This window comes from Orcinus orca, chromosome 19, assembly GCF_937001465.1.
Source record: "Orcinus orca chromosome 19, mOrcOrc1.1, whole genome shotgun sequence".
NCBI classification, from domain to species: Eukaryota; Metazoa; Chordata; class Mammalia; order Artiodactyla; family Delphinidae; genus Orcinus; species Orcinus orca.
This window is the reverse complement of record NC_064577.1, coordinates 57,203,129-57,275,217: the sequence shown is the minus strand read 5'-3', so window position 1 is coordinate 57,275,217 and position 72,089 is coordinate 57,203,129. Positions and strand designations below refer to the sequence as shown.

The window sequence follows — 72,089 nt, the reverse complement described above, 5'->3', positions numbered from 1 at the left end:
ACTGAGTAGTTTAAATAATAGAAATTTATTGTCTCACAGATATGGAGTCTAAAAGACTCCTGAGTCTTTGGCAAGGCCATTTTCTGCCTGCAGATACTAGGAAAGAATATGTTCCAGGCCTCTCTCCTTGGCTGTGACAGTATAACTCCAGTCTTAACATGGGTTCTTCCTGTGTGCGTCTGTGTCCAAGTTCTGCTTTTTATAAGTCATATTGGATTAGGGGCCCACCCTATATCATTATGATTTTATCTTAACTAATTATATCTGCAGTAACACTATTTCCAAATAAGGTCACATTCTGAGGTACTGGGAGTTTGAACTTAAACACATAAATTTTAGGGGGATACAATTCAACTCATAACAGTAGTATACGAATTAAAATAATTTTCCTTATACCACCTGTTCAGATGCAATACATACACTAATATAATACTATTTGTATATTATTTGTTTTTGTTAGTTTTGAATGAATATATTGTGATTCATCTTAAAAATCAATGTTTTATTATTCACAAATTGAAGGATAAAAAAATATGATAATTTCAACAGATGTAGAAAAAGCTTTTGACAAAATTCAACATCCATTTATGATAAAAACTCTCCAGAATGTGGGCATAGAGGGAACCTACATCAACATAACAAAAGCTATATATGACAAAGCCTCAGCTAACATCATTATCAATGGTGAAAAACTTTAAGTATTTCCTCTAAGATCAGAAAGTAGACAAGGTTGCCCACTCTCACCAGTATAATTCAACATAGATTTAGAAATTTTAGCCATGGCAATCAGAGAAGAAAAGAAATAAGAGGAATCCAAATTGGAAAAGAAGAAGTAAAATTGTCACTGTTTGCAGATGACATGATACTATACATAGAAAATCCTAAAGATGCTACCAGAAAACTACTAGAGCTAATCAATAAATTTGGTAAAGTAGAAGGATACAAAATTAATGCACAGAAATTTCTGGCATTCCTATACACTAATGATGAAAAATCTGAAAGAGAAATTAAGGAAACCCTCCCATTTACCATTGCAACAAAAAGAATAAAATACCTAGGAATAAACCTACCTAAGGAAGCAAAAGATCAGTATGCAGAAAACTATAAGACACTGATGAAAGAAATCAAAGATGATACAAACAAATGGAAAGATTGGTAGAATCAACATTGTGAAAATGACCGTAATGCACAAAGCAATCTACAGATTCAGTGCAATCCCTATCAAATTACCACTGGCAGTTTTCACAGGACTAGAACAAAAAAATTTAAAATTTGTATGGAAACACAAAAGACCCTGAATAGCCAAAGCAATCTTGAGAAAGAAAAATGGAGTTGGAGGAATCAGGCTCCCTGATGTCAGACTATACTGCAAAGCTACAGTAATCAAGACAGTATGGTATTGGCACAAAAACAGAAATATAGATCAATGGAACAGGATAGAAAGCCCAGAGATAAATGCACACACATATGGTCACCTTATCTTGAAAAAGGAGGCAAGAATATACAATGGAGAAAAGACAGCCTTTTCAGTACATGGTGCTGGGAAAACTGGACAGCTACATGTAAAAGAATGAAAGTAGAACATTTCTTAACACCATACTCAAAAATAAATTGAAAATGGATCAAAGACCTAAATGGAAACCCAAACACTATAAAACTCTTAGTGGAAAACATAAGCAGAACACTCTATGACATAAATCACAGCAAGATCCTTTTTGACTTACCTCTTAGATTAATGGAGATAAAATAAAAAATAAACAAATGGGACCTAATGAAACTTAGAAGCTGTCACACAGAAAAGGAAACCATAAAAAAGATGAAAAGACAACTCTCAGAATGTGAGAAAATATTTGCAAATGAAGCAAATGACAAAGGATTAATCTCCAAAATATACGTGCAGCTCATGCACCTCAATATCAAAAAAACAAACAGCCTAATCCAAAAATGGGTCAAAGACCTAAATAGATATTTCACCAAAGTAGACATACAGATTGCCAACAAACACATGAAAAGATGCTCAACATCACTAATCATTAGAGAAATTAGAATCAAAACTACAATGAGATATCACCTCACACCGGTCAGAATGGCCATCATCAAAATATCTACAAATAATAAATTCTGGAGATGGTATGGAGAAAAGAGAACCCTCCTCCACTGTTGATGGGAATGTGAATTGATAAGCCACTATGGAGAACAGTGTGGAGGTTCCCTAAAAAATTAAAAATAGAACTACCATATGACCCAGCAATCCCACTACTGGGCATATACCCTGAGAAAACCATAATTCAAAAAGAGACATGTACCAAAATGCTCATTTCAGCATGATTTAGAATAGTCAGGACATGGAAGTAGCCTAAATGTCCATCAACATATGAATGGATAAAGAAGATGTGGCACATATATACAATGGAATATTACTCAACCATAAAAAGGAACAAAATTGAGTTATTTATAATGAGGTGGATGGACCTAGAGTCTGTCATACCAAGTGCAGTAAGTCAGAAAGAAAAAAAAACAAACACTGTATGCTAACCCACATATATGGAATCTGAAAAAAACAGTACTGATGAACCTCGTGGCAGGGCAGGAATAAAGGCACAGACATAGAGAACGGACTTGAGGACACTGTGGGGGAAGTGGAAGCTGGGACGAAATGAGAGAGTAGAATTGACATATATACACCACCAAATATAAAATGGATGGCTAGTGGGAAGCTGCTGCATAACACAGGGAGATCAGCTCGATGCTTTGTGATGACCTAGAGGGGTAAGATAAGGAGAGTGGGAGGGACACTCAAGAGAGAAGGGATATATGGATATAGGTATCCATATAGCTGATTCACTTTGTGTACAGCAGAAACTAACACAACATTGTAAAACAATTTTACTCCAATAAAGATATAAAACAAATTTTTAAAAGGCATTATAAAAAGTTAGTGTTTTATAATAGAAATATTTTAAAGAGAAGATAATTTAGATTTATTTTAATATTTGATAACACTATCTTTTTTTGAAACATATAACTAGAAATGGAGACATTAGGTTTGGGGTAGCATAAAATTTAGTTACCTGCAATTTGCTTCAGGAAGCAATTAGCTATATCAAACACATTATTTGTATACATGGTACATCAATTTCTACTATCTTAAATTCCTACTGAAGAATAATTTGAGACTACGGGAAGATTGAATATCTTTTTTAAGTCATTAGGTTACTAGAAATAATTTAATAGTTCAGCACACTAAGTGGCATTCTTCTGGTTTGAAAGAGTGTCTGATATTATCCCTAAAGTTTTAGCTGTATCATTTTAATTTTTTAAATTTATTTATTTTTCAAATTTTGTTCTAAAGTGAGAGTAGGTAATTTCATACTAATTTTTTATTTATTTTTTTACTAAACTGGTAACCATATCTTTATTTTATTTTACTTTTTTTAAAAAAACATTTTTATTGGAGTATAATTGCTTCACAATGGTGTGTTTCTGCTTTACAACAAAGTGAATCAGTTATACATATACATATATCACCATATCTCTTCCCTCTTGTGTCTCCCTCTCTCCCACACTCCCTATCCCCCCCTTCTAGGTGATCACAAAGCACCGAGCTGATCTCCCTGTTCTATGCAGCTGCTTCCCACTAGCTATCTATTTTACATTTGATAGTGTATATATATCCATATACACACTACCACTCTCTCACTTTGTCCCAGCTTACCCTTCCCCCTCCCTGTGTCCTGAAGTCCATTCTCTAGTAAGTCTGTGTCTTTATTCCTGTCTTTCCCCGAGGTTCTTCATGACCATTTTTTTTGTTTGTTTTTTCTATCAAACTCTTAGAGGAAAACATTGGCAGAACACTCTATGCCATAAGTCACAGCAAGATCTTTTTTCACCCACCTCCTAGAGAAATGGAAATAAAAACAAAAATAAACAAATGGGACCTAATGAAACATAAAAGCTGTTGCACAGCAAAGGAAACCATAAAAAAGACAAAAAGACAACCCTCAAAATAGGAGAAAATATATGCAAATGAAGCAACTGACAAAGGATCACTCCCCAAAATTTACAAGCAGCTCAAGCAGCTCAAAATCAAAAAAAACCAAACAACCCCATCCAAAAATGGGCAGAAGACCTAAGTAGACACTTCTCCAAAGAAGATATACAGATTGCCAACAACACATGAAAGAATGATCAATATAATTAACCATTAGAGAAATGCAAATCAAAACTACAATGAGATATCATCTCACACCAGTTAGAATGGCCATCATCAAAAAATCTACAAACAATAAATGCTGGAGAGGGTGTGGAGGAAAGGGAACCCTCATACAGTGTAGCTGTATTATTTTTAGAAACTATCAAGGACTTAGCTGCCTTTGAAGAAATTCTGAGCATAAGTTAAACAAAATTCCATGATCCCTTTGATTTTCTATTATAAAACTCATGGTAATATAAGTTTTCTGGGAAAAATAAAGAAAAAAAAGCATAATCTAGGTCACTACAATCTCTTACCTTTTGATTTTTTTACTGAGATAGCTGATGCAATGGTTGCATATTTATTGTTGTATTTACTTTTTTTTTACATATTTTAAAATAATGGTCACTTTATTGACTTTTTAGAAAACTGATCATTTAATAAGGATTCCAGCAATACAGATGTGCAAGAAAAGAACAAAAAAAAAAAAGAAAGAAAGAAAAGAAAGGATGAAAGGAAGTAGATAGATGATAGATAGATAGGGAGATAGATAGATGATGCATAGATAAGCAAGCAAGAAAGAAAGATATGAAGAAGAAATCATTGTACTTAGTGACTAATTAGACAAAGTAATAATTTAAAAATGAGAAGCAAAAGCCAATGTTAAGCCCTAGATTAGCACCATTCCTTTTCATTTTGGAAAGGACCGTGATTTGTTATCTTTATCATTATAAGGATAGACCTTTACTCTCCAGGTACAGACTTACCCTCCCCACTCACAGCAATTCTGCCATCATTATTTGTGGCTTGCAGATTGCATTATTCATTGAAGTACAATATTGTTGATCATCAGAAAATGCATTTTATGGGAAAAAAAGTGAAGCAAAATGTTCATTTCATAGAAACCATTGATCTTCCCTTATGTCTTATTATCCAGAGAGAGCTGGCTTGGTAGAATAGTAAAATGGTCTGCTAAAGGATAAATTGGGGTACCATCTTGGATATGGCACTCTATGAGTTTGGGGTTCTATCATGGGATGTAAGTTTTCAATCAATAGCTATGATATGGTAACATCTAAACCTGAATGCTTAGTTGGGAAACAACAGGTATAGGTGATATTGACACCATCACTACTACACCTATAACCTACTTAAATAATTCTTGCTTTCTATCTCAACAAAGTTCCCCCGAGTGGGTTAGAAACCCTAGTCTCAAGATAGAAATGTTTCTGCTTCATAGCATAGTTCTGTTAAATAAGGAGCTAAGACCTGGCCTTTGGACTATTTCCTAGATATTTTGGATTCTTCAGACAACAGAGATGTAGGAGTTTGAGTAATTTATTTGAGAGAATTTGGGTTGTTATCATATAATGAGAGCAAAGAAGACTATGTCTGGGAACTCTATGGAAAGACTAGATTGCCCCTTACTACTCTGTCCATTGTATTTGGACACTGGAAAATTGCAGTACTCTATATTCCTAGGACTAAGGATCTAGACTTCACAGTTGCTTTGTTCTGAATATTTGTGACCCCCACCCCCAATTCATAAGTTAAAACCTAATTCCCATTATGATGATATTAGGAAGTGGAGTTTTAGGAAGTAATTAGGCCATGAAGGCAAAACCCTCATGAATGAGATTAACACCCTTATAAAAAACACCCCAGAGAGAGTCCTTGTCCTTTCATTTTTTTTTTTTTCTTAATAAAAATTTTATTTCCATTTTTTCCTTGTTCAAAGGTATCCAAACACTGGCAAACTTCTTAAATTGAAAGGAGAGTCATCTAATTTATTCAGTTCATTCAACCATCAATATTGAATATTTGTCTTTTTTCTTACACATATTTCTTGTATTCCAATCGTGACATTCTAGTGCACAGTGAGCACATTTATAACTTATTACTGCATTACTACCTTGGCTATTCCTTGACCAAAATTTACTTCATACAACTGACAGCCTAATTATCCTACTGGAGTTTTTTTTTTTTTTAATGTATACATACAAAGAATAAACACCAATTGCATTGCTAATAACTGAATTTTTACATCTCTATGCACCCATGTATCCAACACCAGGTCAAGATATTATAAAATATTTCTAACACCCTACAATGTTCTCTGTTACTTCCTTCTGTTCCATACTCCCCCAGGGCAACACCTAAACTGACCTCTATCACCATATATGACATACATGGAAACACACAGTGTGTATTCTTTGGTATCTGGCATTTGGACACATATCATTATATGAGTAGTTTATTCTTTTATTGTGTTTCCCTGATTTTTTTTTAACATCTTTATTGGAGTATAATTGCTTTACAATGGTGTGTTAGTTTCTGCTTTATAACAAAGTGGATCAGTTATACTCCTTGTCCTTTCTAACACGTGGTACACGGTGAGAAGTCACCCTCTGCGAACCCAGACACATGCCTTCAGCAGACACGGAATCTGCCAGCAACTTGATCTTGGATTTTCCAACCTCCAGAATTGTGAGAAATAAATGTCTGCTGTTTCTAAGTCAACAGATCTATAATCTATGGTACTTTGTTATAATAGCTCAAACAGGCTATGACAATAGTATTAAAATTTTGATAAAGAATGCACCAAGCAAATAATCCTTCTAGAAAAGATGCTGTCAGAAGGTATCAACATGTAATGAGTAGTTGGAGAAGGAGGCCTGATTATCAAATTAAGCCCTGGGATCATATATAGAACAGATATGGAGATAGGGACTGTAATAGCTACATTTTAGATTAATGTTTTTGTTTCCTTCTTTTTTTCCAGTTTAATTATTTAAAGGGTTCTAATAATGAAAAAGGTCTTCAGTTGCAGTTCAAAGTATGAAAAAAATGATACTGTTCTGTGATGACACAGTAACTGATGAGACTTTGGGTACCCTCATCTGGACAAAAGACAAAAGTGGACGCTAAAGGTCAAAGTGTGGACTGTGCTGGACATTTTCTGTTTGCCTCTCTAGACCCAATCTTCTCCACCCTTCTCTGTTCCTGAAAGACTCACTTGTTTGGATAGCATCAATGAGCTTCTTTCCCTCTGCCTCCCTGTTGGATTCAGTCAATGGAAGACAGCAGCAAAATCCCAAGGGAAGAAGAGTGAGAATAGGACTATCCTGGTTCCTCCCTGGTAGAAGTTGACTATGTCTCTCTTCTAAAAGTGACACTATTATCAGGTAGTCATCCTTTTCAGTAATTCCTCCCTCCTCTTGCCTCCTTCAGATCTAATATCCTTCCCTTCTCCTTTTCCTCCTCTCCTCTCTCATTGCTTTTATTTAACTCTGGCTGTATCTTTATAAATAATGCCTTTCTAAACTCCTCTCAATTACTCCTATTCTACTATGCCCTTTGTTTCTTTCCAGGATCCCCCACAGATACAATATGCGAGCTATCAAAGGCCTTAAATCTCATCTTTTCTCTTTGCATTTAGTTTCTATCAAAATCTATATAGGAACAAATGTTTCTGCATTTGTGATATGTTAACCTGTCAAACAGAATATATACATTCTGGGTTCAAATCATAAGGTTGCCTCCTTTTAGCCGAAGAAATCAGAGGCTGCCTTTCACAAATAGTGTTGAAAACGATGTTCTTACAATGCTGCAGGAAGGAAATCAATGCTCAATTCTCACATTTTATTCCAAGTCCAACCAGATATTTTCCTATAGTCATGAAGGGCTTGCAAAAGCACTGCAACCCCTCCCCTTCTCTTTATTAGTTAATTCATGGCTCCAATGCTGCTTATATGAAGCATGTATCTCCAATAAAAAAAATAAATACTGTGCTAAATACAGTTTAACTTATTTTTATTTTTATATGCATTAATTTAACAGTGTTAAAAGATAAACTGAGGCTAATAAAAATTTTGAGAGCCTATTTGAACAAAAATTGATTCGAATCAGGCAGCATTCAATCTAACAGATAGGAAGATGCTCCAAAGGAGCTGTGCAAAATGAAAAGACTTTTATAGACAAAAGGGAATGGGAACAAGGAAGTTATATTAGGCCAAAAAAAAAAAAATAGAATAGTTATTGCAAAGTTACTTCCCTTTAGGGGATGACAGGAGTCTATCAGATAGATTACCTAACTAGTGCTGATCAGGCATTTCTTAATTGACTGCTTTAGGATTCCATTTTCTGGGAGATCCAACACTATAAATATCTCAGCTTGGTGTTGTAGGTCTTAGTCTAAGCAACTCCGTTCTGGGCCTGTTGCCTTGTTTTTAACAATTCCCCCCTTTTGATCAGATTCTTAGCATAACTGAGAGATATAATTAAAAAAAAATACAAAACAGCTAAAAAATAGGCATAAGGACTTTTCTCAGCTACCACTCTGGAGTTCTTCCAGTTTTTACTGAATCTTTGTGTGGCACTCAAAGATTGTGATGTCAGGTTCACATTCTTTAAGTTGGTCATTCTCTTTGTTTCTTTTCTGACATTGTATTTTTAGGGAGATCATTTGCTTGCTGAGTAGAGGCTGCAAACATGAATCTAATGCTTTATAGATAATATAGCACACTAGGGAGACTACTATGATTATATATAACCAGGATAATTCCCAATGTTTGGAATGCATTTTGGAGGATGGTCTTTAAGACCCAAGCCAATCAGAATCAAATAAGTCACAAAAAGACCCCATTGAAAGAGTCACATTCTTAAGCCAACTGTCTTATGTAGCTAAGTCTCAACTCCCTAAGAAGTGTCAGTCCAAGTGCAGCAAGTGGTGTTGGCCATAGCGCAAACACCTTGCTCAGCTAAAAGATAATCAAGAGCTATCCTATTATCAAGGACAACTTTGGATATAGAGTCTAAGGATTTCTGTTGGACAGTTATTTCTTTAGTAGCAGATTTTGAAATATTTTCAAGAGTTAAGGAGAAGTTTCTGATCATAACCTCATTTGCACTTACTACTAGCCAGGGAATAGGGATATACCAAAGGAAGTGAATTTTGAATCATGAATACCTCTTGGTAATTCCTGTTTGAGCCTGTGACTCAGAACTGGAAAGATAATAGCCATGGAAGGCAGTAAAATTTAAGTTCTGTAGACGGCACAAGAAGTTTTATTCTTGTTACTTTTGCCTCGTCCTTTTCTTTGTCCAGAACAAAGAGGTAATGTTCTCTGGGCTTGGAATTGTTAAGCAGAGACAGGAAGATAGACCCTGGCATTAGGGAGCCTGATGATAAAGGGTGGAGTTTATTCCAGAGTAACTGAGACATTAGACATAAGGAGAAGTATAAGGTATGAAGAACTACAGGATTACCAGCATCATGGCAAATGCAACAGTCATTTGGAGATTTGGAGGCAATCTCTTTGCAATGGCCTGAGATATATGCCAGCCCAGAGCAAAACAAGAAGTGAAAAAACGAATCATAAAGAACTTCATAATATAAGAACTAGAAAAAGGATGATCAGAGAACAAAGGAGGACTGGAAAGAAATGATCTCAATCTGACATCTTGGAAGAAAGTGGTCTATTTTAATGTCCACTACTTCTTTTATTAGGCAATTTGATTTTGAGGTCTCCAGCATTTGCACAGGACCTGATGTTGGGTGGAACATGGTTTAGTTGTGAAATATTCACCCAGGTTTCAGTACCTTGTAATTTGACAGCCATGTCAGTTGTCAAATGTACTTGACAGGGTGCTTTTCATGAATCACACTTTTGTAGAAGAATCAGAGTAAAACAATAATTGTTTATAAACGACAAAAGATGTAGAAATGTCCATGGTTAAAGATATGTTGAGAGTTAACTGTAATGAAATTGATAAAGAAATTTGCTTATTTCTGTGGCATGTATTTTAAGATGAAAACTGAAATTATGACTGATAACATTAAACCAGTACATATAAGAAATTTTAGAAATTTCATGCAACTTCTAGAACACATATTACTAACATGCATCTATACACATATAACCTAAGATTTATCATCACTTATTTGACAATGCTCCTATGTAATTTAACATGTCAAATAAACTTAATTAGTTTAATATCACTCTTTTACAAGGTGAGAGATAAATCCTTTGAGATTTTCCAGGGCCCCTCTGGGAAATCTCACAGTTATTTAAAGTCAAAAAACTCCATTTAGATTTTGATTTGGGGAAGTTGTCAAAATGTCAAAAAGTTTGAATATTTGATTAAATAGGATCACAGATCATTATGAAATAATACTTAAGTATCTATATAACCAAAGTGGCAACAGAAGATGTTAAAGTCAAATACAGAGGTTGCATAGTTATAAAAAAAAATTTAGTTCTTTAAATATTGAGAAGACTTGGTTGTCTAAAGTAATCAAAGACCTGATAAAGACAACATGAACACAGTAAATTATTTTGGTAAGACACAAAATCTTTGCTGTCCAGGATGATTACTTTCAAAGTAAAGAAAACCTTTGTTTACAATTTCTTATTAAGAGCAGACAAATAATTGAAAGAAATTATACTTTTAACAGAGAGAAAACCAATTTCTAATTTTGCACCAGTGTACACTTGATTTTAAAACATTAAAAAAACAAATAAAGCCATTCCAATTTTTTTAACATCTTTATTGGAGTATAATTGCTTTACAATCATGTGTTAGTTTCTGCTTTATAACAAAGTGAATCAGTTATACATATACATATATCCCCATATCATTCCAATCTTAACCAGCTTGACCACAAATGAAGTTCCTTTCCCAAGTTTTCATTTTCACAAACCTAGAGATTTTTTTTTTATATCAATTCAGATATTGTCCCATGTTTCATCCTCTTTCTCTTTCTGGAACAATCAATCATTTTACTTTCCTTACCTAGTTTTCATACACAGTCTCCTTTCACTCATTATTTCTAAGTAGTTTTAATTACTTATATTGAATAGAATTATTAACACTTAGAATCCTTTATTCCTGGTGAAAACTAAGAAGTAAGCAATTGTGGACTATCTGTTACACCAGCATTCTGTAGATTGGCAAATTTATAGATACATTTTATAATTTCTAGAAGTATAATCTTCCTCACAGTAAACTTTTCAATGTGGCACTTGTGGCACATGTTTACTGATAAACCCAAAAACTTTTGTTCCTTTGTAATAAAAAGCCATAAGTAGGTAAACTTGTGTTCAATAATTCATATTTTAGTACTTTATCTTATTTGAAAATGATCTAGATATTCAATGAATATATATCATTTAACTTATCTCAGTATATCTTTAATGTTTCAGGTTGCCAAAAAGATTTTGGAAAATAGTTTTAAGTAAATGTACCATAAAACATAATTATTATTGGCAAAGTTTATTTATAAACTTTTATCATAATCTCTTTAATTTACTTGTTCTTAACAATCATGTTTAGATTACTCATGAGAAGTTCATGAGACATTAAACAACTAACCATCATCTTAAGTTATCTTTTTTGTTGATAAACCCTGTAAGAGAGATAGCATGAGCTTATTTGACTTTAAACCTAGGTAGAATAAGAGTTGCATACCTGCAGTATATTTTATATTGATAGTTCTAAAGACGTGTCTGTTTTAATTAAACCAACAAACCTTACACTAGCTTTTATTTACTGGAGATTATTATAGATCACATGAACTTGGAAAGCATTTGGATTAGGTTCTATATTTATGAAAGTATACCTGATTTATATAAATGTTTAACTTTCTTTAAGCCAATTAAATAGAGCTCTTTACAAATTAATTTTGGCTATACATCTGGAGGTAGGAAAAAAAACACACATTTATAACATACATACATAGACATCCACAAACATAAAGATAGACACAAACAGCTTTTGTTTCAAAATTTTAGCCAACAGACAGGTAATAATGCAAAACTCATGATTTCGTAAAAGAACAATTAGATCCAAATTGTGTTTCTGGCAGATGGAGCAAGTTAAGGTTACATGCTCAAATGGCTAAAGCTTTAATATTTGTGGAAAAGATTATTAAGATTTTTCATAGTCCTAGTTTTCAAAATGGTCTTATTTATTTATTTATTTATGTATTTTTTCTGGTAAGAATTTCCTTGGTTTCTGGAGAAGACCAAGTAGAATAACTTACATCTCAAAAGGCACAGAGAAAGAATGTAAGTTTAACTAAGAGGGATTTTTGTTTCCTTAATCTAGATCTTTTACAATATCTTCAAGCTTTTTGAAATGAATAGGGAAGTTTGGAGACTGGTAGAAAGGATAAGTGGGCTTTGAATTGTTTCTAGAGCCACATTTCTGTTCTCAAACACTAGATTTGTAAGACAACTACAATTGATTTTTATTCCTCAAAGAATTCTGTTGCAGCCTGAATATCAGGAGACAAACAAATTTTCAATTTGATTCTTTGTATCAGAAGATCTTCAACTAAGGTGTAAACCAAAAAAACCTGCTATGTTTTAGATTTAGACCTGTGTGTCTTTGGAATGTTTTAGTAAGTCTTTTCACAAAGGCTTCAGAATGTTTTTATTTCACTCTGGGTTCACAGTTTCATTTTTAGCTTAGGTTAAAAAAAAAAGTTCCCGTCAGTCTTTGACTATCAGCTTCCAATTTGGCCAACGTCTGACCATGGAGCTAATTTTTAAAAAAGTTCTTTCAAGTATTTTGTCAGGTTTCAGCCAGGACAAACAGTATATATTCCTGGTAGTTTTGAAGAACCCCATGAATGCAAGAGTTTCCCCAAAGAGAGTGCAAAAGATACTACTCTGCCAAGATCCAGAGGAACTCTCACAGATAAACCAAAAGAAAGAATAACTTAAACAAATGCTAGGGAACTTGTACCACCAGATAGCAAGTCTTCTTATAAAGATACTGAAACTAAAATAGTGTGGAATTGCTGAAAAAATAAACAAACAGATGAATGGAATAAAAAAAAAAAAGACATTGTCAATTCTTCTGAGAGTTGGCAACAGTGGTAGGACCCTAGCCACAAATGGAGCCTAACCCACATTTCTGTCTAGCCATATCTAGCCACAAACGGGGTGCACTCCACATTTCTGTTTGGCAATATTTTGGGGATTCACAACCTGACAGCTGCCAAGTCAAGTTATCAGGACTCAAAATGATACAAACAAGAAAGCAATAGCTGTCCCTTGGGGAGAAAGGATGGACAACAAATGCGTACCCAAAAGCAAATTCACAAGTCAAAATTCAAAGATCTAATTCTTACAAATGTTTTCTGCCTTCCAATCTGAAATTTGAAAGAAAGGGGCAGCATGAAATTTTACCTACCCTTCTTAACTAGGCACAACGGATAAAGATGAGAGCTGACTTTGGCAAGCAATCTCACTCTTTGCTGGCTTCTGCCGGTTTTCCCAGAATCCCATCTGCAGGCTCTAGAGTTAGTGAGGTGTCCCAGTGAGTCTCATCCCCTTCACCTTTAGAGGAGGAAAATAATTTTCCCTGTAGCCTTTATGAATACTTGGCTAAGACCGCTTTTTCTCTAGAGCACCTCATAAATGGTTAAGCTTACCTAGGATAAAAGTCCTCCACTGTGACCACAGTTATTCAAGATTATCCTTGGTTAGTTTAGCCTGCTTGTTTAGTCTTTAAATTTTTTTGTTTTATTTATCTGAGGCCTCACACTAGATTCAGCCCAAATTAAGTTAGACCCAGCTCAACTCTGGCAAGTTTTCAGACTCAGTCCAGAAAAGGAAATGCTCAAATAAAGTCTGAAACCTCATAATGCAAAAACTGCACAGCTAGGATCCAAGGGTGACTTACTATCTCCAGAGGCAGTGAGAAAGCAGTGAACTCAAGGGACTCAACAGGTACCAACTGATTGCTTTTTGCTTCTGGAGGCCTTCACCAGTCTCCTTCAGTTTCCTCTCTGAAAACAGAACTGTTAAAATAGGCATATTAAAAATTGTAAGAGTTTATTTGAGCAAAAATTGATTTGAATCAGGTAGCATTCAATCTCGCAGATAGAAAGGAGCTCTTAGGAGCTGTACAAAATGAAAGACTTTTAGAGGCTGAAGGGAGTAGGAACAAGGAAGTTATATTAGGAAAAAAGTAGATTGGTTATTGCAAGTTTACTCTCCTTTAGAGATAGCAAGTGTCTCTCAGACAGATTACCTAACTAGTGCTGATCAGGAAATTTCTGACTGACTTCTTTAACATTCCATTTCTCAGAGATCCAAAACTGTAATTAAGTCTCAGCTGTTGACATGGGGCTTACCTTAAGTGATTCCATTTTGGGTTAGTTACCTTGTTTTTAACAAAAGAGAACCTTGTTTTTTATAGTATACTGGGGAAGTAAGGAGATCCTAACATTATGTACAACATTATAGTTTTCTGGGTTTAATCCACATTCAGGTTTAACTTTTTAAAATACACCACTGACATTCATTGTAAGCAAAGCATCTCTGTATCCTCAATGTCTGCTACACTGCTTGGCAAAGAGTAGGGACTCTGTAAAAGTTTACTGAATTTCAGGGCTCAGTGGGCCTTTTTTTGGATGGCTAATATGTGCCCATATTTTAAAGTCATATTTCTTAATTTTGAGGTAAGTTTGAAATTTGATAAGATATATCAAGAAGCAACCAACAAGTCTTAGGCAGACTGTTAACAATCAAAGCTGGGACTACTAAATTAGCATTCAGAATCAGAATATACGTAGGAGTGTCAGGAATGTCTTTGTAAATGTGTGAAACTCAAAATAAAGAAGAGCTGCATTCAGATCCCCCCCCTCTATTTGTATATAGCTATGAGCTCTGTCCTTGAAGACAGACAACTGATATTCTGATTGCTTTCCAAATTGAAAGCCTCACCTGCTGTTTCCAAACGTGTTCTCTTTACTTTTGCCCTCTTATTGAACAAACAAACATTGATTTCTACCTCTTTTTTTTTCTTTTAAAGTAATAACATCTCATGGATATTAGATACAACTCTGCCTGCTTAGTAAAGAATTTAAGTGAGAGTCATATTAAAAGAGATAGAGAGAGAGAGAGAGCCTATAAATTCTGTACAGTCTGTTCATAAGTTCCTATTATGAAAGGAAAGAATCTGATGTGACAGATGGAACAGGTTTAACTCACTAATTATTAATACATAACTTCTTAGGAATAAAAGTATATTGGAAGATATTTATGACAGTATTACAATTGAAAAGCAATTGAGCAAACAGACATATCAAGATGGCTGATACTATCTGCATTTAGAAAGCAGAACTGAATTCTTCTTTTGGATAATCAGCACTTCTATAGGAAATGAGTTAAAAGTAGGGGAAAGAAACTTTACCTGACTGTGAAAAACAATAGAGCAGACCCTGCTTGAGGTGCTGAACATTTAGTGAGCCACATATTAAATGGTATGTTACGAATATTATACCATTTTAAAAAATACTATTTTAAAATATGTGTTTCACTTGAATTGTTTGTCTGTGTACCATGTATATGTGTTTATTTATTTTTAATTACCTCTTACATTTGACTTTGGAAATAAATGATTGGAAAGAGAATAAAAGGAGAGGGAGAGAAGGTGAGAAACAGAGATTGATTGATTGATGAAGGGAAAAACTCACACTAACTCCAAATTCTCTGAATTTAATTAATATTTCTTGATTCACTCATCAACTCACTGATACATTAAGTCAATGACATATCTTTTGATTTATATCTTGTACTCTTCCTTTACGATTGTTTATAGTCTTTCTGTCTAAGAAACTCTGATAAGTTTTCAGGTATACAGATATGAATAAATCATTACAGGAGTATATTCATTCATGAATAATATCAATGTGCAAAAAATTATGTATCCATGGTTAAAAAAGGAAATCATACTGGACAAAATCAGTAGACAGAAGTTGATTGTATTCCAATACTATTGTCAGCAAAAGGGGAGAGAACATAGACAAAATCTGAATACGTAGAAATACCCAACTCCATATGAGGGTAGGTCATCTATGTTTGCTAATTGACCTTACCTAAAAGAAGGAAATTTTCTCATTTTTCTCATATATTCATGACTGGATGTAGTTTTACAATTTGGAGCAAGTTAAGCCCCTATCTTCTCACAGAAACTGGGAGATAGAGGCACTATCTTCTTTGATGATTACATTTCAAAGAAATGGTTCCCAGGTCTTTTTTTTTACATCTTTATTGGAGTATAATTGCTTTACAATGGTGTGTTAGTTTCTACTTTATAACAAAGTGAATCAATTATACATATACATATGTTCCCATATCTCTTCCCTCTTGCGTCTCCCTCCCTCCCACCCTCCCCATCCCACCCCGAAAGACATTACTGGTATGTAAAACTGGCAAGAAACTTTCTCAAAAGATTTATGTCTCTAAGTAGTAAGGAAAGGATTTACAATCACAGGTTTCTAAAGTAAATGTTAAAAAGGGGGAGGTCAGGAGCTTAGAGTCAGAAAGCCTGTCTTCTAAAATTTAGTCAAACTGGGGGAAATGTCAAGGTCATCTTGCTCACCATACAGCTCACCTAGCCTCAATTCCAAATCATTAAGCATTCTATTTGATCCAAAATGCAACATGAGGTATGGTTTGAGTGTAATTCAAAATCTACATTGATTGAATCAACTGGTTGCCTTGGAATATAATAGCACAGCCAATCACAAATACACAGTCTTTTGAAAAAACAAGTAAAATGAGAGAGAAGCAGAAGGAAATAGCATAATAGCATTTGCTGAGATTTTCATGTCTCAGGCCTTGAAATGTTTGCTGTTCATGCATTAACATTAACCCTGGGACATTGGTGATTATGTCTATTTAACAGATTCAGAAAGTGAGGCTCAATGATGTGGCATGCTTGATATCTAAAAATAGAATAGCTGATAGAGCTGGTATTTGGGCTTCAGTTTACCTGGTTTCCAAAGATGATAATCAAAGCGTTCAAGAATGCTACATTCTAAAAGCACAAAGTTATGGTCTGAAGAAAGGAAAAGTTTCAACAATTGAGTAGAAATTGACAGAATCTTGGGAGTGAGGATGAGAGAAGGTAGCTCTCCTCTGGCTGTTTTGGGTGGTAGGGATAGCTAGCATTTCCTTTCTACCTCACATTAAATTCTTCTGGGAGATTAGTTTGCCCCTGTCTCTACTAAATCTGATTAAGACAGATGGACACTTTTAAAAGAAAAAAATATAAGGTCATTATATTTTTTAATTCTGAAACCTTGGCAAGAGGATTTCACATTAATGGATTGTGCTCAGTGACATTCCTGAACAATTAGGTATGCTCACATGATGTGACCCTCTAGGTGGAAGCCAGGCCCTTGAGAAGTCTTTGGAAATGGGTATGCTGGGAGCCTGGGCATCTTACTGAAAATAGAATGGTTTCAATGCTCCAGGGATCTGGTTTTCAGAAGGCTTCTTTCCTCCCTACCTCCCTCCTCTCCTTCCTTTCTTCCTTCCTTCCTTTGCGCTTTCTCTCTCTCTTTTTTCATACCTGGCAGCAGTGTACACTGTCATGAATTCTTTGCCTTGTACTTTGCCATCAGTGAACATTGTGGCTCACATTATCAAACTCTGGGGAAGAAGCAGAAACCTCATTTCAGTATTACATAGTCCTGAATTTTCAGGATTTATACTGGTATTTTATTGTGTTTATTTACTTATTGTGTGTTCGTTTTTATCTAAAAGCTTGGTATTGTAGATTTTCTATCATCTGTCTATCTATCTAAACTACTGAAAAAATTTTTTAAAATACCATAGAAAGAATAAACTTCTAACATGCCAGAGATTATTACAAGGGTTTTTTTTTTGGTTGTTTGTTTGTTTTTGCCTTAAATATAAATGAAACTGACAGAATGGGTCTCAGTACTTAGTAGAGCATAGGTTCCTCTGTCTTGGTGCAGAAAGAAATCAGCAAGAGGTATAGTGACAGGTAAGGAAAGAGTTGTTAGTATAGGATGCTTGTAAGAGATACAAGTGAATGGACAAGGGAGTGCCACACCCAGAACTTAGTTGGCTACAGTTTTATAATCAAAGGAAAAGTGGGGAGGGGGAAAAGATCACTTTTTTCCTCATTCTTGATTAGATGTCATTCTTCCATCATCAGTTCCTACTCCATGTCAGGTGGGGGAGTTTTCTTGTCCCTACGTGGTCAAACTGGGACTGTCACGGCACAATGGAAATGCACAAGAAGGCAGTAACATATACTAAAATATGGTAAATCATCTCAGGTTTCAGGATAATGTCACCTTTCCTTAATTTTTTTTTGTTTTTAGTGTGCACAGAGGAGCATGTCCTGGGAATCGTTAACTTACTGACCTTACTGGGCAGGATGTGGTTCTCATTCCACCATTGTTTTATTGTTTTGGGGCATTTCTCATGCTTCTGTTGCATGGTTTTGTTACTAAGCAAGCCTGCTTCGTCTTGTGGTTAAACAAATCTGCTTTCTTGAGTGATTACTAACTTACAGGGCCTCCTATACTTTTTTTCTTTACTTATGATCCCTTAGTGGGATTAACAATTTAATTACCTACTATGTCCCTTTACTATGTCCCTACCATAAATATCTTAAAAATGCTTTTACTGAAAGATAAAACCTAGTAGAGAAAAGCATGGAAATCATAAGTGTATAGACCAATAAGCTGTCATGAAGTCAATAATTCTTGTAAACACCACTCAGGCCAAGAATAAAATATTGACAGCACCTAAGATCCCCTACTGTGTGCTCTTTCAACAGAGCCCCTGCCTTTGGTGCACTAGAAGCCCATTATTTCCTGTATCCAATCAGAGCTTCAGTTATCATAAAGGTCAATCTAGTTTTGACTCACCTTTACTCCTGGAGTGTAAACTTTAGACTTCTTAACCCAATGTCCTGTGTGTGTGTGTGTGTGTGTGTGTGTGTGTGTGTGTGTGTGTGTGTGTGTGTGTAGGGGGTGTTGCTGAGCTCCAATTTTTATCCCCTGAGCCTCAGGGTCTGTCCAAAACTCTGCTCAACTTCTCAGCTATTCAGCTGCCTTGTCCAGAATGTGCAGATGCCCTCGCCCTAGGGCAAATATAGCCCAAATGTTGAGCTATTTCTTTGGGTTTCCTTGTCTCTAGCATCTTGATCCATTCACTCCTCATTGTCTTATCACCATGCTGATGCTTTTGAGCAGAGTTTTTAAATTCAAATTTTCTACTTGTTTTCAGTGGTTGGGTGGGGCCAAATTACTTATTTTACTATTACTGCCAGCAGATCTCTCCTTCACTAGACATTTATACCACCCTCACAACACTTTAGACAGTAGAATAGGATGTGTGTGTGTGTGTGTACCAACAAAGAAATAGGTTTAAAAATGTTAAGCAGTTTTCCTGACATTATAAGCCTAGTAATCTAACATTGCTCTACACACATGACTTCAATTTGCCTCTGAGAAGGGCATTTAAGAGTTTGGAAATACACTTACTTCACTTCTATTCACTCTCACAGGGAAATCTATATCTTAACATAGCTCTTTGGTACTTTATAAATAAAATCCTTTGAAATATGACCAGGATATAATAATCCATTAATATTTTTTTGTCTCTGTAACACTGATTTAGTTTCAGTAGAGCCCTTTAATTATAGATGATTTTCAGGCATCTTTTTATTGAATTGGGATTATGGCATCCTAGACCTAATAGAACATTTTTCTTTTTGATTTTTTTCCGCAGAAAGACTCAAATCAGTTTATTGTTTTAAATAATGAGCTCTTGATCTGGAATATCTGGATTCAATCTTGACTCTGCTACTTACTTTGTGACTTTGCATAATTAACCTCACCTTTCTGAGCCTCAGTTTCCTCAGTGGTGAAATAAGGCCAGTGATAGTCCCTACTACACAGAAGTGTGAAATTGAGTGCCCTGAAAATATTGGCAGTGTCCTTGGTATGTATTCAGTTCTTAATAAAATTTTCTAGTACATTGAAGTCAGTGTTAATTTTATTATTTTGGTATCTTGAGGTTACTGTGCTTTCTATTTTTTTTTAAGAACTCGATTAAGGGTCAAGCTTTTTTGTAAACCAAAATGTGTCAAAATACATTCTTTATACTGTCTCTCATCAACTTAAAAATATCTTCAGAATCTATGCAGCCTTTTATGTTAATGTCTTTGCACTTACATGGCTATTTGAGTTCTCCTGAAAAAGTAAAGATTGCCCAGCAAAACCTGAAGGGATTTCATTAAGCTACCCATGGCACTAGGTGGGGAGGTTTCATGCAACCATTCTTTCAAGGGAGTAATTTTACTAATAATGTGTGATAATGCTCAATTTTAATAGTAAATTGTGGTAAGATTTAGTCATAGATCAGTGCAAGGTTTGTGTTCTTATGCATCTGAGTCAGACCAATCTGACTGGCATCATGGTATGAGGATGGAATCTTTCAGAAGTTAACATTAACCGAGCAAGACACATGTATTAAATGCATGAAGTAAAAAACTTGCTACCATATTTTCCTTTTCTCTTCAAATAGGTTCTTGGTCCGTTTAAGCACTGGGCAAAATTGGAGGCTGCAACCTAATTTCCTTGTATAGTCAAACGCAAAGGGACAAGCTTGTTCCCTCACTACTGTACTTGATTTCATCACAAATTATCATCTACACATAGAGAAATTTCTACTTTAGGTGGATGGTTCATAATTTTTCAACTTTGTGATAGATGCTGCTGCAGCTAGTGGGGAAAGTACCATCTGTTAAAGGATTTAAGAAAATAGCATATCCAAAAATTATCAGTTAATTCAACATTTTCAGATCATCCCTGATACTCATGGTATCTGTCAGCTTCCTGCTTTTAGCTGTCTGAATGTGGCTATCTGAACTCTTAGATACCTTACTGTCTGGCTGGTTTGAGAGACAAATACTAGTGGTCTGGTTTGGTGTATCTGGATTGTACCTTCCCTATCTCTAATATAAGTATTTAGGATGCTTTTGTAGAAAAAGTTATGCTTTACACGTCTTTGGCATGTTTAGCAAGGCTGAACCAATTGGAAAATCTCTCTTTTGTTTTGGAAGTATGTGAGTGAGCATGGTCTGCTTTAACTCCTCTGCCATACATAGCTCTATATATGTCTTTGGCATTCCCCAAGTACACACAAAGAAGCAGAAAAGAACTCACTGGAAAACTTAGGACTTTGTTTGGCCCACCTTTTCAACCACATGTCCTTCTACCCTAACAAACAGAGAGGAGTCCCAGCACTCTGGGGAATTGGATTCACTCTCCTATGTCTTTCTCAATGTTGAATTGCAATACTTATGTACTATGCTACGTTTTACCTCCCTTATTGCTTCTCCATTTCCATATACTCATTCTGTTACTAATAACAATCTATATGAACTCTATTTTCAAACACAGATGAAATAGTGACAATGACACTGTCTGGTGGATGAGAATGAAGAGTGCAGAGTCAAAGACTGGCTAAGATCCTGCTCTAGCCTTCACTAGTTGTGTGGCACAGGGGATATTAATTTACTTCTCTAAGCTTCAGGTTTATCATCTAGAAAATAATGAGAAGTAATTGCAACTATACCATAGAGTTTATGTAAATGTTAAATGAGACAATGCACATAACACACTTAGCGCAGAGCATGAAAACAGTAAATTCTCAACAAAAGGTAAGTATTGTAATTGGAAGTCCAGCCTTGTATATCAGATAACCCTTTCTGGATCTGAGCCCTAGTCACATTATTTTCCTCATTTTTCATGTCTGTTAAATTAGAATGATAAAACCCACAGCTTATGATTGTTATGTGAAACATTTAGTCTGACACCCAAGAATTTTAGAATTCATGGAAAAGATAAAACATTATTAAATATTTTTCTTTGGCCATAACTTAATAAATCTGACTTACATTATCCTTTCAAAGATATAGTTAATTTTATCTGTGTTAACCCTGGAATTAAAGTCCTGTTAGTAAAGTTGTTCCTTAAGTTTCAATAGCTAAATTTGCAAATTATTCTTCTTTGGATTGCAAGAGATCTGAAAATTACTACTTAAGCCCCAGTCAGAGAAATTTAACAGAGACTTTCAGTGGGGACAGAGGTAGTTGATTGAAACTTCTCCATGTGTTCTTCTCAACTGAGCTGGCTTTGTAATTCATTCCAAAATCAGTTTTCAGTTAGTGGTGTTTTGGTATTTCATATTAGCTCTTAAAATTTTGAGGAAAGGTAAAAAGAAAAGCACTTGACTTAGGAATTGCTTTTGGCTACACCAGAAGCACAATGGAAGCTAAAAGTTAGACACCGTGACTGTTAAAATCATGCAATGCATTGAAGAAACACAAGGGACTGGGGTAGATTCACTTGCAGGTAGCGTGATGTCAGCTGGCAACTCTGATAGTTATTATTTCCTTGTATTTATTTTCTCCCATTCCTCAGTATTTCAATTCATAATATAGTCTCTTGCTTTTACCCTAAAAACCTTGAGGGAAAGGAGGGAGGAGGGATTTAAAAAGAAAAAAAAAAAGACTCCTGAGTTTTCAAGATATAGTGGGGTGGACTTGTCTTTCAAAATTTCCTTCCCATTCTGAGCCTTTGTATCACAAAATATATGTTCTGACACTTGTCTCTAAAGCAGAGTAAAGATCCACCCCTCTTTCAGAAAAAGAGCTACCCTGTTCACATATTCATGTACCATATTGCTTTTAACTTAGCAATTCTGTAAACCCCTTAATAGTGTTGGGGTTTGTGTGTTAGGTCTGAATCTAACAGATGCCTTTCAGACCAAAGGGAACATGGGGAGTTGGAGGGAATTCCATAGCAACAGTAACTGTGGCTCATATCGTAAAAACTGTTCCTTATGACATCTTTATTCATATGTAGACAGGCTCAGTTCTGACTGGCTGATGAAAAGTATAGAAAAACTTTATTATTACAAATATTTAACATAAATATACATATGATATATATATAACCTAAATATTTGTAGTAGTAAAGTTTTTCTGCACTTTTCAAACACATATAAAGTACTTTATATATATATATATAACTTCTGTATATATGTGTGTATATATATACAAACACACACATAAATATATATATGGGATATAAATATATATGTATATACTTTACTGGAGGAATTGTAGAAAATGGTTTTCTTATATTCTTTTTAATCTGCTCTTTCTTATCTTTCTTTTCTTTCTATCCAAGCAGGTAAAATTGTGATTGTGGTAAGCAAAAATCCATCTCACAAAAATCTGAAGCACAAGCTTAAGTAAACAAAGACAGTTTTTAAAAAAAATTTTTGAATGGATTGTTAGTTTCTTATATTCTGTCACTAAGAAGACCTTATACAATGTCTGACACTTAGTAGGTGCTAATTCTTGTCAATGAATGAATAATTTAGTGGATGAATGAAAATGATCTTTAAAGAATTACTGGACCCAAACATCTGCCCTTCATTACGCTGCCCTCATAATCATATAAACACATTTTGTTTCCTTCTTCTGGGAGAGAAGCTTAGGTCCAATTCTACTTATGAGGTTTCAAGGGATAGTTGGCCCATGGGCTAGTTTTCATTGTGAGGAACATTCTAATTGCAAGCCAAAAAGCTTGAGCACTTCAGTAAGTACATATCAAACAAGCTCACACTCATGAACATCACAAAGAGAAATGTGTTTCATGGCTTATGGTCTACCAGTGGTTTTATCAGTTTGCAGACTATGCTGACCACTCATTCCAGACTGGACAGTAGATGGAATGTGTAAGAGCTAATGTGTGTTTCATTGGAATTTTATGTCAATCTATTTCTTTAAGTGTTCATAGTGGACCATGATTTTGAGAACCAAACAGGATTAATTTGCATGTGTATAAATTTTGCCTGATAAGTTTGTCACTATATTTTTAAAAATATCCATCACAAAACTTCCATCATATAAACAAAAAGTTATTGAGAAACAAGCAGAATTATAATCCTGCAGCCTGTGGAAAGAAAACCACATTCATAGAAAGATAGACAAAATGAAAAGGCACAGGACTATGTACCAGATGAAAGAACAAGATAAAACCCCAGAAAAACAACCAAATGAACTGGAGATAGGCAAACTTCCAGGAAAAGAATTCAGAATAATGATAGTGAAGATGATCCAGAACCTTGGGAAAAAATTGGAGGCAAAGATCAAGAAGATGCAAGGAATGTTTAACAAAGACCTAGAAGAATTAAAGAACAAACACCTAGAATTTTAAAGAAAAAACAACTAGAAGAATTAAAGAACAAACAAATAGAGATGAACAATACAATAACTAAAATGAAAAATACACTAGAAGGAATCAATAGCAGAATAACTGAGGCAGAAGAACAGATAAGTGACCTGGAACACAGAATGGTGGAATTCACTGCCACAGAATAGAATAAACAAAAAAGAATGAAAATAAATGAAGATGGACTAAGAGACTGCTGGGACAACATTAAATGTACTAACATTCACATTATATGGGTCCCAGAAGGAGAAGAGAGAGAGAAAGGACCCAAGAAAATATTTGAAGAGATGATAGTTAAAAACTTCCCTAACATGGGAAAGGAAATAGCCACCCAAGTACAGGAAATGCAGACAGTCCGAGGCAGAATAAACCCAAGAAGAAACATGCTGAGACATATAGTAATCAAACTGACAAAATTTAAAGACAAAGAAAAAATATTAAAAGCAACAGGGAAAAATGACAAATAACATACAAGGGAACTCCCATAAGGTTAACAGCTGATTTCTCAGCAGAAAATCTACAAGCCAGAAGGGAGTAGCATGACATATTTAAAGTGATGAAAGGGAAGAACCTACAACCAAGATTACTGTACCAGGCAAGGATCTCATTCAGATTTGATGGAGAAATCAAAAGCTTTACAGACAAGCACCAGCTAAGAGAATTCAGCACCACCAAACCACCTCTAAAATAAATGCTAAAGGAACTTCTCTAAGTGGGAAACACAAGAGAAGAAAAGGACCTACAAAAACAGACCTAAAACAATTAAGAAAATGGAAATAGGAACATACATATCAATAATTACCTTAAATGGGAATGGATTAAATGCTCCAACCAAAAGACAAAGCCTCGCTGAATGAATACAGTAACAAGACCCATATATATGCTGTCTACAAGAGACCAACTTCAGACTTAGGGACATATACACTGAAAGTGAGGGGATGGAAAATGTTAATCCATGCAAATGGGAATCAAAAGAATGCTGGAGTAGCAATACTTAGTTAAAATAGACTTTATTTTTAAATTTTATTTATTTTAACTTTACTGGAGTATAATTGCTTAACAATGGTGTGTTAGTGTCTGTTTTATAACAAAGTGAATCAGCTGTACATAAACATATATCCCCATATCTCCTCCCTCTTGCATCTCCCTCCCACCCTCCTTATCCCACCCCTCTAGGTGGTCACACAGCATCGAGCTGATCTCCCTGTGCTATGTGGATACTTCCCACTAGCTATCTATTTTACATGGACTTTTTACATGTTCATCATTGTTGGTTTGCTCTTTAGTTCTTCTTGGTCCTTTTTAAACGTTTCTTGCATTTTCTCCAATCTGTTTCCAAGATTTTGGATCATCTCTACTATCATTACTCTGAATTCTGCTTCAGGTAGACTGCCTATTTCCTCTTCATTTGTTTGGTCTGGTGGGTTTTTACTTTGCTACTTCATCTGCTGTGTGTTTCTCATTTTGTGTCACTTACTGTGTTTGGGGCCTCCTTTTCACAGGCTGCAGGTTCATAGTTCCCATTGTTTTAGTGTCTGTCCCCAGTGGCTAAGGTTTGTTCAGTGGGTTGTGTAGGCTTCCTGCTGGAGGAGACTAGTACCTGTGTTCTGGTGGATGATGCTGGATCTTTTCTTTCTGGTGGGCAGGAGCACATCTGGTGTTGTGTTTTGGGGTGTCTGTGACCTTATGATTTTAGGCAGCCTCTCTGCTAATGGATGGGGTTGTGTTCCTCTCTTGCTAGTTGTTTGGCATAGTGTTTCCAGAATTGTAGCTTGTTGATTGTTGACTGGAGCTGGGTCTTAGAATTGAGATGGAGATCTCTGAGAGAGCTTTTGCTGTTTGATATTATGTGGAGCTGGGACTTCTATGGTGGAATAATGTCCTGAACTTGCCTCTCCCACCTCAGAGACACAGGCCTGACACCCTACTGGAGCACCAAGACACTCTCTGTCACACAACTCAGAAGAAAAAGTAGAAAAAAGAAAGAAAGAAAGAAAATAAAGTTATTAAAAGGAAAAATAAAAAAAGAAATAAAAATTAAAAAGTAGTGAAAATAAGAGAGAGAAAAGAAAGAACGAAAGAAAGAAAGAAAGAAAAAGAGCAAGCAAACCAAAAAACAAATCCAACAGTGATACAAGCATTAACAACTATACTAAAAATAAAACAAAAACAAACAAAAAAAACTGGACAGACAGAACCCTAGAACAAATGGTAAAAGCAAAGCTGTACAGACAAAATCACAAAAAGAAGCATACATATACACACTCACAAAAAGAGAAAAAAGGAAAAAAATTATATATCTATATATAAAAACAGGAAAAGGAGGAAAAGAGCAATCAAGTCAATAAAAAAACTACCAATGATAATAAACTCTAAATAATAAACTAAGACAAACATAAAACCAGGAACAAATTAGATGCAGAAAGCAAACCCCAAGTCTACAGTTGCTCCCAAAACCCACTACGTCAATTTTGGGACTATTCATTGTCTATTCAGGTATTCCACAGATGCAGGGTACATCAGGTTGATTGTGGAGATTTAATCCACTGCTCTTGAGCCTGTTGGGAGAAATTTCCCTTTCTTTTCTTTGTTCATGCAGCTCCTGGTGTTCAGCTTTGGATTTGACCCTGCCTCTGCATGTAGGTCAACTGAGGGCATCTGTTCTTCACTCAGACAGGACAGAGTTAAAGTAGCAGCTGACTGGGGGCTCTGGCTCACTCAGGCCAGGGGGAGGGAGAGGTACAGTAGGTGGGGTGAGCCTATGGTAGCAGAGGCTCGCATAATGTTGCACCAGCCTGAGGCATGACGTGTGCTCTCCCAGGGAAGTTGTCCCTGGATCACGGGACCCTGGCAATGGCAGGCTGCACAGGCTCCTGAGAGGGGAGGTGTGGATAGTGACCTGTGCTTGCACACAGGCCAGTTGGTGGCTGCAACAGCAGCCTTAGCGTCTCATGCCTGTCTCTGGTGTCTGAGGTGATAGCCGTGGCTCGCACCCATCTCTGGAGCTTGTTTAAGCAGTACTCTGAATCCCCTCTTCTCACGCATCCTGAAGAAATGGTCTCTTGCCTCTTAGGCAGGTCCAGAAATTTTCCCGGACACCTTCCGGGATAGCTGTGGTGCACTAGCCCCTTCAGGCTGTGTTCCCCCAGCCAACCCCAGTCCTCTCCCTGGGATCTGACCTTCGAAGCCAGAACCTCAGCTCTCAGCACACACCTGCTCCAGCAGGTGAGCAGACAAGCCTCTCAGGCTGGTGAGTGCTGGTCAGCAATGATCCTCTGTGTGGGAACTTCTCCGCTTTGCCCTCTGCACCCCTGTTGCTGCGCTCTCCTCCGTGACTCTGAAGCTTCCCCTCCCCCCTTGCACTTTCTGTCTCTGCCAGTGAAGGAGCTTCCTAGTGTGTGGAAACATTTTCTCCTTCACAGCTCCCTCCCAGAGGTGCAGGTCCTGTCCCTATTCTTTTGTCTCTGTCTTTCCTTTTATCTTCTGCCTTACCCAGGTACATGAGGGGTTTCTTGCCTTTTGGGAAGTCTGAGGTCTTCTGCCAGCATTCAGTAGGTGTACTTTAGGAGTTGTTCTACATGTAATTGTATTTCTGATATATTTGTGGGGAAGAAGTTTCTTGCCTTTTGGGAAGTCTGAGGTCTTCTGCCAGCATTCAGTAGGTGTACTTTAGGAGTTGTTCCACATGTAATTGTATTTCTGATGTATTTGTGGGGAAGAATTTGATCTCTGCCATCTTGAAGTTCTCCCCTCAGATAAAATAGACTTTAAAATAATGAATGTTACAAGAGACAAGGAAGGACACTACACAATGATGAAGCGATCTAACCAAGAAGAAAAGATAACAATTATAAATATATATGCACCCAATATAGGAGCACCTCAATACATAAGGCAAATGTTAACAGCTATAAAAGAGGAAATTGACAGTAACACCGTAATACTGGGGGACTCTAACACCTCACTTACACCAATGGACATATCATCCAGACAGAATATTAATAAGGAAATGTAAGCTTAAATGACACAATAGACCAGATAGATTTTATTGATATTTATAGGACATCCAATCAGAAAAACAGAAGATTACACTTTCTTCTCAAGTGCACATGGAACATTCTCGAGGCTAGATAACATCTTGGGTCACAAATCAAGGCTCAGTAACTTTAAGAAAATTGAAATCATATCAAGCATCTTTTCTGATCACAATGCTATCAGATTAGAAAAATATTACAGGGAAAAAGACATAAAAACACAAACACATGGAGAGTAAACAGTACATTACAAAATAACCAAGAGATCACTGAAGAAATAAAGCAGGAAATCAAAAAATACCTAGAGACAAATGACAACAAAAACACAATGATCTATAACCTAAGGGATGCAGCAAAAGCAGTTTTGAGGGGGAAGTTTATAGCAATAGAATCCTACATCAAGAAACAAGAAAAATCTCAAATAAACAATCTAACCTTACACTTAAAGGAACTAGAGAAAGAAGAATAAACAAAACCCAAGTTAGCAGAAGGGAAGAAGTCATAAAGATCAGAGCAGAAATAAAGAAAACAGAAACAAAGAAAACAGTAGCAAAGATTTAAAAAAAAAAAAAAACTAAAAGCTGTTTCTTTGAGAAGATAAGCAAGTTTGATAAAACTTTATGCAGACTCATCAAGAAAAAGAGGGAGAGGACTCAAATCAATAAAATTAGAAATGAAAAAGAAGAAATTACAACAGACATCACAGAAATACAAAGCATCATAAGAGACTACTACAAGAAACTCTATGCCAATAAAATGGACAACCTGGAAGAAATGGACAAATTCTTAGAATGGTATAACCTTCCAAGACTGAACCAGGAAGAAATAGAAAATATGAACAGACCAATTACAAGTAATGAAATTGAAACTGTGATTAAAATCTTCCAACAAAGTAAAGTCCAGGAAAAGAAGTCTTCACACGTGAATTCTATCAAACATTTAGAAAACAGCTAACACCCATCCTTCTCAAACTCTTCCAAAAATTCACAGAGGAAGGAATACTTCCAAATTAATACTATGAGGATACCATCACCCTGATACCAAAATCAGACAAAGATACTACAAAAAAAGAAAATTACAGCCCAATAACACTGATGAATATAGATGCAAAAATCCTCAACAAAATATTAGCAAAAATAATCCAACAACACATTAAAAGGATCATATATTATGATCAATTGGGATTTATCCCAGGGATGCAAGGATTCTTCAATATATGCCAATCAATCAATGTTACACCATATTAACAAATTGAAGAATAAAAACCATATGATCATCTCAATCCATGCAGAAAAAGCTTTTGACAAAATTCAACAACATTTATGATATAAACTTTCCAGAAAGTGGGCAGAGAGGGAACCTACCTCAACATAATAAAGGCCATATACAACAAACCCACAACAAACATCATTCTCAATGGTGAAAAGCTGAAAGCATTTCCTCTAAGATCAGGAACAAGACAAGAATGTCCACTCTTGCCACTTTTATTCAACATAGTTTTGGAAGTCTTACAAACAGTAATCAGAGAAGAAAAAGAAATAAAAGGAATCCAAACTAGAAAAGAAGAAGTAAAAGTGTCTGCATTTGCAGATGACATGATACTATGCAAAGATAATCCTAAAGATGCCACCAGAAAACTACTAGAGCTAATCAATGAATTTGGTAAAGTTGCAGGATACAAAATCAGTATATAGAAATCCCTTGCATTCCTATACATTAGCAATGAAAGATCCAAAAGAAAAATTAAGGAAACAATCCCATTCACCATTGCAACAAAATGAATAAAATACCTAGGAGTAAACCTACCTAAGGAGACAAAAGACCTGTACTCAGAAAACTATAAGACACTGATGAAAGAAATCAAAGAAGACACCAACAGATGGAGATATATATCATGTTGTTGGATTGGAAGAATAAATATTGTGAAAATGACTCTACTACCCAAAGCAATCTACAGATTCATTGCAATCCCTATCAAAATACTAATGGCATTTTTTACAAAACTAGAACAAAAACCATTAAAATTGGTATGGAGACACTAAAGACCCCAGACAGCCAAAGCAATCTTGAGGGAAATAAACAGAGCTTGAGGAATCAGACTCCCTGACTTCAGACTATACTACAAAGCTACAGTAATCCAGACAGTATGGTACTCACATAAGAACAGACATATAGATCAATGGAACAGGATAGAAAGCCCAGAAATAAACCCACGCACCTATGATCAACTAACCTATGACAAAGGAGGCAGAGATATACAATGGAGAAAAGACAGTCTATTCAATAAGTGGTGCTGGGAAAACTGGACAGCTACATGTAAAAGAATGAAATTAGAACACTCCCTAACACCATACACAAAAATAAACTCAAAATGGATTAAAGACCTAAATGTCAGCCCAGACATATAAAAATCTTAGAGGAAAACATAGGAAGAACACTCTTTGACATAAATCACAGCAAGATCTTTTTTGACCCACCTCCTAGAGTAATGGAAATAAAATAAAAATAAACAAATGGGATCTAATGAAACTTAAAAGCTTTTGCACAGCAAAGGAAACTATAAAGAAGATGAAAAGACAACCTTCAGAATGGGACAAAATATTTGCAAATAAAGCAGCTGACAAAGGATTAATCTCCAAAATATACAAAGAACTCATGCAGCTCAATATCAAAAAAAAAATCAACAACCCAATCAAAAAAATGGGTGGAAGACCTTAATAGACATTTCTCCAAAGAAAACATTCTGATGGCCAAAAAGCACATGAAAGATACTCAACGTCACTAATTATTAGAGAGACGTAAATCATAACTACAATGACGTATCACATCACAACAGTCAGAATGGCCATCAAAATATCTACAAACAATAAATGTTGGAGAGAATGTGGAGAGAAGGGAACACTCCTACACTGTTGGTGGGAATGTAAATTGATACAGCCACTATGGAGAATGGTATGGAGGTTCCTTAAAAACTAAAAATAAAATTACCATATGATTCAGCAATCCCACTGCTGGGAATATACCCAGATAAAAACTATAATTCAAAAAGACACATGCACCCCAATATTCATTGCAGCAGTATTTACAATAGCCAGGTTATGGAAGTGACCTAAATGCCCATCAACAGATGAATGGATAAAGATGATGTGGTACATATATACAATGGAATATTACTCAGCCATAAAAAGGAATGAAACTGGGTCATTTGTAGAGATGTGTATGGACATAGAGTCTGTCATACAGAGTGAAGTAAGTCAGAAAGAGAAAAACAAATATCATATGTTAATGTATATATGTGGAATCTAGAAAAATGGTACAGATGAACTGGTTTGCAGAGCAGAGGTAGAGATGCAGATGGAGAACAGACATGTGGATGCTGCAAGGGGAAAGTGGGGCATGGGTGGTGGGATGAATTGGGAGATTAGGATTGTCATGTATACACTGATATGTATAAAATAGACAAGTATTAAGATTCTGCTGTATAAAAATAAAACAAAATTCAAAAAAAATGTTATTGAGTTAAATCAGGGAAAACCAGTACAATGGAAATATCAATCAAAGCTTTTGCCTGAGGCAATGCCATTATATACCATTCTAAAATTTCTTTAGCAAACATAGTTAGGAATATCTAAGATAAACTACTAAGGTAATGAATAATAAAGAAGAGTCTTGGGAGATATATTAAACTGTAAAGTAAATCACTGTCTCATTTTAACAGCATATACAAATGACCTTAAAGTCATGAGACTCTTTCAATAGGTCACAAGAGCAAAAGAGTCTCAAAAATTTACACACATATTATTTACCATATAGTGGGACCTCAAGAGATTACTGTGCTATTGTTGAAAACAGCACATTGTTCTAGTTTCAGGCTTGCTGAAGGGTACCCTATCATAAGGCCTACCATGATAAAACAAACCACGTTGGAAACCTGGTGCTTTCAACAGTTTAATCTTCACAAAATTATGCAAATTAAAAATCAATATGCTCAGGTATTTTCTGATGAGAAAACTGAGGTTCAGAAAGTTTCATTAGTTTGCCTGCTGTGGTAAAGGTGCTCATCCAGCATAACCAGCAGTCAAGCAGTCAGATGCAGCAATCATGGATTCTTCTTTAATTTTTTTCTTTCCTAAGCTATACAAACCTTGACAGTGGGAAGAAACTATACTGTTTCCTTTGGGGAAACATAGAATGGTTAATTGTACTATTTGAATTTCAACTGTAAAAATGTTGCACCTCATCTTTGGATGGGAACCTAGAGACCTAAGAGCAGAATTCCCAAAATGAGCCTTTCTGCCCAGTAGCTAGTTTCAATACTCTCCTTCTGTTTACTTAGGGAAGGCACTTCTCAGTATATTTTCTGACTGTTCTTTCTAAGTGAAGACACTTAGGAAGGATATAATGGCCTAATGGGTAAAAATCATAAAATGAAATACTCCAAACCATGTACATTTTACTACATTAAATCAAAAACACACCATCTACTACAATCAACCCAGTAAACAAAAAGCAAGCAAGAAAAATGCTAAGCAAATATTTTTAACAAGAAAATAGTTTTGTTGGTTCTATAATGTTCATAAAATTAATAAATGTTTATTATATAAATTTGCATAATAAAGGAAAAAACACAAACTTACACAAAACTCACCTAAAACACTAGCTAGAAATAAGCATTATTTTAATTTTACTAAAGTCTTCAAACAATTTTTCAAAAAATATGAGATTACATTATATATGCTGTTTTGTAATTTGTCTTTTAATTGCTAATATAAAGTGAGAATTTTTCTTCTTATTACATACTCATCTAAATAATTATTTATAACATTTGCCTATTAAAGTATTATATGTATAGTATAATCTAACCAATTCCTTATTATTGTTCATTGTGATGACTAATATTTCATGAAATGTCATGAAATTAAAACTCTGATAAACAAATTTTTCATAAATGTTAGATGAGGAATTCATTGTCAAAAATGTTGAAGTACTTTTTGAAAGAGTTGTGACATATTTTATCAGATACATAATAACTTCCAGACTCTCTTAAAAAATGCCTGTTGCAGTGCATAAGTATGTTAACCTATAACCTTGCCAGTACTAAATATTTTCATTAAAATAGTTTTGAAAAGGTGACAGCTGAAAATTCTACCTAATGTTGAATACTTTATATTTACTTAACTTTGAGCTTGATTATTATATATATTTGTATATAAACACATTTATTTTTATTGGCCATTTAAAAATTTTTCGCTTTGAAAATTTCCTTTTTTTTCTTAATAGGAATGTTTATCTTCTTATACAGATTCAAAGCTACTTATATATTAGAACTAATACTCCTTGGATTGTCATTATATTGCAAATATTTTCTCCAGCTTTTTTTAATCCATTTTATTTGGGTTTCATGTACTAATGCATGATTTTCTCCCTTGCTTTAAATCTAAAATTCTTTCTTTTTTTTTTACTATTATACACAAACACACATGAACACACAAATTTACAGAGAAGTGGAAAAAACATTACAATGTGTTAGTGTCCACAGTATTAGCCTAAAGTTACCCATAACACACCCTTACTATTATTTTAATGTCTGTAAAATCTGTAGTAATGTCACCTCTCTTATTCCTATAATTGATGACTTGTGCTTTCTCTCTCTTTTGTTTTTTCCTGATCAGTATGGCTTTGGGGTTTCATCAATTTTGTTGATCTTATCAAAGAATTGTCTTTGGTTTCAAAAAGAAATCACTAGAAAAAACATTAATGGATTAATAATATATGTAATGCAATGCAAAAAAAACACCAAAAAACAAAAATAACAGACACAACTGCACCACATACAAAATAAAAGCACAGTTCTGTAAAAATTACCTGGGCTTATTTTTAAAAGAAATAAATGGTGGGAGGGGGTGAGGCTGGGGCAGCAGGATCCGGTGAGGTGACAGCAGAGAGAGCTGTGGGGACAGCAGACCATGATGAAATCACACAGGCAGCAGTCTGGACCACCAGGAGAGGGGCTGCCAAGAAGCCGTGGGAAGCTGGGCAGGCAGTGGGCAACCCTTGAGCTGGAAGCAACATGATGCTGTTCAAGGAGTATGGAGTCATCCTACCTCCGTCTGTAGAATAGTGTCAAGTAGGGCAGCTGTATTCTGTGGTGGAGGCCAGGGAAAATGGGAATGGGTGGTGGTGAAAGTGTGGAGGTTCTGGTGAATGAGATCTATGAAAAGAACGGTGAGAAAGGCCAGTACATGCACAAGATCTACCACTTACAGGGCAAAGTGCCCACGTTTGTTGGAATGCTGGCCCCAGATGGAGCCCTGGATATATATGAAAAAGCATGTAATGACTACTTTTATTACAGAACTGTTATTACAAATGAGTACCTGAAAGAATACTGTCTGATTAAAATGGAAACCTGGCATAAACCAGATCTTGGCACCCAGGAAAATGTGCATAAACTGGAGCCTGAGGCATGGAAACATGTGGAAGCCATATATACAGACATTGCAGATTAAAGTGAAGTACTTAGACACAATTACAAGGCAGAGGAAGATCCAGAAAAATTTTTATCTATCAAAACAGGCCGAGGATCCTTGACCCCAATTGGAAATAAGAACTTGTAAATCAGAAAGACTGCCCATACTTGTGTGCATATAAACTGGATACTGTCAAGTTCAAGGGGTGGGGCCTACAGAACAAAGTGGAAACTTTTATACATAAGCAAGAGAGACATCTGTTTACAAACTTCCACAGGCAGCTATTCTGTTGGATCAATAACTGGGTTGACCTGACTATGGAGAACATTTGAAGGATGGAAGAAGAGACAAAGAGACAGCTGGATGAGATGAGACAGAAGGACCCAGTGAAAGGAATGATGGAAGATGAATAAAACCATCCCTCCCTTTTCTGCACTTTTTGCAAGACAGTGGTCAGTAGGAAGGCCCAGCAGCTCCACCATCCCAAATGACATGGCATCCACAGACACAGCCTTTCTGTGTCCATTCTTCAGGCAACTTTCAATCCCTTACTGTAGCTAATTCCAGATGCCTTTTAATATTGTGAACAAACAGGCTGTCTGATTTTTTTTCTGAATTTTATTTTATTTATTTTTTTATACAGCAGGTCTTTATTAGTCATCAATTTTATACACATCAGTGTATACATGTCAATCCCAATCGCCCAATTCATCACACCACCACCCTCAACCCCCCACTGCTTTTCCCCCTTGGTGTCCATATGTTTGTTCTCTACATCTGTGTCTCAATTTCTGCCCTGCAAACAGGTTCATCTGTACCATTTTTCTAGGTTCCACATATATGCATTAATATATGATACTTGTTTTCCTCTTTCTGACTTACTTAACTCTGTATGACAGTCTCTAGATCCATCCACTTTTCTACAAATGACCCAATTTCATTCCTTTTTATGGCTTAGTAATATTCCATTGTATATATGTACCACATCTTCTTTATCCATTTGTCTGTCGCTGGGCACTTAAGTTGCTTCCATGACTTAGCTATGGTAAATAGTGCTGCAATGAACATTGTGGTGCATGTGTCTTTTTGAATTATGGTTTTCTCTGGATATATGCCCAGTAGTGGGATTGCTGGATCATATGGTAATTCTATATTTAGTTTTTTAAAGGAACTTCCATACTGTTCTCTATAGTGGCTGTAGCAGTTTACATTCCCACCAACAGTGCAAGAAGGTTCCCTTTTCTCCACACACTCTCCAGCATCTGTTGTTTGTATATTTTCTGATGATGACCATTCTAACTGGTGTGAGGTGATCCCTCATTGTAGTTTGATTTGCATTTCTCTAATAATTTGTGACGTTGAGCAGCTTTTCCTGTGCTTCTTGGCCATCTGTATGTCTTCTTTGGAGAAATGTCTATTTAGGTCTTCTACCCATTTTTGATTGGGTTGTTTGTATTTTTAATATTGAGCAGCATGAGCTGTTTATATATTTTGGAGGTTAATCCTTTGTCTGTTGATTCATTTGCAAATACTTTCTCCCATTCTGAGGGTTGTTTTTTCATCTTCTTTATGGCTTTCTTTGTTGTGCAAAAGCTTTTAAATTTCATTAGGTCCCATTTGTTTATTTTTGTTTTTATTACCATTACTCTAGGAGGTGGATCAAAAAAGATCTTGCTGTGATTTATGTCAAAGAGTGTTTTTCCTATGTTTTCCTCTAAGAGTTTTATAGTGTCCAGTCTTACATTTAGGTCTCAAATCCATTTTGAGTTTATTTTTGTGTATGGTGTTAGGGAGTGTTCTAATTTCACTCTTTTACATGTAGCTGTCCAGTTTCTTGATTATTGTAGCTTTGTAGTACAGTCTGAAGTCAGGGAGTCTGATTCCTCAAGCTCTGTTTTTTTTCCCCTTAAGACTGTTTTGGCTATTTGGGGTATTTTGTGTCTCCATACAAATTTTAAGACATTTTATTCTAGTTCCATAAAAAATGCCATTGGTAATTTGATAGAGATTGCATTGAATCTGTACATTGCTTTGGGTAGTATCGTCATTTTCACCCTGTTGATTCTTCCAATCCAAGGACATGATATATCTCTCCATCTGTTGGTATCCTCTTTTTTTTTTTTGCATTATGAGGGCCTCTCACTGTTGTGACCTCTCCCATTGCAGAGCACAGGCTCCGGATGCACAGGCTCAGCGGCCATGGCTCATGGGCCTAGCCACTCCATAGCACGTGGGATCTTCCTGGACCAGGGCACAAACTCGTGTCCCCTGCATCGGCAGGCAGACTCTCAAACACTGTGCCACCAGGGAAGCCCTGATATCCTCTTTAATTTCTTTCATCAATGTCTTATAATTTTCTACCTATAGGTCTTTAGTCTCCCTAGGTAGGTTTATTCCTAGGTATTTTATTATTTTTGTTGCAATGGTAAATGGAATTGTTTCCTTAATTTCTCTTTCAGATTTTTCATAATTAGTTTATAGGAATGCAAGAGATTTCTGTGCATTAATTTTGTGTCCTGCAACTTTACCAAATTCATTGATTTACTCTAGTAGTTTCCTGGTGGCATCTTTGGCATTCTATATGTATAGTATCAGGTCATCTGCAGACAGTGACAGTTTTACTTCTTCTTTTCCAATTTGTATTTTTTATTTCTTTTTCTTCTCTGACTGCCATTGCTATGACATCCAAAACTATGTTGAATAATAGTGTTGAGAGTGGACATCCTTGTCTTCTTCCTGATCTTAGAGGAAATGCTTTCATTTTTTCACCATTGACAATTATGTTTGCTGTGGGTTTGTCATATATGGCCTTTATTATGTTGAGGTAGGTTCCCTCTATGCCCACTTTCTGGAGAGTTTTTATCATAAACAGTTGTTCAATTTTGTCATAAGCGTTTTCTGCATCTATTGAGATGATCATATGGTTTTCATTCTTCAATTTGTTAATATGGTTTATCACATTGAATGTTTTATGTATATTGAAGAATCCTTGCATGACTTGGATAAATCCCAGTTGATCATGGTGTATGATCCTTTTAATGTGTTATTGGATTCTGTTGCCTACTATTTTGTTGAGGATTTTTGCATCTATACTCATCAGTGATATTGGTCTGTAATTTTCTTTTTTTGTAGTATCTTTGTCTGGTTTTGGTATCAGGGTGATGGTGGCCTCATAGAATGAGTTTGGGAGTGTGCCTCCCTCTGCTATATTTTGGAAGGGTTTGAGAAGGATGGGTGTTAGCTGTTCTCTAAATGTTTAATAGAATTCCCCTGTCCAGCCATCTTGTCCTGGACTTTTGTTTGTTAAAAGTTTTTAATCACAGTTTCAATTTAAGTGGTTGTGATTCGTCTGTCCATATTTTCTATTTCTTCCTGGTTTAGTCTTGGAAGGTTATACCTTTCTAAGAATTTGTCCATTTCTTCCCAGTTGTACATTTTATTGGCATAAAGTTCCTTGTCATAGTCTCTTAGGATGCTGTGTATTTCTGTGGTGTCTGTTGTAATTTCTCCTTTTTCATTTCTAATTTTATTGATTTCTGTCCTCTCCGTCTTTTTCTTGATGAGTCTGGCTAATGGTTTATCAATTTTGTTTATCTTTTCAAAGAACCAGCTTTTAGTTTTGTTGATCTTTGCTATTGTTTTCTTGGTTTCTATTTCATTTATTTCTGCTCTGATCTTTATGATTTGTTTCATTCTGCTAACTTTGGGTTTTGCTTGTTCTTCTTTCTCTAGTTCCTTTAGGTGTAATGTTAGATTGTTTGAGATTTTTCTTGTTTCTTGAGGTAGGCTTCTATAGATATAAACTTCCCTCTTAGAACTGCTTTTGCTGCATCCCATAGGTTTTGGATCATCGTGTTTTCATTGTCATTTGTCTCTAGGTATTTTCTGATTTCCTCTTTGATTTCTTTGGTGATCTCTTGGTTATTTATTATCATATTGTTTTGCCTCCATGTGCTTGTGTTTTTTTTCATTTTTTTCCCTGTAATTCATGTCTAATCTCATAGCATTGTGGTGAGAAAAGATGCTTGATATGGTTTCAATTTTCTTAAATTTACTGAGGCTTGGTTTGTGACCCAAGATGTGATCTATCCTAGAGAATGTTCTGTGTGCACTTGAGAAGAAAGTGTAATCTGCTGTTTTTTGGATGGAATGTCCTAAAAATATCAGTTAAATCTATCTAGTCTATTGCATCATTTAAAGCTTCTGTTTCCTTATTTATTTTCATTTTGGATTATGTGTCCATTGGTGTATGTGAGGTGTTAAATTTCCCCACTATTATTGTGTTACTGTCGATTTCCTCTTTTATAGCTGTTAGCAGTTGCCTTATGTATTGAGGTGCTCCTATGTTGGGTGCATATATATTTATAATGGATATATCTTCTTCTTGGATTGATTCCTTGATCATTATGTACTGTCCTTCCTTGTCTCTTGTAACATTCTTTATTTTAAAGTCTATTTCATCTGATATGAGTATTGCTACTCCAGCTTTCTTTTGATCTCCATTTGCATGGAATATCTTTTTTGATCCCCTCACTTTCAGTCTGTATGTGTCCCCAGGTCTGAAGTGGGTCCCTTTTAGACAACATATAGATGGGTCTTGTTTTTGTATCCATTCAGCAAGCCTGTTTCTTTTGGTTGGAGCATTTAATCCATTCGCGTTTAAGGTAATTATTGATATGTTTGTTCCTCTGACCATTTTCTTAATTGTTTTGTGTTTGTTTTTGTAGATCCTTTTCTTCTCTTGTGTTTCCCACTTAGAGAACTTCCTTTAGCATTTGTTGTAGAGCTGCTTTGGTGGTGTTGAATTCTCTTAGCTTCTGCTTGTCTGTTAAGCTTTTGATTTCTCCATTGAATCTGAATGAGGTCCTTGCTGGGTAGAGTAATCTTGGTTGTAGGTTCTTCCCTTTCATCACTTTAAGTATATCATGCCACTCCCTTCTGGCTTGTAGAGTTGCTGCTGAGAAATCAGCTGTTAACCTTATGGGAGTTCCCTTGTATGTTATTTGTCATTTTTCCCTTTCTGCTTTTAATAATTTTTCTTTGTCTTTAATTTTTGCCATTTTGATTACTGTGTGTCTTGACGTGTTTCTCTTTGGGTTTATCCTGTATGTGACTCTCTGTTCTTCCTGGACTTGGATGGTTATTTTCTTTCCCATATTAGGGAAGTTTTCAACTATAATCTCTTCAAATATTTTCTCAGGTCCTTTCTCTCTCTCTTCTCCTTCTGGGACCCCTATAATGCAAATGTTGTTGCATTTAATGTTGTCCCAGAGGTCTCTTAGGTTGTCTTCATTTGTCTTCATTCTTTTTTCTTTATTCTGCTCTGAAGCAGTTAATTCCACCATCTTGTCTTCCAGGTCACTTATCCATTCTTCTGCCTCAGTTATTCTGCTATTTTTTCCTTCTAGTGTAGTTTTCATTTCAGTTATTGTATTGTTCATCTCTGTTTGTTTGTTCTTTAATTCTTCTAGGTCTTTGTTAAACATTTCTTGCATCTTCTCAATCTTTGCCTCCATTCTTTTTCCGAGGTCCTGGAGCATCTTCCCCATTATTATGCTGAATTCTTTTTCTGGTAGGTTTCCTATCTCCACTTCATTTAGTTGTTTTTCTGGGGCTTTATCTTGTTCCCTCATCTGGTACATAGCTCTTTGCCTTTTCATCTTGTCTATCTTTCTGTGAATGTGGTTTTTGTTCCACAGGCTGCAGGATTGTAGTTCTTCTTTCTTCTGCTGTCTGCCCTGTGCTCGATGAGGCTATCTAAGAGGCTTGTGCAAGTTTCCTGATGGGACGGACTGGTGGTGGGTAGAGTTGACTGTTGCTCTGGTGGGCAGAGCTCAGTAAAACTTTAATCCGCTTGACTGCTGATGGGTGGGACTGGGTTCCCTCCTCGTTGTTTGTTTGGCCTGAGGCAACCCAACACTGGAGCCTACCTGGGCTCTTTGGTGAGGCTAATGGCCGACTCTGAGAAGGCTCACACCAAGGCGTACTTCCCAGAACTTCTGCTGCCAGTGTCCTTGTCCCCATGGTGAGCCACAGCCATCACCCACCTCTGCAGGAGACCCTCCAACACTAGCAGGTAGGTGTGGTTCCATCTCCCCTGGGGTCACTGCTCCTTCCCCTGGGTCCCATTGCACACACTACTTTGTGTGTGCCCTCCAAGGGTAGAGTCTCTGTTTCCCCCAGTCCTGTTGAAGTCCTGCAATCAAGTCTCACTGATCTTCAAGTCTGATTCTCTCAGAATTCCTCCTCCCATTGCCAGACCACCAGGTTGAGACCCTGACGTTGGGCTCAGAACCTTCACTTCAGTGAGTGGACTTCTGTGGTATAGTTCTGCAGTCTGTGCATCACCCCCCCCAGCAGTTATGGGATTTGATTTAACTGTGGTTGCACCCCTCCTACCATCTCATTGTGGCTTCTCCTTTGTCTTTGGATGTGGGGTATCTTCTTTGGTGAGTTTCAGTGTCTTCCTGTCGATGATTGTCCAGCAGCTAGTTGTGATTCTGGTAGGCTGTCTGATATTATGAAGCCAGTGTGTTCAGGAGCCTGCCCCTCTGAGATATGTGGCATGTATGTGGCTGTATTTACAGCTCCTCCCTCTTCAACCATTGTGTTCTCAGCTCATTTGTGTGCCGCCCCCCTTTATTTGCAAGTTACATTTTTATTCTTTCAAAATAAATGCCTTTAGTGATGTGGTGCTTTAAACGATTTATATTTGTTTGTTTTCAACCTTGGTGTAAACTGAGGTTTTTTTTTTTTTTTTCCTGGGCAGACCTCTGCAATTTTGAGTGCTCACATGGGGACAGTGGGTGAGTCAGAAATATAGATTTTCCCCACTCAGCTCCACAGAACTGCAATGTGGCTTTATAACTCTGACCTCTGGTCTCAGTAACCCATTGTTAGTGTTCACTAGGCACCATGGAAGTACTCAAGGCCCAGCCAGGCTCTTTTAAAAATTAAACAAATACAAATTTTGAAAAAAAAGAAATAATTGATTGACAAAGTCAAGGTTGTTAAATAGTATGTATTGTGTTTTGTTTTGTTTTGTCTTAAAGAAATTCTGCATTAAGTGAAGGCATGGGAGGAGAGTTGGGATAAAAATATTTGAAGATTTCAGCATAAGAAAATTTCAGCTACTTTTAATTTATCATTGTGTAGGTCATTCGGGTATAGTAATTCCAAAAGACATTCACAGAAAGCTTAACTATCTCTACTCTTTGAAGAAAATCATTAAATTAGTGTTACCTCCAATAATGATTAAGGAGATTCTATGAAATAGTTTATAGTTTCCTTGAAACAATAAAAATAACAAAAGAAAATATCACAGATTGTAAAAGTGTAAATTAAGATGACTTTTTTGAAATAAACACTTGGCAGTATGTGATTCAAACAAGTATTAATACTTTGGTCTGTCAATTCTCAATCTAGGAAACTTTCCTGAGGAAATAAACTGAAAAGAAGAAAAATCTTTATACCCCAAAATATGTTTATTGTATCAACACTGTTTTTTAATTGTAAAAATTCAAAGACAGTTCTTTGCCCCAAGATATGGCAGTAGTTAAATTAATTGGCTCATCAAGTCATTTGAGTATATTATAATCACTGAAATGTTTACAAATACCATGTAATGACTTTGAAAATGCTTATGAAATAATGTTAAGTAAGTTAAGAAGTATTATACACAGTCAATTATAATTCTTAATAAGCAAATGCAGATAAGAAGGATTCAGCAAGTCAACATATTAATGGTATTCATCTTTGAAGGAGAATCAAATGGTAGAAAACAAACAGTAGTTATGAAATGGAGACTGGAATCCAAATTAGTCAGCATGTCTTATCTGTGACTCATTGTGTTATACTTGACTTTCTTAAGTAATAATATATCATTTCCTCAATTTCCTCAGCTTTGAAAAAGGAAGGATGATATCAGTATTATATCATAAGAGTAATTGTTTTATTAAATTGTTTTGTTAAGTGAGTTAATATATATGCAACATTTAGAGCAGTGCTTGAAGCAAAAGAAACACTCTTCAGATACTAGCTATAACTTGGATGATGGATGATACATATTTCTGTTTTGTATTTTCTATATTTTTAATCAGTAATTTAAATTTTAAATAATTTAAAGTACATGTTTAATCAGTAATATTTTGCATATATAATGGAATCACACAAAATAAATAAGCAGAGATTTATTCATCAAAATTTCCTGCATTTTATTTTCACTTTTCAAATCAGTGTGTGTAAGGAAAAAGCTAGAGAAATTCACTTTCTAAATTTAGATCCAATGGCAAGAGGATTTAGAAATTTTATACTCAACTTGACAGAATTGCTGAATGCTTCCTTCTCCATTTGTATGGTATGCTTACTTTTTCCACCAGCAACTGCTACACTACCAGGCAAAACAGAATCAAATTTTATAGATTCACTTATGTCAATTATTTTCCTGGTTTATAAACATCAAAACAATATTGAAAAAAGCTAGGGAGTCAAATTCAAATTGCTTGGGTTTAGTACATTTTCATCATGATTTGTAAAATAATAACTCTAAGAGCAACTTTACTTAAGGAGTGAAATGCACTATAATCCAAAAATGTCTCATGCCTGCAAATCCTAAAACAATATGCATATTTTAAATTAATAGGCCAGAAAATTATAAAATTTAGAGGTAGTCATACATGGACAGCTTATGTGTGATAGATAAAAGAAATTCTTTCAAAAGCCTGAGAATATGGTGCCCATTTAACTGTAAAGAATATTTACTGATTAATCAGTCCCCTCCACGTCTATTGTTGCCATTACTTAATACTTTTTCTTGACAACCATCATCCATGTTCATGTGAAAGTTCTCAACTTTTTTTTGAAATTAATTAATTAATTAATTTATTTTTGGCTGCGTTGCTGTCAGCGGGCTTTCCCCAGTCACGGTGAGCAGGGGCTACTTTTCATTGCAGTGCAGGGCTTCTCATTGCAGTGGCTTCTCTTGTTGTGGAGCACAGGCACTAGGTGAGAGGGCTTAAGCAGTTGTGTTGCATGGGCTCAGCTGCTGTGGCTCGTGGACTCCAGAGCATAGGCCCAGCAGTTGTAGTGCACGGGCTCAGTTGCTCCGGGACATGTGGAATCCATGTGGGACCAGTGTTTGAACCCTCATCCCCTGCATTGGCAGGCAGATTCTCAACCACTGCACCACCAGGGAAACCCATGAAAGTCCTCAGCTTTTAAGGAGGATATTCCTAAGAACCATTTTAATTGAAAATGGGAAAAAAGCAACTCAAACTGACAAACAAAAAAGGAATCTATCAGCTGAGGTGGCTTAAAATTACAGAATTAGTTTTGGTTTCAGCCACACCTGAATCCAGGGTCTCAAACAACTCATCAATTACCAGAAAATTTCTCTTTTGTAAATTTTTGCTATGCATTTCTAATTTTTTTTCTATGTCCATAGGCAGGCTACCTTCACATAGTCACAAGATAGCTCTTAGCAGCTTTATGTTGACATTCTATTTGCTTCAACTCCAGTGAACAAAAACTTATTTTTCCAAATATTTACAACACCATCTTATTGGATGTGATTGGTCTTTGGGTCACAAGCCTATTGCTAAATAATTATTGTGGACAAGATCATAGGAAATATACTGAATGGATAGGTCTAGGGCACTACCCAAACCTGGAGTTGGAAGATGTCCAATCTATGCAAATTATAAGGACAGAGAGTAGAAAAGGATACTTCCCCATGGAAATTAGGGTGTGGTTACTAAGCAGTAATGAATGAAGAGGCACATTAAAATATTAAAAGTGCTCTATAGTAAGATACTAAATTATATGTGCACAGTACATGTGTGTGTGAATATCTATCTATCTATCTATTTATCTATCTATCATCTATTTTCTAGATAGAGAAGTAGATAAATGATATAGATATGTGTTTGTGCATATACGGGTTGGACTGAACTTGTTAATTAGGATACAGCTTTATTTTTTTTCCTATTAGTGCCTTCAGACAGGCACTGTTGAATCTTTTACTTGTCTCTCAACATTTTGGGAAGATCTCATAATTTCTAGCCCCTTTCAAATGTAAGAATAGTCTCATTTTTAGATTTTAAAATCCAGTCTAAATTACACTAAATCACAACTTCCATTTTTCATGCAATTCAGTGATCTTTACATCCCCTCAACTCAAGCCTGAGGCTTGGATGTCTGCAGTGAGAAAGCAAGATGAGATTTGTTCTTCACTCTTCCTCCACTTGTTTCCACCTCCTGTTTGAAGTTGCATTAGAACTGGAGAGACAAGGAGAGGCAATTGAAGAGACAGGATTAAAGATATATTTAGTTGGCAGAAACTACTTGGCTGCCATGCCTTCTGTTAATCTCATTGTTGACTATTCCATAGGGTCCTGAAAAATTCTTTAGAGACCTTATCCCTATTCATACTGCATCCTTCCCAAATAGGAGGGGCACTTCCACCTGATCCCTTTTATCCTTTACATAACCAACACCCCCATTCTTGCACACTGGGGAATCATCTCTAGCTTTTCTCTGCTGGAGTTACCTTTCTCTGTAAAGCAACCCTCTTATAGGACTCCTCTTTAAGAGATCTCACACAGTTACTTCCTCAGTATCTCCTTCGTTCTGTGGAAAATATTGTACATTCCTGCTCTGCAAAAATATTTTGCTGTTTGTTCCCACTGCCTTCCTCCCTCCTTGTCTTACCATGTATCTACTCCATCCAGCCCCCGGATTCAGCCTTCTCAAGGTAAGAACCAGCTACCTCAGGTACCTCTGTGTCCCAGAATTTCTCCAAATCTGGCAGATATATGTTACTTTGTCCCAGGATCTCACTCACTAAGCTATGCTTCACTCCCTTAGTCTCACAAGAGCTTACAATTGTCCAGTTTTGGAATAAGAGGAAGGTGTGTTTCTTGCAACCATTCCCATCACTATGAATGTTTCTTTGGAAAACCATTCACTTGGCTAAGGGTGGTAGTGGGAAATACCTCTACCCCCAAGAGTAGGGGAGAAAAAGTGACACAGATTTTCACCTCCTATACATTCTTCTGATTGAATGAATTCCTCTCCAAAAATCTCATTTTATTCTTTCTCATTTTATTCTTTTGGGTAAATGATGTGACTGGTGATTAAAAGACTGCTGTTATTAAATTCTAGTAAATCTTGCCTAAATGTGTCCAGTACATTTATTTAGAAGTGAGGAGAAGAGGTATTTATTTTTAACTGTTTTCAGCTTGGGGGTTTCAGAAGAAATTTTAAACAACAAGAAAGTACTATTTCACATCACAATACTTATATGATACCTTTCACATTTGTTAACGAAAGAAAAATGCAAAAGATTTCCTATCACAACAGTGCTTTGAGGGCAAGCACTGTTAGCCCTCTCTATAGATGAGAATATGAGTCACAAAGAGGATTACTGATTTGTTCAAGCTCTTTCACTGGAAACAAGGCCAAAGCCTTGGTTTTCCCCATTTGTAACTGGTGTTTTCCTCCACTAAAACACTTTCAATATCTTTTATGTATGAACTTGATTGTAGGATATGTGTAATTCAAATTCTATCATTGTGTTTGTTTCTATCAACTTGTTTTTTGGTGTCTGGTGTCTGGTGTGTGTGTGTGTGTGTGTGTGTGTGTGTGTGTGTGTGTGTGTGTGTGTGTGTGTGTGTGTGTTCATGCAGTTAATTTGCTTTGTGTTACTTTTTATCCTACTGTTTGGAAAAATGTGAATAAAATCATAGTACACTTAGTGTATGTTTAGTGGGGATGCTGTAGAAAATCACTTACTTATTTTGTAACTAAAATTTAAATATAATCTTGAGTGGTTCATTTTGACCATGCTGTGCAGCATGGAGGATCTTAGTTCCCTGACCAGGGATTGAACCTGTGCTGCCTTGAATGGAAGCACGGAGTCTTAACCACTGGACTTCCAGGGAAATTCCAGTTCTTTTATTTTTAACCAGACTTGGTTCATAATGGTGGGAAGTGAAGAACTCCATGACAAAAAGACACATGCCTTGTCTGTCTCCAGACTGGTTGGAACCAAGGCAAAAAACTTTTGCCGGTATTAAATGGATTGTGTTTTTCCTTTTAAAGAAAGAGCAGCTGGGAACTACCTTGCCCAATGTAATACAGAGCAGATCCCCATCTCAACCCTTCCCCTCAGAAATCTGTACATAGTGCCCCTAAGTCAGAAGAGGCCAGGCTGACCAGGCAAGCCATCACTCTGGCAGGCTGCAGTGTCAGAGTGCCAAGGACTGACAAGACATCCCAGGGGAAGTCCTCCATTTGAAAGGGTGGTGGAAACACTGCTGTCACAGCAAGGATCTGTCAGTCACAGGCACAGCCACAAACCACAGCTTGCATTCCCATAAACTTGGAATTTCAGATATTGCTATATATGCATGCCACCTATATCCCTCTTCACTTTACCTGTTAATGGATCAATTGTCAAACAGAAGTGAGGGATTCTAAATTTACTCTTTTTCTCCTTTGGTCTGAAGCATCCATTATACACAAGCTAAGAAATCCAGTACGTACTGCTTTCTACCACTGGCTTTATACTGGGGCTTGTACTACAATTTTTGTTATTGTGCTTATCTGACTGGTTTTTTCTCAGCAATTTTTGGAACTGTCTTATGTATGGATCACTGTTTTCTCTGCTGAAGGGTGATATGGCTCTGTGGGAAACACTGGAAAATGTTGGACGTTAGTGTCCTCTGAGCCATGGACACACCTATACACACACACACCCACACATATAAGTATATTGATAATAATTAGAATAAGAAGGAGCTCAATGTTAAGAAGAAGAAAAGCAGAGAATGAGTGGTTGCATATGTATGGTGTACACTGGGGACAAAGGAAGGAAATGAAGGAAATATGTGGCTAAGTCTTACAAATGGTTTCTGTCAGTGATGGAGGGAAAAACTAGGTTGAGTGAGTGTGCGAGGAAACAGAAGGAAATGATTGCTAAGAGAATCGAGAATCTAAGTAAAGCAAGCTGCCAGAGTAACCTGGTGCCTCAGGGAAAGAGTTTATCATGGGTACCCCTAAGACTGTGTGGCAAAGTCGCAGGGTGGGAGTTTGAGAAATCCCACTAAAGGATTTAACCCTGAACACCATAGTAATGATCCAGTAAAACATCTTTAAGTCTTTATAAATTAACATATAAAATTCCAAGATTGTCAATATATTTGTGACTCTGATGGAAACTTGGTGGTGGAATTCAATAACATCTATGATGGTGGTCTCAAAGCCTTTTGAAGACATACTGCTACCCTTAATTTTTTTTGAGCAGGCATCTCTAATCTACACATGCATGTATTTATAAGTTATGTATATGTACTTTTGAACTATTAGGAGTATTATAAAATATACAGATCATACATGCTAAATGATGAAGTAAATATATATTAATTTATTTCAATTTTTTCTTAAAAAATTTTGTGTCATCCTTCTCACTCCATTTTGAAAATCACTGGATAGTATTTTCCTTGATTTCCACTGAAATCATTTTCAAACTCATTATCTTTGATGTCCCCTGGGGGAGGTAAGACCATTAATATCGTTTCCCTTTTGTATATGCAATAACAGTGATGTAGGCAGTTTTAAAATAGTTTATCCCTGTTTCTCTATGTAAATATATTTAGCTAGTCCATTCAAGCTAGCATAAGGGATTTATAAAATCTTATAATGGATCTCAGCATGCCAAATCTGGAATTTCTACAGGACATCTCACATTTGCTTATTCATTAGTACCTCCTTTATTTCACTTTCCAAGAATCCCTCACTCTACAATTAGCTCTGTAGATTGAAGACACATGCAAATTGCCCTTGCTATTTAAGCTGACTCCAGTTCTCTGTCCTTTGGTTTCCCACACTGCATCAAAAGGTCTTTAGCTTTTGGCCCCTGTGAAAATGAGTAGGTTAATTGGACACCTGTCCTATTCCCTATCATGCAGAAAAGGACTCTGACAAAATAGGCTTGCCTAGGATTCAGTTTCAAATATTAGTGCAACCCTTTGCTTTGTAGCTATTTTGGGATATGTTGAGGTTGTGTGAAGCCAGGTATATATATTATTGAGTTTTTCATACTTTGTTCAAAATGAATGTCGTCTCTGATCACTGCACCCCAAAGCTGGTCACTCTGCTTTTGTTTTATTTCCAAAGCTGCTTTAGCATACATCTTTTCTTTTTCTGGCACTGGGTTTCAGTATGAACATTAAGCATACTTTTTCTTTTTCTTATTACTATCACACTTTAGGATGCTGTAGAGCAAATTACTACCCAAGTGCATTTTTATTTTAGTTTACTGTATTTTATTTTACTCAATTGCATCTACAGAAAGTTTTAATATTGGTTTGTTTGATGGGGCTTTAATAAATTATGTCACCATTTACTTATTTTTTTATATGCTGGAAATTAATATAATGGATCCGCTTTGTGTTTTCTCATTTAGTCCTAATGATAGCCCTAAATGATTTTCATTAAGATATACATATTAGGGACTTCCCTGGTGGCGCAATGGTTAAGAATCCACCTACCAATGCAGAGGACACAGTTCCGATCCCTGGTCTGGGAAGATCCCACATGCCACAGAGCAACTAAGCCTGTGCACCACAACTACTGAGCCCACGAGCCACAACTACTGAGCCCGTGCACCACAACTAATGAAGCTCACATGCTTAGAGCCCATGCTCCAAAACAAGAGAGGCCACCACAATGAGAAGCCTGCACACTGCAATAAAGAGTAGCCCCCACTCGCTGCAACTAGAGAAAGCCCAAGTGCAGCAATGAAGACCCAATGCAGCCAAAAATAAATACAATAAATTTATATTTAAAAAAAGATATATGTTTTAAAACTGTGGGCACAGAAGTTTACAGAATTATCTCACTTGCCTAATGTCAGAGTAAGGTAGTGGGGGTAAGAAGGTGGTTAGTTTGATATTCAAACTAAGATCGGACTGACTTAATTGACCACCATTTTAATTCTTTGCTGTACTACCTCTAAACAAACTGTTTGAAGTTTTTTCTTATTTGATTTTCTACTCTGCTTTGCACTGCTGGGTATGGTTCCAATAAAATCCCATTGAAATTATACCAGAAATATTACGTGAGTCAATCTATATAACCTAGACTTAAATATTTGTGTATTTGGATATCAGTATCTTCTTGTATTATGGTACTCAGCTAGTATCCTAGCACTGGGCAGTATCCCAGAAGATGAGTCATATCCTTGCTGCTGCTGCTGCTGCTACTACTACTACTACTACTACTCCTCACACAAACACACACACACACACACACACACACACACACACACTCTAGATAACTTAATGAGTCCCATAGTAAAAATGGCTATATTCATTGGTCACAAAAATTTACTATTTAGTAGAGAGAAAAGATCCTTAGTGAGTGGTTTTGAAAGTCAGCAGGGGATAGTGCCTTCTGAAATGGATATCATTGGATATTTCTCAGAGATAGTGAGAAACGGACTGTTAAATAACTGACAATGGTTACAATGAAATGGTTACAAAGTTTAGATCTAGCTCCTATACTCAAGGGACCCATTGGAATTTAACTTTTGTTTTCTTAATTTAATGTCAATACAATGCTATGCTCACTTTATGATTGATAACATTTTCTCTAGCTTATCATCTTGTTTCATCTTCAATATCCCACTTATCATTCTATCAAGTTATTTACCATGTGTTGCATATGTCTTGTTTCCTCAAGAAAATCCTCCCTTGCCTGGGGACAATGGAAAATTTTTCCACTTCTTCGTATTCTTCACAATGTTTGGCACAGGGCTATGCCTGATGTAGGCTGTAATCAAATATCCATCGAGTTGTTGAAATAAATTTCAGTAGTATTTTTGGAAGGTTGAGGGGACAGAGTTTTCAGAGCATGCTGCCAATAACTACCTATGAGATCACAGACAAAAATCATCTCTTCTAGATTGAATTGTGTTTGTAAAATTCATGTGTTACACAAAATGCTTTCAAAAGACGCATCTAGCTAGACGGACCATATAATATATTGTCTAAACTAGGATTTTTTAAGAGTAAACTTAGGTTCCATTAAAAAATGCACAAATAAAAAAAGCCAAAAAGCAGTACTGTCATATACTAACTAGGCATCTTGTCATATTACTTCTAGCTCATGAATTCTAAAGTTTTGTACTTTTCCATTTTGTTCATTTTTAGTTTATAATCTTAGCAATTAAAAATATAAGCAAGTGCCTCACTTTATTGTACTTTGCAGATATTGCTTTTTTTTACAAATTGAATGTTTATGGCAGCCCTGCATCAAGCAAATCTATCAGCATCATTTTTCCAGTAGCCTTTGCTCACTTTGTCTCTGAGTCACATTTTGTTAATTTTCCCAGTATTTCCAACTTTTTCATTATTATTATGTTTGTTATGGTGATCTGTGATCTTTGTTGCTCCTATTGCAAGAAGATTATGACTTGCTGAGGGCTCAGATAATGATTAGCATTTTTTAGTAATAAAGTTTTTAAATTTTTTTTTTAGACATATGGCTATTACAAACTTAATGGACTATAGTACAGTGTACACATAACTTTTATATGCACTGGAAAACCAGAAACTTTGTGTGACTCACTTTATTATGATATTTATTTATTGTGGTGGTCTGAAACCAAACCTGCTATATCTCTGAGGTCTGCCTGTATAGAGTTTACCTTTTTCTGTCTGGCTTATTTCATTTGTCATAATGTTCTCAAATACTGTATGATCTTACTAATGTGTGAAATCTTAAAAAAAAAAAAAAAGTCAAACATAGAAACAGAGTAGAATGGAGGTTGCCAGGGACTGGGTCTGGGGAGATGTTGATCAAAAGTTACAAACTTTCAGTTATAAGATGAATAAATTAAGGATATCTAATATACAGCATGATGACTATAGTTAATAATATTGTGTTGTAGTGTTGAAATTTGCTAAGAGAGTAGATCTCAAGCATTTTCAATATACACACACACACAAATGGTAACTCTGTGAGGTGATGGGTATGTTAATTAGCTTAATAGTGGTAATAATTTCACAATGTATGTGTATATCAAATCATTATGCCATGCACTGACATTTGTATGCATTGACAGTTTTATCAATTATATCTCAATAAAGCTCGAGAAAAATGAGCATAGAATTTTCAATCCAAAAATCCTCAGCACAAATTCCATTTCTGCAACTTACTATCTCTGTAATTCTGGGCAAATATTTTATTTTCCTTGAGTCTCTATTTCTTCCAATTATGAGAAAAAATAGTAATATTGTGTTGTTTCTCATGGTTATAATAAGAATGCAATAAAATTAGATATATAAAAAGACTTAACATGGTGACAGGCACACAATGACCAAAATGAATGATAAAAGTTATTACTGTTATGACTACTTTTATTATTATAATTGCTATTATAATTATTGAAATTATTTTTCTTTCGTTGGGCAACCAGTGCCATTGGTCTTTGAATTTCATCATTAGCTGAACATATTACCTAATTTGATTTACATATCACAGTTTCATAAATTGCACCAGTTGTTGGCAAAATGTGCTACTTTCTCTATCTCAAGATAATTTGTTAGACTTCTCATTATCCAAATCATACATTGTAATGTTGGCTTATAGTGACCACTGTTTTAATGATCCGCTTTGAAAGCTCCTTTTGCAGGACCTGCAAAAACACTTCCTTTTGCACTTGTTTCCAAAGTCTCTTATGAAAGGACCCCACCAATTTATTTAGCACAGCTAATTGTAGGTCACAACTGAAGAGTGAATGATTATGTAATTTGTATCAAAGTACAGTTGGTATTCATGGGTGATTGGTTATAGGAACCCCCATGGGTACCAAAATCTATGGATGCTCAAGTCCATTATATAAAATGACCTAGTATTTGCATATAACCTATGCACATCCTCCCATATACTTTAAGTCATCTCTAGTTCACTTATAATACCAAATACAATGTAAATGCTATTCAAATAGTTGCCAGGGTGTGGCAAATTCAACTTTTGCTTTTTGGAAGTTACTAGAATTTTTTTTTTTCAAATATTTTCAATCCACAGTTTGTTAAATCTACAGATCCCACAGATACTGAGGGCCAACTATAGTCACAAGGAAATACAAATCTAGCTAATTAAAAGATGGCAAAGATGGGGGAGGTGACTAACATGAAAAATGCCTCACTTTATACTGAAAAGATAACTTCTGGGAACTAGGTTTTGTGTGAAATAGCCTCCAAAGAGAATTTTATAAGACAGGACTTCATAAAAGAAGAATCTCCCAAACATATATAGTGGCAGAAGTGATGTATATTTCTTATAAAAATTTCTAGTGAGCTAACTTTATTCTTTATTATTACTTTAAGGGTACTGAACTCCTCATCGTTGGTGCTGTAAATCAGTCAATAAATACTTAACAACAGTATAAATTATGTACGATAGAAAAAGTGAGTGTTGCAGGGAAGTACATAGACTAATGGGTCTGCTTACAGAATACCATAAAGATTAAACATCCTGAATATTTACCAGTTGGGCTACATTAACTGAGGAATGAACCTTAAAAAATCATCCTCTTACATTCTGGGAATGGCTTTTGAAAAGCCAATGGGTGATATATGTGAAAATCATTTGGTAACTCTAATCAAAACGCCCTTAAGTATATAACCTGTAATATAATCTTTATCAGAATTAGGTTTGTAAAGTGTAAAGCAGTTTGGATAAAGTCTACAAGAGTTTTAATGAGAGTTTATGTCTTATTTACTATTTGAAATGTCTTTACTGAGCTTTACTATTTAAATTATACTATAATTTATTCATTTGTTTTCTTAATGTTTAGATCTAATTTACCAAACAAAGATTACTCATTTTTACCTAGAACCATTATTTTTAGTGGTTTGTTTGAATAATCAAAACAACACATAGATACAGTAAAATAATAAAGAATTTCAAAGGAAGTAATATTATAGGTTAATGTTTGTTATGCCTATAAAGTATGGGTTTATGTTTTCTCTATATTTACTTCTGATATCCAACAAATTATAAATTCTAAACAGAAATGTTAGGCACTTCTGCTTGATTCGCTAATGTGGGAAATTCATATGGAATACTCCAAAACCACATAGAGCAGTTTCTTAGACAGTCTGTAGTGCAAAAGCCAGATAGAAATAGGCATGGAAAAAAACAAGAAGCTAAACACTGAAATGACATATTGTCTTTAAATTGAAGTACCCCTACCCCTTCCCTAATCCATTTTAAATGGCCATAACATAATTTTCTTTTAAGAAAACTGATTTTGGAAACCTGATTTATTCATATAAGGGCATGCATTGATCTTATATTACAGATGATTATTCAACTTCACTTTGGATGCTTAAAGGTAGGCATTGTGTGTAACTGAAGATATAGCATAAAATAGAAACCATGCTGACAATTTCTCTATGCTCTCTATTTCTTAGATAGGAATCTCAATCAGCAACTTGAAATAAGATCTTATAAACCCCATTAGGAAGCAGATTAGCAGAAGGTTTTGGCATAAAACAAACTTGGGTTCTTTTTTAAGCCCCCAATTTACCATTGTTTGTGAGTTTATTTTCATTAGCCACTTTATTCAAGCTTATGTCTGTACCCAATTTTGACCCAACACTTCATAGAAAACTAATATTATGTCAATGTATGCCAGGAGTTAGACAACTAATGCCCAAAGGCCAAATCCAGCCTGTAGCTGATTTTCCCAAATAAAATGTTACTGGAGCACAGTCATGCCCATTAGCTGATGCATTATCTACAGCTTCTTTCACTCCACAACATCGAAGTTGAGTAATTGCCACAGAGACGGTATGGTTTGTGAAGCTTAAACTATTGCCTCCCTGGAATTTGACAAAAGAAAAATTGGTGACTCTTGATATATAATTATTAAGACATAGATTATTAGAATTGAGAACGTGTTTATCCTCCTATACAGCCTCATTTGACCAAAGAGAAGCCTCAGTAAGATGATAATTTGCTCAGTGCTACAAAACTAATCAAGGATAATAGTAGCTTAGATTATGAGCCAGTTCCTACTTCCTGATCCATTAGTCCTTGTGCTCTAAGTTAGGTAGTAGAGAATAAAGACTTCTCACATAACTGATTACAGAGGATTTTGACAATGCACTTAGTAATCACATCAAAGCTTTTGGAAACAAATGTTCTTACAAGCTACTACACTCAGCATGGCAAAGGAACATTTAATATCTAATTGCAATAATTATCTCAGCCCTTCTTTAACTTTTTTTCCCCTTCCTCTAACTAGTTATTCCCTTTTACGTTTGTTCTATATTGTGTGTGTATTTTATGGTATATATTCTACTATATATTTTTTGAAAAATGTTGTGTATTTTAAGGTAAAGTACATGTCAGCATAGATCAAAAAATAAAGAATGGTTTCTACAAGATTCAGAAACCGTGAATGTCAAGTTATTGCTGTAACCGCTAGAAATATTTAAATGAAAAAGTCTCCTCAAATTACAGTTTGAAAAAAACTGTAGCCAGTGCCTTGTGATTTAATAGCTACAGTTTTGCATTTGCAAATGAGTATGCTTATCTCTTTTAACTACCAGAGTACATTTTAGTAATTCCTTTGTAAAGCACTCTAATAATCATTACTGATTAATGCAGCTGTTATCTGCATGTTTCCAACCTATTTAAGAATTTATTTTGAAATTGTATACTCGTAGGTTAATCTCCAGAGTGAGTTAGTTATATGTTAAATATGATTTACAGGTGGAAAAAAAGTGGTGCAGATACTTAATTTGACTTCATAATTATCAGACATCAAACATGTGGCAGAACTGGAGAAAGAGTTTATGGCCCCTTGCTCAGAGTTTATACTCCTCAGCAATACCTATTGTAAGGTCCAAGAAAAATATTGTGTACATACTTTTTAAAATTGTTTCCTACATTTGGCTACTGAATAAAAATTATTATGAAAATGTGTATTAGGTGATAATAAACTTCTTGAAACTAGTAATATTAATGAAAAGAAAAACTTTATACCTGTGTAGACTTTATAACTCATAAAGCAATTTCAACATATATTAACTAATTTTAATATTTTAAGTTTCATTTATTTAACTATTTTGTACATATAACATATATACAGAGATATCATATACATACACAAACACACGTATTTGCTGTTCAGTGCTTTATTACAACATCTACCATCATACAGGTCAAAAAATAGAATGTTTCCAGGACCCAGGAGCCTCCCTCATAACCTTCCCTGTGACAAAATCCTTCCTTTCCTCCAAAGACAGCCCCAGACCTGATGTACATAGTGATCATTTTCTTGCATTGATTTGGTTTTACAACATAAGCATGAATCTCTAAACGCTATAGTTTTGCCTGTTTCCTAAATTTTCTATAAAACAAATTATACAGCAGTCTTTTGTGTCTGGCTTCTTTCATTTATGCTTGCGAAATTCATGCATGTTGTTCATTTGTATCGCTACATAGCATTTAGTTATATGAGTATAGCACAATTTATATACACTCTACTATGAAAAGATATGCAGCTTATTTCCAGTTTGGGGATTTTATGAATAATGAATAATACATCAATTAATATTTTGTCCATTCTTTGTGCACATATGTATGATTTTACATTAGATAGATACTGAGCAATAGAACTATTGGGTCTGTGGGTGTGAGTTTATTCAACATTGGTAGATAATACAAAATGATTTGCCAAAGGAACTACATAAATTTATATGGCTCCTAGAATTTTAAGAGTTGTTGTTGGTCCACAGCCTCACCAATACTTGTTATTATTTTCTTATTTTTAGTCATTCTGTTGGGTGTGCCGTTGTACCTCACTGTGTTTTTAATACCCAGTTCCCTCTTTTCTAGGGAGATTAAACACATTTATTAGCCATTTCTATACACTTTTTTTGAAGAAGATGTTCAAATATCTAGTTTATTTTACTGTAAGGTTGTTTGTCTTTTTTCCTGTTTTTCTGCAGGAGATCTTTTTATATTCTGGAAACAATTATTTGGTGTATATTTAGCACACATATCTTCCATCACTCTGTGTATTGCTGGCTGTGTCCCTTAAAAGAAACTTTTTTTCTTTTTCTTTCACAAAAAGAAAACAAAAATTTTAATATGGTCAAAATATTTTTTATTTAGTGTTTTTTATTCTGTTCTGTTTAGTAGGTTCTTTCCCCTGTCCAAGGCATTAAAATATTATTCTGTATTAAATTCTAGATACTTAAATTTTCTTCCTGCACAATTTAATTTGCTATAATCCAAAATTAAACTTTGCATACAGTGTGAGATAGGGGTCAGTATTTCTTTCCATATGGATTTAGTATTTTCTGAGCATGATTATTTCAGAAAGACTGAACTTCTCAACTGTTTTGCCATGACATTTTAATCATGTATCAAGTGGTCATATGTGTATGGGTATTTATTCTTTGCCCTTTATTCTGTTCTTCTGATTGGTTTGTCTCTTCCTGAACAATACCTCATAATTCTAGTTCCTGCAATTTTAAAATAAACCTTGATATCTGGTAGAGCAAATTTTCCTACCTTGTTCTCTTTCTTCAAATATACTTTGGCCACCCTTAACCCCTTGTGTTTCTATAAATTTGAAAATCATCTTGTCAAGTTTCAAAACAAAAAGTTTATGGGCTTTAATTTTAATAACTTTTTGTTGAAGTATGATATATGTAAAAATATGAACAAAATGTTCAATGAGATTCATTTTTACCTGGTTAATATATTCATTTAATAAGTATACAGATTTAAAAATAGACTATTACCCGCCTACCAGAAGCTCCCCTTAATGCCTTAGCTAGTCAACAGCACCCCATAAAGCCAACTGGTTATTCTTATTTTAACACCACACTATTAATTTCTCCTGTGCTTGCACTTTCTATTTGCTTGAGAGCAAATATATGATGTGCCTAGGTGTTTGTATGTTTGTTTGCATTTAGACTGTTAGTGTTTAGTTGGTGTTTGCTGAGATTTTTAAATCTGTGGATCGAAGTCTATGATCATATTTGGAAAATTATCAACCAATATGTCTTCAAATGTTGCAACTGTTCCATTTTTTTTCTCCTGTCCATGTAAGGCCCCAGCTACACTTATATTATATATTTCCACCTTGTTTTATGTCTCTTTTCTCTATTTTCTTCTTTGTGTCCCAATCTGTATTTTCTCTACTAATCTTTCTTTTAGTTCAATAATCCACTTTTCTGCTATGACCAATCTAGTTTTCTAAACAATTTATTGCATATGTTTATTTAAGTTTTTTCCAATTTGATTATTTTTTCTTGAGTAAAATCATTCATATTTTCTCTATTTTCTTAAATTTTTTGTAGTTCAAAAATATATATACATTCCAATCTGATAGCTCCAGTATCTAGATCACTTATTGGTTCTTTATTTTATTTTATTTGGAGAAAGGGGAGATCATCTTTTCATTCTTTCTTGGCATGCCTGGCAATTTTTATTGATTGCCAACTATTGAGTATGGACAATTGTTGAGGGTTAGGTAATTATAATTTTTTTCAGGGAGGGTTTAAAAAAATCTGGAAAGCAGATATTGTGGGAATAGAGTGTGGTAAATAGTTTTCTCTTACTCCTAAAATAATCTTTATTCCTAGTGTTTAACTCCTGAGTTTCCACTGAAAGCGTGGGCTGTTATCAAGTTTCCTCCATCCTGTTTAGTCAGGATCTCCAACTTTGTCTCCCAAGGCTATAAGACTCCTAAAACTTCTGGTCAGCTCTTTAGCTACCCAGCTATTGCTGTCTGCTTGGTCTTGTCCCACATATACACAGCTATGCTTGGTCAAATATCTCAAAGGGAAAACGTTGGGCATTTTGCTCTGCACCAAGAACTTGGCTTAGAAGCTCTGAACTCTTAATTTCTGTATCCTCAAACCAATGAGGTTGCAGCAAGCTCTACGCTGCTGAGTTTTGCTTGTTTTCTATTTCTTACTCTGGGAATCAGCAAACGCCAATCTTGGCCCTGTCAAATCCTGGATCTTTTGGTTTCTCTTTTAAATCTTCAGATAGTTTTTGTTTGTTTTCAGTTTTCAAAGCTGTTCTCAGTTGAAGAGTCACTATGACTTTTCTGTCAAGATCAAAATCTCAGTCTTCTCACCTAAAATCTAGATCATATCATCTCCCTCATCTCAAGCAATTCAGCTGCTTTGAAATTAATTCTCTCATTTTCCAAAACTTTTGACTCCTCCCTATTCTGTATGCTCTATCCTATAAGTACACAGGTGGATCCAAAGCCCACCAATTGTAAACACAAGTCCTTCCCTAACCCTCCAAGATCAGCCACAACCCTTTTGACTGCCCTCTTCCCACTTCCTCACCTCTTATTTATTCCTCAAAGAATTTCATTCTCATTTCAAATCCCCTCACCCTATTGAATTTACTTAATATTGCCAATTACCTCTTTGTTGCTAAATAACTAGTTTTCTGACTCTTTTTCTTTTTGACTGCTTACCAGCTTTTAACAGTCAACTACTTCTTCATCTTAAAATATTGTTATTCTTTGGACATTGTCTCTCCTAGTACTGTTTCCAACACTTTTACTTCTCTGTTGGATTTTTCAATTTCCTTTGCAAGCTCTAATCTAATCTTCCAATCTCATGTTTAAAATTTGCTTTTATTTTTAAATATTCTGTCCATATAAAAGAATATGTTCTCCATTTTTTATCTTTCTCTCTCCTAACAATGTTGGTTGTCATTCTGATTTTGTGATTATTGCCCTGCTTTTTTATTAGTTTTTCAATATATGTATGTGTTCTACCAACATATTGAAAGTTTTGCCTACTTTCAATTTTATATTGATGGCAGTATACAGTATGTATTCTTCTTTTTTCCCCCAATAATGTTGACTTGAGATTCATTCATGTTGAAACTATGCTTAATTCTCACTTTCATGTTATTGAAGTTCCAAACATTATTAATTTTCTTATAGATAAACCCTTGGATTTTTTGTTTCTTTTTTTTCTTTTACAAATAATGCTAATTGAATGTTCTTATACATGTCCTTTGGTACACAAGTATACACATTTATTTAGGTATATACTTAGATCTACAATTGGGAAATTCTATGACATGAATACTTTCAACCTTACAAAATAATTCTAAACTTAATGTTTAAATTACTTGTGCCAATTTTCATTATGTAAAAATTCTTGTTCTGTTGTTCTACATTCTTACCAACATTTGTTATTATCTGACTTTTTGATCTTTGTCAATCCATGGTTGCTCTTCCCATATCTTAAAATGTTAGTATTTTTACTAGTCACTTAAAAATCACTCTCACATCATTCAGAAGTGATAAAATCCTCTCCCATTGCTATATTTATCACTTATATCTTTATGGTTCAAAATGAATATTTTCATCTCAAACTTTCCTGCTCTGAGTTTTATATCCATTTCTAATTGTTTTCTTGACACTTTTTCTTGAATATATCACAATAAATAAAAGTTCATGTGTCCAAAAGTGAAATCATCTACCTTACTAGAATTGTTGTTCTTCCTATGATCCCTAACTCAATAAAGTGTACCACCAAGCATCAAGTCACCTAAGTAAAAAATACGGACATAATCTTGAATCACTTCTCTCCTTAACTGCATACTCTCAATCAGCAAGTCCTGTTTGCTTTATCTATAACTGATTTCTCTAATCCATTTACTTCTCTATGTCCCTGTTGAAAATGTCTACTTCCAGACATAAATAACACCTGACATCAGGCAGTCATAATAAGGATGGTGCAGAGGCTCACCCTGGTAGAGGATGTGCCCTACTCACCTCCTAGTGGAAAAAATATATATATATTACTGTTATAAACATGAAAGAACTGGGGAAAATTATAGAAAACTAGCTATGTAAATAAACAAGTTCAGCTTTATTAATTTTAGGACATTTAAAAATCATAGTAGATTCATAAGGATAAGAAATTTGAAGTAAAGGATGACTCTATCTTGGTGTAACATACTTGGTGATGGTATTTTAATTGTAACATCAATATCCAGCTCATTTCCTGCTGTTTTGCTCTCACTACCTTGTTTGTACTGTGAATGTTTACACAGTTTTGCAAACTTAAGTTTATGTGTTCTTTACTTTCCTTTGGTAGTTCAATATTTTGGCTGTCTTTATTATTTTTTTTTTTTGGCCTGGAAAAATGTGATTAATTATAATTTATTTCAAAACAAAATCTCTTTCTTTGAATCTTTCTGGCAAGCTCTCAGTAATTATGCCTCTCTAAAAGTTTAAAACCACTGGTATCTATCTTCCTGGTCCCTTATTTCAGTTTTTGTTGTTGTTGTTGTTGTTCTCTCTCATTCTTATTCCATACACTCCAAAGAAATGTCTGAATACAATTTATCTTCCCATATATGTCTTCAGGGAGAAAATGCAGTAATCATAGAATAACATTCTTGTCTTCATATCAATGAATAATTTATAGTGGGTTTTCACAATAAATTATTCATTGATATTCAATTTATACATTAATCTTGTTGATTTGTTATATATATGTATATATACAAACAGTATATATGACTGTGTATAACAATGCATATGAGTATATAAAAATAATACATAGATATACACATTCCTGAGTGAGAAGGACCCACTCATCCACGCTTGTTATGCTAACTATATTATTTAGGGCATATAATGTTATCTGTTTCAACAAACAGATCCCCAAATCTTAGTGATTTAATCCAACTGAAGTTAATTTCTTGGTTATGTAAAATCCAATAAGGTGTTCAGCAGATGGCACAGTCACCTCTATGTATTAGTTCTAATAACACTAAAGGTTTCAGTGATCTCCACTACATCAATTGAATTTATTTGGAAGATAAAGGATATGAGAGTGTGAATGATTTCATGCAAGGGTTTGCATTTTTAATTTATGTTTTAATGGACCAAGAATATACATGACAGATCTCAACTCCATCATCATTAAATTGGCAAATGTTACCTGGTTTGTACAAATAACATTCTCTGCCACAATAGAAAACTAGTGGACTGAACCCTTAATTGTGTTAAATAATCCAGTCCTCCCATCCCATACTTTTCTTAGATCATAATTTCCATTTACACCTACATTTATTTACATTGCTTGAGAATTTGGTATTGTATTTATAGACCTAATATTTCCTTCTATATATATATATATATATATATTTTTTTTTTTTTAGGAGAAAGAGAGCACATTGCTCAGTGGATTTGTATTCTGTTTCATATGTCTAGCATACCATGTTATATATTCTTGGCCTCAAAGTAGTCACTTACTAATTGCTTGCTAAATTATATTTTCAAGATTGCATTATGACATGTATCTTTTCTATGAGTTATTCATTCAGACAATACTTTATATGTATATATTTGTATCCATATGGTGGTATCCAGATAGAAAGGCAGGAAAAGATTAATAATTATAGCCTAAAAAAAGGACTAGGAAAACACTCTGGTAGAAGACTAAAATATTCAGCTTGTTTTCCACAATGATCAGAATTACAGGATTTGCTAGTTCACTTTTTCTATTTTGACATTGTCTAACACCCTCATCAATTTTGGCTCATCAAGTGTTTGCATACGTATAGAAAAAGACTTTTAGGTTATTATAATTTAAAGTAATTGAGATAATTTGGGCTGATTATTATTATATCAATAATATCTACCCAGTGAGTCTATTCTGAGAATAACACATGCTTTCAATAAATCATTAAACAAACTTCATTATGGTATAATAAGTCTATGAATTTTTTTTTACTGTTTCATGAATTGTTTTTTTCCCCTCCCAAACTATTTTCTTAAGAAAATATGCTTTCCAAAGTTTTCTCCATACTGCCACCAGAGTGATCTAATGTATAAATTTGATTATATTACTTCTCTTCATAGAACACTTTAGTGGCTCTGTATGACTACGAGAAAACAAGAGAGCTCTATAATCCTTTCTCTTGGTAGTCCATGTTTTACATGTCATGATCAAACAGAATTGAATTACTTAGAGTTAGAACAGGATATTATGTTGACTCTTTCTGCTCTCATTCATGCTAATTTTTTAATTTAAAATTTCTTTTTCCCTTGACTGACTTTTTTTTTAACATCTTTATTGGAGTATAATTGCTTTACAATGGAGTGTTAGTTTCTGCTTTATAACAAAGTGAATCAGCTATACATATACATATGTCCCCATATCTCCTCCCTCTTGACTGACTTTTTAATTCACACTGATCTTTCACAGCATAGGTGCCATCTTCCCAAAGAAGCTTTCTTTTATCCCCCTCTTCACAGGGATAAATAATGTTTTCCTTTATGTATATTTCCTGTGCAATGTATAAGTTTGTTTTAGAATTATTTTCTAATTTTTTTACTGGCCTTCTAGACTATAAGTTCTCAGAGGGTAACAGAGGATGATTAATTTATCATATCTTTTTCTTTTTTTTAACATCTTTATTGGGGTATAATTGTTTTACAATGGTGTGTTAGTTTCTGCTTTATAACAAAGTGAATCAGTTATACATATACATATGTTCCCATATCTCTTCCCTCTTGCATCTCCCTCCCTCCCACCCTCCCTATCCCACCCCTCCAGGTGGTCACAAAGCACCGAGCTGATTGCACTGTGCTATGTGGCTGCTTCCCACTAGCTATCTACCTTACGTTTGGTAGTGTATATATGTCCATACCTCTCTCTCGCTTTGTCACAGCTCACCCTTCCCCCTCCCCATATCCTCAAGTCCCTTCTCTAGTAGGTCTGTATCTTTATTCCTGTCTTACCCCTAGGTTCTTCATGACATTTTTTTTCTTAAATTCCATATATATGTGTTAGCATACGGTATTTGTCTTTCTCTTTCTGACTTACTTCACTCTGTATGACAGACTCTAGGTCTATCCACCTCATTACAAATAGCTCAGTTTCATTTCCTTTTATGGCTGAGTAATATTCCATTGTATATATGGGCCACATCTTCTTTAGCCATTCATCCAATGATGGACAATTAGGTTGTTTCCATCTCTGGGCTATTGTAAATAGAGCTGCAATGAATATTTTGGTACATGACTCTTTTTGAATTTTGGTTTTCTCAGGGTATATGCCCAGTAGTGGGATTGCTGGGTCATATGGTAGTTCTATTTGTAGTTTTTTAAGGAACCTCCATACTGTTCTCCATAGTGGCTGTGCCAATTCACATTCCCACAAGCAGTGCAAGAGTGTTCCCTTTTCTCCACACCCTCTCCAGCATTTATTGTTTCTAGATTTTTTGATGATGGCCTTCTGACTGGTGTGAGATGATATCTCACTGTAGATTTGATTTGCATTTCTCTAATGATTAATGATGTTGAGCATTCTTTCATGTGTTTGTTGGCAGTCTGTTAATTTATCATATCTTATCCACAGTGATATACCTAATACAGAGTAGGTGTTCAGTTAATATTATTTTTTGAATTAAATCAGACTAATAACATAATATAGCACAGGGCATGGAAATACTGTCAAATGTTACAAATATTATTGAAATCTGTGTTTGATATCTAAATAATTCAGAGATTCATATACGTATTACTTAAAAGATATCAGTAATCATAACTTGGGTTCTGATTTCCAATAATCAACAACAATTCTTTGGCAAAATCATTGTTGTACCAGGTTCCCCTGGGACAAGTCTGCTTCAGGTTTGAAACTTTGAAAGTTAAAATTCCTCTTTCTAATCTGTATTACAAATAACTCTAAAATTGTTGGGAGTATTCCATGAAAAATAAGTGTAAAAATAAATGTTAATAAGTAGCTTCTTCCACTGTTATTCTTGGTAGAATTCTATTCTTAATAATCCAGTATAGGTCTGTCTAGGGAGATAGGGAATTAAAGAGGAGGCAAAACATTTACATGGAGAAACAGCACACAACTCTGGTATTCAGACTTTAAAAATCTACATAAAACTTTCTTCCAAGAAAAAAGTAATTACAGAGAAACTCAATATATAAGATTGATAACTACATCCCTACTTAGGTTGAAGTGGTCCTGGGAGAGAAGGAGTCCTGTTTAACTGGCTGGTGTACACCATGTTGGCTTGAGGCCAATTTGTGAAAGAGTTAGGACTTCTACATTCTGAAAACAGCTCATTCAAATCATCTGATTTATTACCTTAGTGAAGATATCTTTTTAATCAAGTAAGAGTCACTGGAATACTTAATTTCATTTTGTTCTAAAATTAAATGCAGACATTCTTAATCTCATTTGCTTGTATCATATAATTGGACCTACTTTACAATTTTCTTCTCTGTTGCTTTTAAACATATTGTGCTTAATTTTTCTTTCTTTTTTTTTTTTTGATATCTGCTGTCCTAATTAAATTTTTTTGTTTGGTGAATTATACAACTACTAATCAAAGTTTCCAGGTATGGGTTTATTTGTATTTATATTGCTTAGGAATTAGTGTCTTTCTACCATCTAAGAACTCTTATCTTTCTCAGTTAATGAAAATTCACTGAATCTCTTCACATAATAACTCCTTCTGTCAAAAATTGTTTTTTTCTTTTTTTCTTATGAAGCTCAATTCAAATTATGTTGTGTCATCTACTACCTTCCAAGTTTTCTTTACCTCTCTTTCATATTTTCATATCTATCTCTTTATACTGTATTCTCCTAATTTTCTCATTTTAATCTTCTAATTCACTAGTTAGCTGTTTAATCTACCTATGAATTTTATTTTATTTCATTGATTGTATTTTATGTCTAAAAATTCAGCATGTGTCTATGTAAAAATCTATCTACACTTATTTTGTAGTGTTTTTCTTCTATTTGGCTTTTAGTCCTTCAAAATATACCTGTTAACATTGTAAGCATATTTATGTTACAGTTACTTTCAGATTATTCAACTATTCTCAGTTCTTGGGCTATTGCTCTTTATGTGTGGACTCTTTCTTGTAATAGTGTGTTTTCTCATGTGGTCTGTAATTATTTTGTATCCATGTTTTCCTGTTCAGCTTGTGTCTTTTATTCTGTATGGTTTCTGTATATCCTGAGTTATCAAAGTATTTAAATAGAATGGTTTCTGTTTGGCTTCTGTGAAGTATCTCAGGAATTTCAATTGTCCTACCAGATTTTATCTATTTCTTCTTTTGCAATCCTTGCACCATGTAGGTATTATAAATTTGGATTCCTTACTTAAATACATACATGTCTGGGGTTTTAATATTTATTTCCTCACCCAAAGCTGAGAAGTAAGAAAAAAACATTTATAAATTTGATGAATAATGGACAAATTTTGTTTAGATCATGAGGATGGGTAGTACTTTGGGGCTCACTTTAAGCAATAGGAAAAGTCCTAGTTTCTTCTATAACTTTGATTCATAATTGGATCTTCAGAATCTCTTCCTGGTCTAAACACTTCATGGATCCCTACCTTATCAGCCTTGCCTACCATGTTGATTTAATTTCTTTATTTCAAGCATCTGGGTGAATTGTCTTTCTTTGGTATGACTTGGGTGTGCATTTTAAATGTTTTATCAATCACTTTGTGTGTGTGTTTGTGTGTTAGTTGATAGGGTGAAACATTTGAGTACAGTCTGCCATGTTGTCTGAATCTAATTATTTGTTTTAGAGAAGAAATTATTTAGTTATGAGCAGTAATGGGCATAGAGTAAATAAGCATGGAGGACAAAAAAAATTTCCTCTCTATTTCTAGATAAACAAATCAGAATATACATCTTCTTTTAAATGATTTAAAAAATATATACATTACACTGCATAAAGACCCTTTTTATTTTTCTTAGGTTGGATATCTGGAAACATTATTCCAATATCTTTCATGAAGATACAAAGCTGCTAGAAGGGCTTTTTATATTATTACTCTGAAATTTGGAGAACTGTTGGATTCATTGAAAGAAAGATAAAATCCATCTAAACATGTCTCTAACTGAATTATTTTCCATTCTCCTCCTGATAGACTTTCAGCTATTATTGAAAAAATAGTTTTTGAGCTTTGGAACATCTTCAGCAAATATGCTCACTACAGGGAAAAATCTGAACTTTCTTAAATCTATGAATACATGTCTAGTTTGAAGGTCAATATTTCCTACTGAAAAAAAATATATGAGGTGTGACAAAGAGATAAGCTTGATTTTCAACAAGTACACAATACTATATATACTCTAAATAATTTTGTTTAGACTCTTTGCCTCTACTTACTAATGCAGAACTTTAGCTACTGCTGTGCCTCCCTACTCATTTCTTTATAGTATTATTGGAAACATCTAGAAGGTTTCAAACAGTTACCATGAGGGGTGTCCAGGTTCTACCTGCTCCTTCTTCCCCCAAGTAATTAACTTCTTCTCCTTCATTCCTTGGCTTCCCAAGTAGTGAACACTTCAGGTTCATTCTCCACTCCATTACCCCCTTTAGATCCCATCATGACTCCAACACAGCAGACATCCTTTCATTACTGTGCACCCACTGTGTTATTCTAACCCTTCTACTGGCCATAGAATGTGCTTGGCATGCGGGTTCCACTGCCTGAACTGTTGCACTTGATTATTTGGTTTGCCCACAACTTTTTTTGTAAAATAGGGAAAATTATTTTCATTTCTTTACATTTTACTCAAAAATATAATGAGAAGCCAGAGCTACTTGTTCTCCAAGGTCTTACAACAGTCATAGGAAACCCCCAATGTAATTTTCCTTACCTCTATGTGACTCAGGTACTTGTCAGTTAGAGACTGGGTCAAAAGAAATCAAATTTCCTTAGTCTTTCTTTGAAAGAGACTTCTGTCAATTCAGTTCTGTCCCATAGCTTTTGCATACATGGCAGTGACCACAATATAGAACATATCTGAAAGCAGACCCTGAACAGAAAAAGAGCATAAGTAAAAAAATAAAACAAAAACAAGAAACTGATAAAATCCAAATAAAATAATTTATTTATATGTTAGTATTATACCAGCATTAAAATTTTCTTAGTTTTGGTTCTAGGGTTCAAGATGGTGGAGGAGATGGATGTGTGTACACTTCTTCTTGAGAGAACACCTAAATTACAACTAACTGCTGAACAATCATCAACAGGAAGACATAGGAACTCACCAAAAAAGATACCCCACAACCAAAGACAAAGGGGAAGCCACAATGAGATGGTAGGATGGGCACAGTCATGATAAAATCAAATTCCATAACTGCTGGGTGGGTGACCCACAAACTGGAGAACAATTATACCACAGAAGTCCACTCATTGGAGTGAAGCTTCTGAGCTTCATGTCAGGTTTCCCAACCTGGAGATCCAGAAATGGGAGGAGGAATCCCCAGAGAATCAGACTTTGAAGCCCAGTGGAGTTTGATTGCAGGACTTCGACAGCACTGGGGTAAAAAGTGACTCCACCTTTGGAGGGCACACACAAAATCTTGTGTGCACCAGGACCAAGGGGGAAGGAGAAGTAACTCCATAGGAGTCTGAACGAGACATATCTGCTAGTGTTGGAAGGTCTCCTGAGGGGTGGGGATGGCTGTGGCTCACTGTGGGGCCAAGGACACTGGCAGAAGAGGTTCTAGGAAGTACCCATTGGTGGGAGCCCTCCTGGAGTTTACCACTAGCCCTACCAAAAAGCCTGTAGACTCCAGTGCTGGGACACCTCAGGCCACAGAACCAACAGGGAGGGAACATAGCCCAACCCATAAGCACAGGAGTGGATGAAAGTTTTACTGAGCTGTGCCCAACAGAGCAACATCCAGCTCTACCTACCACCAGTCCCTCCCATCAGGATGCTTGCACAAGCCTTTTAGATAACCTCATCCACCAGAGGGCAGAGAGCAGAAGCAAGAAGAACTACAATCCTCTAGCCTGCAGAAAAAAATCACAAAATCACCAAAAGATAGACAAAATGAAAAGGCACAGGATTATGTCCCAGATGAAGGAACATGATAAAACTCCAGAAAAACAACTAAATCAACTGGAGATAGAAAATCTTCCAGAAAAAGAATTCAGAATAATGATAGTGAAGATGATCCAGGACCTTGGAAAAAGAATGGAGGCAAAGATTCACAAGATGCAAGAAATGTTTAACAAAGACCTAGAAGAATTAAAGAACAAAGAGAGATGAACAATATAATAATTGAAATGAAAAACACACTAAAAGGAATCAATAGCAGAATAACTGAGGCAGAAGAATGGATAAGTGACCTGGAACACAGAAAGGTGGAAAACTCTGCCATGGAACAGAGAAAGAAAAAAGAATGAAAAGAAATAAAGACAGTCCAAGAGACCTCTGGAACAACATTAAGCACATCAACATTAACATTATTGGGGTCCCAGAAGGAGAAAAGGGAGATAATTCACATTATCGTGGTCCCTGAAAAACTATTTGAAGAAATAAAGCTGAAAACTTCCCTAACATGGAAAAAGAAACAGTCACTCAAGTCCAGGTAGTGCAGAGAGTTCCAGGCAGGATAAACCCAAAGAGGAACATGCCAAGACACATAGTAATCAAATTGACAAAAATTAAAGACAAAGAAAAATTATTAAAAGCAACAAGGGAAAAACAACAAATAACATACATGGGAACTCCCGTAAGGTTAACAGCTGATTTCTCAGCAGAAACTCTGAAAGCCAGAAGGATGTGGCATGATATATTTAAAGTGATGAAAGGGAAGATCCTATAACCAAGAATACCCTATCCAGCAAGACTTTCATTCAGATTTGATGGGGAAATCAAAGCTTTACAGACAAGCAAAAGCTAAGAGAATTCAGCACCACCAGACCAGCTTTGCAACAAATGCTAAAGGAACTACTCTAGGTGGGAAAGAGAATAGCAATTTAAAGCAACCTTGTAAATATATAGACTGCTGTATCAAAACCTTATGGGAACAGCAAACTCAAAAACTACAATAGATACAAAAAAAAAAAAAAGAAAAAGCAACCCAAACAAGACACTAAACATGATCATCAAACCACAAGTGAAGTGAACAAAAGAAGGAAAGAAAAAAAGACCTGCAAAAACAAAGCCAAAACAATTAAGAAAATGGCAATAGGAACACACATATTGATAATTACCTTAAATGTAAATGGAATAAATGAGCTAACTAAAAGACACTGACTGTCTGAATGGATATGTAAGCAAGACCTGTATATATGCTGTCTACAAGAGACCCACCTCAGGCCTAGGAACACATTTATAAGAGACAAAGAAGGACACTACATAACAATCAAGGGGTCAATCCAAGAAGAAAATATAACAATTTTAAATATATATGCATCCAACATAGGAGCACCTCAATATATAAGGCAAATACTAACAGTCATAAAGGGAGAAATTGACAGTAACACAATAATATTGGGGAAGTTTTACACCCCACTTTCATCAATGGACAGATCATTCAGACAGAAAGTCAGAAAGGAAACACAGGCCTTAAATGACACATTAGACCAGATGGACTTAATTGATATTTATAGAGCACTCCATCCAAATGCAGAAAAATACATATTCTTCTCAAGTGCACACTGGACATTCTCCAGGATTGACCACATCCTGGGCCACAAAGCGAGCCTCAATACATTTAAGAAAATTGAAATTGCATCAAACATCTTTTCCATCCACAATGCTATGAGATTAGAAATAAACTACAACAACAACAACAAAAAAAAAAACTACAAAAAACACAGACCCATGGAGGCTAAACAATATGCTACTAAACAACAAATGGATCACTGAAGAAATCAAAGAGGAAATCAATAAATACCTAGAAACAAATGAAAATGAAAATAAAATGATCCAAAACCTACAGGATACAGCAAAAGCAGTTCTAAGCAGAAAGTTTATAGCAATGCAATCTTACCTACCTCAGGAAACAAGAAAATTCTTAAAGAAACAACCTAACCTTACACCTAAAGCAACTAGAGGAAGAAGAACAAACAAAAGCAAAAGTTAGTAGAAGGAAAGAAATCATAAAAATCAGAGCAGATATAAATGAAATAGAGATGAAGAAGACAATAACAAAATCAATGAAATTAAAAGCTGGTTCTTTGAAAAGATAAAACTGATAAACCTTTAGCTAGACTCATCAAGAAAAAAAGAGAGAGAACTCAAATCAATACAATTAGAAATTAGAAGGGAGAAGTTACAACTGACACCACAGAAATACAAAGGATCAAAAGAAACTACTATATGCAACTGTTTGCCAATAAAATGGACAACCTGGCAGAAATGGACAAATTCTTAGAAAGGTACAGTCTCCCTAGACTGGACCAGGAAGAATTAGAAAATATGAAGAGACCAATCACAAGCACTGAAATTGAAACTGTAATTTAAAAACTCCCAACTAATGAAAGCCCAGAACCTGATGGCTTCATAGGCAAATTCTATCAAACTTTTAGAAAAGAGCTAACACCTATCCTTCTGAAAGAGTTGAAGAGGAAGGAAAACTCCCAAACTCATTTCATGAGGCCACCATCACCGTAACAAAACCAGACAAAGATACCACAAAAAAAGAAAATTACAGGCCAATATCACTGACGAACCTAGACACAAAAATCCTCAACAAAATACGAGCAGTTCAAATCCAACAATACATTAAAAGTATCATAAACCATGATCAAGTTGGATTTATCTCAGGGATGCAAGGATTTTTCAATATCCACAAATCAATCAACAAATTGAAGAATAAAAACCATATGATAAGCTCAATAGATATAGAAAAACCTTTTGACAAAATTCAAAACCCATTTATGACAAAAACTCTCCAGAAAATGGGCATAGAGGGAACCTACCTCAACATAGTAAAGACCATGTATGACAAACATACAGCTAGCATCAAACTCAATGGTGAAAAGCTGAAAGCATTCCTCTAAGAAACAAGACAAGGATGTCCACTCTCACCACTTTTATTCAACATAGTTTTGGAAGTCCTAGCTATGTCAATCAGAGAAGAAAAAGAAATAAAAGGAATCCAAATTGGAAAAGAAGAAGTTCAACTCTCACTGTTTGCAAATGACGTGATACTATACATAGAAAATCCTAAAGACACTACCAGAAAACTACTAGAGCTCATCAGAGAATTTGGTAAAGTTGCAGGCTACAAAATTATTACACAGAAATGTGCTGCATTTCTACACACTAACAATGAAAGGTCAGAAAGAGAAATTCAAAAACAATCCTATTTATCATTGCCTCAAAAGAATAAAATACCTAAGAATAAACTTACTTAAGGAGACAAAGACCTGTACTCCAAAAACTAAAAGATGCTGATGAAAGAAATTGAAGCAAAGAAGAC

At 35.1% G+C, this 72,089-nt stretch overlaps 1 pseudogene; it reads left to right on the top strand.

Annotated features, from left to right (window-relative positions):
* Positions 1 to 34,388: 34,388 nt before the first annotated feature.
* Positions 34,389 to 35,282, top strand: LOC101288317 (phosphatidylinositol transfer protein alpha isoform-like; annotated as a pseudogene).
* The last annotated feature ends 36,807 nt before the right edge of the window (positions 35,283 to 72,089 follow it).